Below are 71,202 nucleotides of genomic sequence, written 5' to 3'. Positions count from 1 at the left end.
AATGAAATGAAATTCAAATTGAGAAAATCATTTCCCTACTTAGCTTCAATTATAGAGTATTTATCCTTACACACATAATCGGAGTTCGAGTTTAACCTAAGCTTCCCAACGTTTCTTTGTGACAAAAAAAAAACTCAAGTAGGGAGAGCACTGCCACATGACAAGCGATTATGTATCTTGATTCATGAATCATTTATTAAAATGTGCCATGTGTTACATTACGTAAATTATCTAATTTTTATGTAAGTAAAAAGTTGTAACTCATGATTTGTTTGAAATGATAATGTTATTTCGTTTTTTTTTTCTCATGTTGTACCTCATCCTCATATTGAACTTTTAATCTTGACCCGTCACTTGGTCAAAACAAGAAAAAAATCTTGACCCATCACTAAATCAAAAGTTATTCCAACCGACATTTTGGCGTTAGGATCTAGTCTTCCAAAACCTAAAGCTTCCATTTAAGCAAATCTTTTCATATAATACAAAAAAGTAAACCAATTAATCTGGCATTAGCAACAATTAAGCAGCTCCTAATTAATAAATTAAACTAAAGTAGGGTTTCCACTTTCCAGTTTATTCCACCGACGTTTTATAGGGTCTAGCAAAGGGAGTTAAGTGCTGTTCCAATCGACCATGTTGCTCCATCACCATTTTTTGGATCCATGCATACACATTATTTGTTAGGAGAATATATGGTAGGTCAAGAGTCTCACGACATGCCCTACTAAACTTTGTTTTCCATAATAATGTCGACTATTTATACGTATATACAAACGAAATAAATCAATGACATAAATAGTAATCACGTACGCACATGCAATCAATATCTCTCTAAAGTAACCACTTAGTACTATTATCTAGTGGTATTATTCTTTGTTTATAAGTGAGAAATCTTAAATTTGATTCTCGCTAAATGTGAATTTGAACTACATTATTACTAGCTATTGTGAGACTTGATCCACTTCCCCATTCCTTTAATGAAGACACTATCGTTTGTTCAAAAAAATCTCTCCAAAGTATTTGGCATCATCATCATTTGATTTTGATTTTGAATTGTTTTTAATTAGCTTGAATGTCATCGAAAGTAATAGAAAGGCATGCACGCATATAACGATTAATGCATACGCTTACTCTATACAATATATTTTATAAAAAAATTATATTTTTTAATACAAATGACATTATTATTTGAATCTACACTAAAGAAAGGGAAGGAGTTTGAAAAGGCACCACTTAATAAATATTTTGCGTTGCTTGTAGCATTATTTTATTTATATATTATATAGTTTTTATTTGGTCAAGTATATACATGGACAGAGCCAATGAAGGCTCACTAGGGGCAGATGCTCTTGTTCTATCATTCAAACTAAAAAAACTCTCTCTCGCCTATCATGTACTTATATTTTTCTCATCACTTTGCCACTTTCCACTACTATATTGAAATTTTTGTAACATTGGAATTGTGATGCATCATCATTTGAAACCATCATTAATATCATATTGCATATAATCATACTATAATAAAGTTTTCTTTGTTGTTTTCAGCTAACCCCACTAGAAGAAATTTCTGACTCTGTTCCTGGGTATATATTCTATAGTTGTTATATAAAATACTGGAACATTAAACCTACTTGTGGCCCCTAAGTCTCTGACCCCTCTGAGATTCGATTGGTAAGTGAGAAGTAATGTGTAAAAGAAGGTCTCAATGACGACTTTGATTCCTAACTGAATGGAAGTTATGACAGAAAAAAGATATGAATTAATAAAATTAAGTACAATACTTATATTTATTTAGTACAATTTTTAGCTAAAGGTCATATATGATTCATGTAAATATAAATACTTAATACAATCATCATTTGACGATCAAGATAATGATTGTATTAACTGTATGTAAGTATTGTAGCCAAATTCATAAACTAATACACTAAGAAAATATTAGTGCATGCATGTATTTACGAATGGGAAGTAATTTTCAGACACATTTTTTAACTTCTTATACACCTTTTTTTATTTCTAACCATTATATTAAATAAATTAAACAAAATCAATAGTCAAAATTAAACATAATTGCATAAGAGGCTAAAAAGAGTGTTTATGAGTTTATTACTTCTCTATATAAATAAACAATTGACTGTGTCCATCATATTGTGGTGGCTATTTCTTCCAATGGGCCTTCCTTTGGATGAAATTAGGGCTTAAGCCCAAATCTTCCAATAGGCTTTTTCATTTGACACATCACTCAAAATATTGAGTTTAAGTTTTTTCAATAGGATTTCAAACTCCCCATATCCATATTCTCCAAGCATATTCAACATATGAGATTATATTTATCACAAAAGTTTGTTCATAACTAATTTGTTGGAGAGATTATATTTGTTAGTTAGACGAGACAAGATTTGAAAAAATAAGGACCATTTTATAAAAAATGAACTTGAAAATGTGTTTTTAAGTATGAAATTTATTTGTAAAAAAGAGAGATTAAGTTCGTTTAGTTAGACGAGACGAGATTTGAAAGAAAAAGAGACCATTTTAGAGAATATTGACTTGAAAACTTGCGTATAACCATTAAAATTACGAAGCAAAACAGGAAAAAAAAAGGAAGAAGAAGAAGATTAAAAGCTTCATTTAGTTAGATGAGAGAAGAGAAATGAGGAGGGGGAAGGCATATTGGATCTTTCAATGGCATACAATCTCTTTTTAGCGCCAACAGTTTCTTTAAGAAGAGAGAAAGAGCATGTTGTAACACCCCAAAAATTCGGAAGCTAAACACGGTGATAGGCCAAAGTAAAGTCATGGTTAATCTTTACTCTATTAACCACAATAAATTTATTTTGGTTACTTTATGGCTACATCTAACCTTCTTGTTAGAATGTCTACGTACCCTCAAACGGCATCAAGTCATTCGTAGTTCACTGTCATATATAAACTGTTTACTAATAATATTCAAGTGGTGGATATGTTCAATACTAGATTCAAACAATCGAATCACATCAAACGAATATCAAATATGAATTCATAATATCGAATATAACTTAAAAAGGCAAGGTGGTCCACTGGCCACGTGCCACCGCAAGCAACGATTTCTAGCGAACTGATACCCAATTTTCTGATTAACTCCAAAAATTACCAAATTTCACAAGATTGTAGAACACATCACGGGGAAGAAGTTTCATACCTAGGCTAAAGTCCAATTCAGCAAAAAAATACCTGAATTTGCCCTTGATCCGTCGGAAACCCTAAATTGAGTGTTCTTCAATTCATCGAATCTGCTGCTCCACCGCCCCCCAAACTTGTTTGGGATTTGTTTCTGGCCTCAAGAGGAGGCTAAAGGTGGTGGTGGATGAAGGCAACACCTTTAGAAATGACGAATCGCCGCCATGGAACCCTCGGAGCCACCGACTCCGTTCTTCACGAAATGGAAACCAAACCTCGTCGAGTTTGGGTGGAAATGGAAGAGCGAGGATCGCGGAGTTGGTTCCAGGTGGTGGTTCACGAAATCAGCAAGAAAAACTAACAAAATACGTTGGAAAAATATGAAGGGAGCCAGGTCAGGTCACTCAAGTCAAAGAGGATCCAATGCTTCTCTCATCTCTCCCTTATCTCTTTTCTTTCTCTCCTGATTGGGCAGCCCTAATCCCTCATCTCTCTCATTTCTCATCCTTTCCTCTCATCATAGCCACACACATGGCTTCATCACCCTCATCCTTGCTCCAGCAAAGCTAAAGCCTTCTAGAATTGAAAGGTCAAAATGACCAAAATGCCCTTGTCTTTGTTCGTTTATATCTCCTTCGTTATAACTCCATTTGGCGAACAGTTTTCGCCTACGCGCTCATGGGATCAAGGTCTATTTGAATATGTCAAGAAATACGGCAAAACATATAAGGATAAAATACATCCTCGTATAATTCTGTTTAGCCAACTAGGGCATTCTCGTCTTTTTAACTTATCGGAAAAAAAATTTAAACGCCGTAAATATAAATACGTCGTAACTCTAAATACAACACAGAATACTTAATTTAATAATAAAGACCAAGAACAAGATTTCACATTTCCCTTCACTTGGATTTCAAAATCATCAATTAATTTGAATTTCATAACTAAATCACATATTAAAAAAAAATCAGGGTATTACACATGTGATTACCTACAAGACCGGGTCATCAAAAACACAAATAGATTTCCTTTTAATGTGGAAAGAGATCATCTAACTTGTAAGGATTGCAAAGTTATACCAGGAGAAGTGATAAAAGAAAGAACAAGACCTTGAATTCCAAGGGCTAGATGGTGGAATCTAAAAGGAGAAAAACAAGTCTTTTTTCAAAAAGAAAGTAATGCGGATGGGATACATAGAAGGATGCTAGCCAAATGTGGATTTCATGGCTAGTTGTATCCAAAAAGTGGCAAAAGGGGTATTAGGAGAGTTCAACAGTTTCGCTCCATATCAAAAGGAATCTTGGTGGTGGAAGGATGACGTACAAGCAAAAGTTAAGGCGAAGAAGGAATGTTGTAAAGCCTTATACAAGGATAGAACCGACGAAAATGGTGAAATGTATAAAAGAATGTAGAAGGAGGTGAAGAAAGCTGTGAGAGAAACAAAGCTAGCGGCTTTTGATGATATGTATAAGCTATTAGATACCAAAGAATAAGAGTTGGATATCTATAAACTAGCTAGAGCTAGGGAAAGGAAGACAAGAGACTTGAACCAAGTAAGGTGCATCAAGGATGAGAATGAAAATGTCTTAGCTACAAAGAACGTGGTTAAAGATGGATGGAAAGAGTATTTTCATAATCTTTTCAATGAAGGACATGAAAGGAGTAGTTCTTTGGGGGAGTTGATTAACTCTGAAAAGTGTAGAAATTCCTCCTTCTACCGCCGTACCAAGAAGGAAGAAGTAATTGTAGCTTTGAAAAAGATGAAGCATAGAAAAACAGTGGTCCTAGATGATATACCGATCGAAGTGTGGAATGTCTTGGGAGAGACGGGTATATCACAACTCATAAACCTTTTAAATAAGACTTTGAAAATGAAGAAGAGGCCAAATGAGTGGCAAAAAAACACTTTGGTGCTTATCTACAAGAATAAGGGCGATGCAAAAAATTGCATGAACTTTAAGGGCATTAAGTTAATGAGTCATACAATGAAGCTCTAGGAGAGAGTAATTGAGCATAGATTGAGGCAATATACATGAATCTCAGACAATCAATTCGGGTTCATGCTAGGGTACTCAACCATGGAGGCAATCTATCTCTTACGAAGATCGATATAAAGATATAAAGATTTGAAAAATGATTTGCACATGGTCTTTATAGATTTGGAAAAAGCGTATGATAAGGTCCTAAGAGATATTCTTTGGAGGATTTCATAGAAGAAATGAGTACGAGTAACATATATCCAAGCTATAAAGTATATGTATGGAGTAAAGACTATTGTAAGAACTCATGAAGGACAAACTGAATGCTTTCCCATAACTGTGGGGTTACATCAAGGCTCATCTTTAAGTTCTTACCTTTTTGCATTGGTAATGAATAAGTTAACAGGACATTTCCAAGATGATATTCCTTGGTGTATTCTTTTTGCAAACGATATAATGTTGATAGATGAAACTCAAGAGGGAGTAAATGCGAAGCTTAACCTTTGGCGGGAAATATTGGAATCTAAAGGACTTCGCTTGCGTAAGTCAAAGACAGAGTATATGGAGTGCAACTTCAGTGAGAACAGAGGTGTAAATGAGTTAGGGGTGAAAATTGGAGATCAAGAAGTACCAAAAAGCCAACGCTTTCACTATCTTTGATCTATCTTGCAAAAGAACGGAAAATTGGATGGAGACCTCAATCATAGAATATAAGCTAGATGGATGAAGTGAAGGAGTACATCGGGTGTGTTTTGCGATTGTCATATGCCACTAAAACTCAAGGGAAAGTTTTATAGAATGGCAATAAGGCCATCAATGTTTTATAGCATGAAATGTTGGGCAATGATGTATTAACACGTACACAAAATGAGTGTAGCGACAATAAGAATGCATTGTTGGATGTCTAGCGAACAAGAAATGATAAGATTAGGAATGAGGATATCCGAGGTAAATTTGGAATAGCTGAAATTGAATATAAAATGAGAGAGAATCGGTTAAGGTGGTTTGGACATGTGAAACAAAGATCTACAGACATTTCAGTTAGAAAATGCGGCTATGAGACAAAGGCTCAGGGCCAAAGAGGTAGGGGAAGACCTATGAAGACTTGGAAATAGACTCTAAGAAAAGACTTGGACTATTTGGATTTAACAGAAGAAATAACACAAAACTAAGCGCAATGTGGTTCTAGGATTCATATAGCATACCTCACTTAGTGGGATAAGGTTTTGTTTGTTCTTTGTTTAGTTAGATGAGATAATATTTGAATAAAAGTTTCCATTTTAGAGAAGATTAACTAGAAAAAAATTATGTTTAAGCATGAAAATTAGAAGAGAAACAGAAAAATTAAAGTTGAGGCAAGATTCAAAAAGTCAAAAAAATAAAAATTGGACCATTTCTCTATTTATGCGTGTCATCCTTGCACAAGGGTTATGCTAATCTTCTCTGTATTGTTCTAATTTAATCAGATGTATATAAAGAGATTGGTCTCTTTGTCTATTGTCAATGTGGGACAATTAATCCGTTTTGTTTTTTTTGTTTTTTCAAAATGTTGCGTATTGTTCTTTCAGGTGCAATATTTACTGATTGATTTTCAACACAATTAGTTTTGAGCCCAAAATAGAAATACACAAAAACAAACCCTAACAACTTCCTCCACCCGCTGCCGTAAAAAACGTCGCAGCAGCACAATGAGCACGAGCCACCACTGCCAACATTTCCCAAAAGCCTAGCCAAATAACACCTCAAAGATGGAAAGAAAATAAACTTTGTCCTCCGTCAGATAACATCTCACAAATCGCAACCACCAAGTATGAAACCAAATAAACCCGTGGGATTTCCACAAGTAACGCTGCCAAAAAAGGCAGACATAGAAAATTTGGTGGTGTGCAGAGAGAGATCTATTAAGGAACCACCTGAATAAATGGTTGTGAGGACCTCTGAGGACCACCCAAGTCCGGGCAGTGGTGGAGAATAACAGCAGTCATGGCTGCTACACGCTGTGCAAAACAGTTGGAGGAAGAAGAAAGCCATTTTTTTTTTAAATGACTTGGCCAAAACGACGTCGTTTTAAGCCAAGTCATTAAAAAAAATTAAAATACTTATGTGAGAAACCTTCACGTGGTAGCACTTAAATTAGCAGCACAATCTTGAATTTGGTACCAGGCAGAATATCCTTTATATAAAAATAATCTGCTGGACTGACTAGTCAAGCCCGCTAGTCGACTAAGATAGATAGTTAGTCAATAAATCAAAGATTAAATGACCAATTTCAGTTACCAATAGTTATCCTAATCAGCAAGCTCTTAGTTTGTTCCAAGTTATTAGCATGTCAAACGAGCATGATTGTGAGCACATACTTATTAAATATTCAAGTGATATATGTAGCATATAGATGTATGTGAGATATGTGACACAATATAAGTAATTATAAACACAAGATGTTTTTGGCTGGAAAAACCCACATCTGGGTTAAAAAACTAGGGATTCTCCACTGAGTCCAATCTACTAGTATAATCAAGGTTCTTACAAAGTACCACATAAAGCTCAATTTCTAGAACCCTATCTATGGAGCAGTTTTACCTTTGTGCAACCTTGTCTCACACAAGATGGATTCCTTCGGTCTTCACGAAGTAGCAGCTCCTCCTGAGCTCTTCACCTTGTGGCACCGAGACCAGCTCACGAACTATGCATATAATGATGTGACAATGATATGCAGTTCTGGATTCAAATGTCTAGTAACTTTCTCCAGTCAAACAGTTGAAAAAAAGAAACTAAGAAGAATGCAAAACCAAAGACAATGCAACCCTATTCTTCAATGATTGGGTGTTTAATGCATAAAAGTAGGTTTTGCAACTAGGGTTTCATAAATGAAGAACAAAGAGGAAAGTAAGGTCTTAATGCCTTTCTCTCTCTAACTTCTTTTTAGAAAATATAATCTAAAAACCCCCCAAACAAGAAAACCCTAGCTGGGGGTTTTAACCCCAAAAGCTTTGGTTTATTTTCACCTACCAAGGACACATGTTGTCCTACAATCTGATTAGAAGAGATTAAGGGCTAAGATCTAACTATCGACATAAAGCTATCAGGAAGCCCATGTGGGTAGGTCTTAATTTGATGCCCTACTTATTGAAAATTCGCACGCAAGCCTAACTAGACAACTAAGCTAGACAGAATTAAGCAGGAATGTAGACGTGAAATGCACATGCATGAACAAACCTTTTGAAGTGAGTTGTGCCACATCTTTGAACATTTCTTCCCAGTAGACACAGCCCATAAATAGAGAAAAGCCTAAAGTTAGATTGAGCATGTGGTACACTTACAATGTTGACAAGGAAAGTCAAACCTAAAAGTCTAGACTTCACACATCTTTTACGGAAAAGTCAAACTATTTAAAATTTAATAAAAGCCAAATGACTTTTCATTAGTCATTCCACTTTCAATCCAATTCACTTTACCAATTATAATTTATAATACCTAATTACCTTTGTTGCCCATGCTTCCCACCCCACCTAAGCCAGCCACGAAGGCCACCAGCAACAACTTAAGAATTTATGCAAGTTTTCTAATTTAGTGTTAGTTCATACTTATTTTTAGTGAGTTCATACATTATTTATTGTCAATACATATTTATTGTTAATCTGTTAGGATTTTTAGTTTTACCTTTAAATAAATAAATAATGGAACAGTGAATACATATAAGGATCTTTGATAATGGTCTTTGAAAGTATCTTTGATATAAGGGTCTTTGATAAAAAGTCGAACAACCAAACACTAATTAAACCATTCAAAAACTCTGATTTAGAGGTTCGCATGATATACAAAATCAGACTACACATCCTTAATGAAACAAAAGTACAACCAAAAATGGGATTCTCTAACTAGAACAGTAACGGGTTTTAAACTAAGTTCAGCCTTATTTATTTTTAATTTGTTGTTAATTTCTTGGGATTTTTTCACATCTATTTTAGTGTTAGTTCATACATATTTATTGTTGATTCGTTAGGACTTTATGATATTACTTGGATTGTGTTATAGTGTTTTTTTTCTTCTTTTTGTTGAAGATTGTGTTACAGTGTTAATTCATACATATTTTTTAGTTTCATCAATTGAAATAGACCTTTTTTTATTAATTGATATGTGTAGAATTAGAAGTATGGAACGATGTTACAAGCAAAAATCATCATCGATTAGTTCGGACAATCCTATTCCAAATAGTTCATCTCCAAATTTTTCCAATCCTATTCCGGATAGTTCCCCTACAATTCCAAATAGTTTCAATCCAACTGTAGATAATTTCACTCCACAACAAAATAAGTTAAAAGTTGATTCCTGAGAGAGACCTTGGAAAGAGAATTCCAATGAAGGATTATCCTCCAAATATTCGAGATGAGGTTCGAAGAGCATATATACTAAAGATCATGATTTTCTATTCACTTTGCATTTGAATAAAAAGCGACGGTTCGTTGATAATTGGTTAAAGGAATTTCATTAGTTGGAATATAGTATATCTAAAGATGCCGCATTTTTCTTTTGTTGATACATGTTTAAAGTCAACTTTGAACAATCAAGCAATGACGTCTTTAATGAGGTAGGCTTTCAAAATTGGAAGCACGCAACAACATGTTTTGAAAAACATGTAGGACTAGTTGGTAGTTTTCACAATAAAGCTGTTGAACCACTGGTAATCTAATGAATCAAAAGGCATATTGAAACAGTTGTGATCAAACAGTCAGAAGAAGCTCGTGTGGCTTATCACACTTGCTTGAATGCATCAATCGTTGCACTAAGCTTCTGTTGTGACAAGGTCTTTCATTTTGTGGTCTTGATGAAAGTGATACTTCAAGCAACAAAGGTAATTATTTGAAGCTCTTGCAATTCGTTGCAGATAATGATGAGAAAATAAAGGTAGTTGTGTTGGATAACGCTCCAAGAAATCTCAAGCTAATAGCTCATTCATTTCAAAATGATCTCGTTCATTCATGTTCTATTGAAACCATTAAAAGCAAGCAAATTCAAAGATAGTTATGGAAATATTCAATGAAGAACATTGCCCATAAAATATTCTTGATGCGCCTAGGAGCTTTGAGATGGAGATAAAAATAAAGCTCTCAAAAAAATTTCCACTCTCAAACCCCAAAAAACCAAATTAACCCTAGCATGGTCCTTATAAAGAAGGCTAAGTTTTAGACAAGAAAACCATGTGTCATGTACAAAAGTAATTTGGAAAGATCTAGGGTTGAAAGTCCATTTTCAGGAAAAAGCTATCAGATGACCCAAGTGGGTTATCTTAATGTGTGTGTCCAGCAAATTGGAAAGCCGTGAGAAATTTTGACCAGACAGAACCACTAAACAGAATGAACTGGAAATAATGGTATGAAATGCATATGTATGAACAAATCTTTGATGAGAGAAGTTAAGCTCTTGAAATGATAATTTCAGCAGCATGATCCCAAAAGATGCATTTTAACCATAAAACTAACTAGAGCATGTGTGGTACAATTTACAACATTTGACAAGGGAAGCCAAACAATAAATCTAGACTTCACACTACAAGATGGAATTCACATTATGGTACTTTGATTAGTTTGATTTCTATGTTTTCATCCGCGGTTAATGTGTTTGAAATGATTGTTGATGATGACACCAATGATAGTGTGGCCGAAACAAATAGGTTATTGAGAGACATACAATCTTTTGAGCTTGTGTTTCTCCTATTTTTGATGAAATCTATATTGAGAATCACAAATTATTTATCACAACATTACAAAAGAATGATCAAGAGATTGTGAATGCAATGGCTTTAGTCAACACATGTAAAGAACAACTACTCTACATGAGGAATGATGAGGGTTTGATCTTTTGGTTGACAAAGTATTGGTATTTTGTGTCCAACATTATTGAGGTTATTAACATGGATGAGACATATATAGCTTAAGGGAGGTCGCGCCGTAATGCCCACAAAAAGACCAACCATCATCATTACAAAGTGGAGCTCTTTTTTGTTGTCATTGATTCCCAATTTACATAGTTAAATGATTGCTTCAATGAGACAAGTACTGAATTGCTCATATGTTTGGCTAGTTTGAGTCCAAATGATTATTTTGTAGCTTTTGACAAAGAAAAGCTACTTTGCCTTGCTCAATTGTATCCTCAAGATTTTACAAAGCAAGATTTATCAGCACTTGAAGATCAACTCGATATTTATATTCATTCTATACGTTTAAGAAGTGACTTTTCTCAATTGCAAAGCATTAGTGATCTTGCTAAGAAAATGGTGGGAAAAAGGTTGCATCGATCATTTCAATATGTGTATTTACTTATTGAATTGGCTTTGGTGTTACTAGTTGCAACGACTTCAGTAGAGAGAGCACTTTCCGCCATGAATATCATTAAGAGTCCACTCCGCAACAAAACGAGGGATCAATGGTTAAATAATAGCTTAGTTGTTTAAATTGATAAAGATGTTTTTTCTTGTAATGACAATGAAATTATCATGACACGTTTTCAAAATACGAAAGCCCGTCGTGGACAAATTAGTATCTCTAGCTTGTTTATTTGCACAAAGATTATGAATGAAAAGTTGTAGTTTGCCGTTTATTTGTTCAATGTTATTTTCGTCTAATTTTTTTTTGAGCTTTTATATTGAGACCACCCAATGTTAAAATCTTGGATCCACCACTGGTGGCGTGACCATCCAAGTCGGTGTGAACACCAGAACTCTACGAACCTTCTCGTTGAAGGGCCATAACAAATCCCGGCTAAAAATGATTGCCGATCGGTACGAAGATGGAATCCGTGGAAAACAAAAAGACATGCAAATGAAGGTATGGATGAGGGACATGTAGATGGTTGGGTGGATGGATGAGGGATATGTAGATGAGTTGAATGGAGAAAATAAGATCAGATCTGATGGCTGAAAAGCTCAATGGAAAATTGGGGTGGAAAGGCAAGAAAAGCAGGGAGGAAAACAAGAGAAAACCAACAAAAAATTAAGAAAGGAGAAAACAAGGAGAAGGGGCTGCCACCGACCCTATACGGAAATAAGGCCGGCGGCTAAAGTTGGAAACTGAGCTTTGGGAGAAAAACTCACTCGCGGAGAGGAAGGCTCTCACTTACGGAGAGAAACTTCTATGGATGCTCTTCTTCATCCCAACACAATTAGTTTTATGTAACTCACGACTAACACAAACAAGTAGATACATGTGTCATCAATAACTTTCAAACATGAGTTGCTAATAGAATTTATCTTGATTATTTCATTAATCAGATTTATTGAATGTGACGCAGAATACAAAAAGTTGGCAGCCATCTCACACAGTCATTGTTGCCTCCCACACATCCTTATTAATCTTGTTTATTGATTTTCTTCAATTTTTTCAATTTAACGCCGAAAATTAAGAAGAGTCCGTGAAAGGTAAAAGTGAGTATGTGGATAGCACACCTTATTCGTATCAAGCAAAGGAGCTCAAATTACAAGTAATGGGGCCTCAATATTTATAAGACAAGCAATAATTATTGACTGTAAAAAGAGGAGGCAAATCGCTTAAACAAGATTAGGGTCTCAATTAACCCATGGCGTACTTCTGGGTCCAGCTCCGAGCCGTTGACTCATATTTGCCCTTGTCACACTTACACATATGAGCAATCTCAGGTACAAGAGGGTCATCAGGGTTTGGATCTGTCAGCAATGAACATATGGACAGTAAAACCTGCATTAATCAAGTAATTATCAGTAATTAGATTCCAATCATAACAATAACGTGAGACGAGAGTTTTAAACTTGTTTCAAGTAAATAAGGTTCCGAGTAAGCTTAGATATGAGTCAACAGAATACTCAAATCGTATGTGTTCTTACCTTCGATATGGTGAGTGCTGGACTCCATTGCTCCTTGAGAATGTCCAAGCAAATATTGCCGTTACTGTTTATATTTGGATGGAACACTTTGGTTTTGAAGGCAACCTGCAGATGTTTCTCACTGAATCATATGCTGGAAAGACTAAGGTCTTGGTATTTTTTGTAGTCGGACTTATGTTGTCATATTGTAAATCCAAATAAGACATTTAAGCAGTAACAGTCAATATGATTAATCTTTCATATTCACAATCTAACAATATAAACATCTTACCATATAGTTTGGAACTTAAACGTCTTATGTTGCTAGACAGTCTTGCAAGAAAACATTTCACGGAAAGGTGACAAACATGTGCAAGAACAGAGTTTAGTGAAATTTTTCTTGTTGTATACCTTTGGGGGTTTGAAAGGATAATCAGGTGGAAAATTGATAGTCACAAGGAAGACACCCCCAGCATAGGGGCTATCATTTGGACCAATTATTGTTGCTTGCCAATGAAACATGTCCTCAGCCACAGGACCTGAAAAAATAAGAAGAAGAAAAAACACCATAAAATTTACAAATACTACTTATTTCTTCTCTTCTTCGTACTTGGATGTATGCAAGTTGGTTAGAGCAGTGTGTTCCTCCTTATCCACTCAAGTTCAAACTACTTACCCATAGTTCAGACTAGAATACCTCTAGAAAAATTAAAATAATTCCTTCTTTTCTTTTACCTGCACTACATGAAGTTGGTGGATCTCTTAGCAAGTCCTTGAGCTCCTTCAATATTCTCTTTGAGGCCATTGAATTCAACCACTTCCAAAAACTGAAGCTTTTTTAGAGTATTCAAGAAATGGAACAGAATGATGGTTTGCAGAAAAGGACTGCAATCAATTAATCAGAGCCTGCAAAGTGTTAGGAGGAGGTGGTGGTGTATTTAATGGAAGGGGTAGTGGTGGTGGTGGTGGTGGTGGTGGAGGTGGTGGTGGTGGTGGAGGTGGAGAGGTTCATGAATACTTATTGTGGGCTGCTGAAAGTGGGAAAAGAATCATTTTTTAGAAATAAAAGTTGCAACTTGCAAAGCAAAAGAATCAAGAGAGTCGTTTCCCAAAAAAAAAAAAAGAATCAAGAGAGTAACCACAAAAAATTCAAAGATAATATTTCCTGTATTTGCTGTCACAAATCTCTAGTCATTATTCTGTTTACACAACTCTTTACTTTTTGTGAAATGCATTTAGTTGCAAACTTGATTACTTGTTGTGCAGAAATTGGAACAACTTTTTAATGTGATTATCACACCGTTACATAATATCAATTCTTTCATATGTTATAGTATATCTTGTATCCGAGATATATCAACTATATCGTTTCCTCATATATCAATTCTTTCATATAAACGACATACTAAAAAGTTTCTCCGGATGTCGTAGAAAGAGCAAAACAAGTAGTGAAGGTGACAATTTTGGCAATAAGGCTAAAAGGTGATGGATTCTAAAGGATGGTGCTATTCACACACTCATTTTTACCTCCACATATTCTTGTTAACTTTTTGTCATTGATCTTCTTTAATTCATTCGATCCAACGGCAGAAAATTGAGAGAGGTATGTGATAAGTAAAAATGAGTGTGGATAGGTATCCGTTATTTTCACCGAAAGGCTTGATTATTTGTTTAATTTTGGATAAAATATTTTCCATGGAAATTAGATGCCATGTGAATCGGCAACCGAGGGACTCCAATTGCAAGAGAGCGGAGAGTGGGTGCTACTGCTTCCTACCACCCAAAAGAATTAAAAGATATTCGTGGCCTCAAACAGTTCACGTCTTGAGAATGTGGGACCAAGGAAGAAAATATCGGTAATATCGGAAATATCGGTAGTCCGAAAACACGGAAATATCGATGGAAATATCGGTAAAATATCGATATCGATAAAAATTACATGGAAACCACGGAAATTGTAAGAAAAACTTGGAAATTTTTAATGAAACTTTGTAGGATGTTTATTTAGTCAATTATCTATTAGTTTATCACAAAAAATTGGAAGGAAATGCATTGCATGATGGATTTAACTGATTTAAGTTGATTATATAGCGAGCTGGCAAACATTGTGAGCGTAGAAAATATGTAGTAATTAATGAAAGAAGTTTAAACACACCATAATCATTTATATATAATTAATTAGTACAATATTTGGAGGTTTTATTTAGGATATTAAAAAAAAAAAGGGAAGTGAATAAAATGATGAAGAATAATGTGCCGAATTTGACACTTTAAATTTCTTACACATAAGAATAAGACTAAACTTTAATTTGGATGCCGATTATGTTTTTTCAAGTTTATATAAAGTAAAAGAATTGAATTTTGGAAACCAGGAGTGTGTCAATTGAATTTTGGCCGGCGTGCAAGGTATCAATCTCTTCGTCTCGTCGAGTAGTACAACTTTCCTTTTTGTTTCACTCAATTTCGTTGAGTATTGAAAAAGTTATACTCATTTGAATCTTACCCAGTTTCCGGCGACCTCAGTGGCTTTCGAGGCAATTTCCGGCCAAAGCACAATGAGTCAGACGTCGTGTAAGGTACCATTCTCTTCGTCTCTTCGAGGGCTACAACTTTCCTTTTCGTTTCACTCAATTTCGTTGCGTATTGAAAAAGTTATACTCATTTGAATCTTACCCAATTTCCGGCGACCTCAGTGGCTTTCGAGGCAATTTCCGGCCAAACCACGGCGAGTTGGCCGGCGTGCAAGGTATCAATCTCTTCGTCTCGTCGAGTAGTACAACTTTTCTTTTTGTTTCACTCAATTTCGTTGAGTATTAAAAAAGTTATACTCATTTGAATCTTACCCAGTTTCCAGCGATCTCAGTGACTTTCGAGGCATTGTCCGGCCAAACCACGACGATTCAGACGTCGTGTGAGGTACCATTCTCTTCGTCTCTTCGAGGACTGCAACTTTCGTTTTTGTCTTGCTTGATTTCGTTGAGTTTTGACAAAGTTATGGCCGTTTAAAGTGGGTGTAAATTTTCGGCCGAAATTCTGATTTTCTTCCTTGAGTGACTGAGTCCCACATCGCCCAGCGAGGGCAGTGAGCAAGCCAAAATTGCCTATAAAAGGCACATTCACCTCCTCAGAAAGCTTGTCTTCATGTCTTGGTTGGCCCTTTGGGCTTTGATCAATAGTATGTTGAGATTTCTCAACATATTAAGTATTTTTGAATATTTTATTACGATATTTTCGATAATTTTAAAAATATCGCGATATTATCGATATTATCGATAATATCGCGATATTTTGACGAAAATTATTTGGGTAGTTAAAAAAATATCGGATCTTAAAAAAAACGATAATATCGGCGAAATATCGCCGATATTATCGATTTTTTATTCCTTGTGTGGGACAATGTTGAAGTTGATGGGTGTATGAATAAAAAGATTTGGAAAATCTTCCAAAACGAAATACAAGCACAATTTTAACATAAAGACCTGGATATGATATCCCCCTCCCCCTTTTCTTCCTGATTCTTTCTGCATTCTTTTTTTGCCTTTTTCTTTCTTGGTTATTCATCAATTATGTGCAACCATTCGTGTGTATGTGTCAATTTAGGCGCATACATTCGTAGTGGAAATTGTGAGAGGCCGAACAATTGGCAATATGGTTAGCCTCTGACACACTCCTGCTTAACTCTTGAGTCTGACCCTTGATTTTGTTTGATTTGTTCAATCCAATGGTTAGAAATAAAGAAGTGCGCGAGAAGCTAAAAATAGTGTGTCAAAGTCACTTCTCTTTTTGTATATGTTCATACATAGACACAGAGATACATTATACACACACATACATTTATATATATATATATATATATATATATATAAAGAGAGAGAGAGAGAGAGAGAGAGAGAGAGAGAGAGAGAGAGAGAGAGAGAAATCCTGACAATAGAGTCGCACTATCTTACATTCAAGACTGAAAGAAGAAAAAATATCATGATTCATATGATACATATAATCTTGAAATGTACTAAATCAGATTACAGGAGTAGTATATAGAGACAACACATTAGGGAAATCAAACCCATTGAGAAGAGGTTTCTGCATGTTACCAAACACGTAATGCAAATCATTAATGTACAAATCAGAACCCTGCTGAGACAGCATAAACAAATAACTTGGATGCGTACGTAAAGAGAGCTCCTACATCTGTCAGTCGAAACTACAATTCCCAGCCCTGGGGTTCCTCCAGACGGAAAAATGGATAAATGACTAATTAGTCGCACTTTCTTCCCCCGCACTTTCTTCCCAACACTATGCTTTCCACAATCACAATATGGAGCAGGCCTTCTGTGCCTTTCTCTTCTTTTTCTTCTTCTGCTTCGGTGGCTGGAGAACCACTTTAATGGCTGCATCGAAGACTGCTTTCACATTCTGCACTCACAAAGGCACATTTAACGCAAATAATGTCAGTGTGAGACTAAGTCATACTTTCCCTGCCGGTACATGTGATTTGAATTAAAGTTACAAACCTGCTGCGTTTTTGAACTGCATTCTATGTAAACTGGAGCCCCAATCAGCTTCTTTAGTTCCTCTCCCTTCAAAAAGAACCCAAAAGAGAAGAGGAGAATTGTAGAAAAATCAGGTCTTTATTCTATGGGAACTTTAACGAAAAGCTTCCGATACTGTTCACTTTAACGAAAAACCACATTTTTACACTAAAAAGTCAGTCCTGGTACTATTCACTTCACCCTTTATTTTGTCCTTATCGTTAAAACTCAAAGTTTTCAAACCCTTTTCATTAGTTTTCCTTTATTCTATTAGTTGGTATGAGTTAGTGAAAACAGATTGATAACAAGATAAATGGTTAGGCGACAAATATTGTGATTACAAACTCGTTCCACTAGAAAATACCTGTGCTGTGGTAATTGGCACTGCACCAGGGTGATCTACAAAGAACTGCCTATCATCCCGAAGATCTACAAGAAGAAAATGAAAAGCAAAGGATGAATGACGGGAAAAGATAAAAAGTTGATCCAGTAAGCTACTGCAATATAACATGATGTGAATTAGAGTACATGAGATCACTACTGCAACATGACTAAGACATGATCTGATGAGGTGATCCTGACTATGTCTAAGTATACCTATATCAGACAGATCTTTTCATTTCCAAATGCACATGTAAAATCCAACTTATGTACGTATATAGATGCTGATTTGAAAGGGTTACAAAGAACACATCCTGATAAACAATTTAGTGTCGTTACAAAGAAACAGAGCTGTCACAAGAGTTCTTCAAAATTAAACTTGTAACCTTTACTAAGGTTTTACCATTAAGAATTTATTGACATTTTTAAAAAAGCTAAAAGGTAAGTTTGGACTGCACAAGAAAGCAACCTGGACAGCAACAAAAAACAGAAACAGTCAACAACAAAGATGCACTTGACTATCCCTTTCGATCTTGAAATATGCAATGATACTCTACTGGATCCAACCAAGAACTATTAGGTAACCATAGGCAGGAAAAGCTATAAACCTAGAGGGAAAAAACTATAAGATAATAGAGCAATTAAAATTGAAAGTGCTAGTAATCACGACTAACGAATACATAGTAGGAAACAAAGGAGAGCAAGGGGGTAGAGGTCTAACCGAGCTTAGTTCCAACAAGAATAATTGGAACACTAGGTGCATAATGCCTCAATTCAGGAACCCACTAAACATTGAAACAGGAAAAGATAAAAGCTTCATCAGCAAACTTAGACATCAAACAATAGCAGAAGAAAGGAGGGAGGGGAAGGAAAGGATTAACTCGGAAAATAGTGCGAGTCTTACTTTCTTGGCAACATTTTCATAGCTGGCCTTGCTTATGAGAGAGAATGCAAGTAGGAAGACATCTGCCCCACGATAGCTCAGTGGTCTTAATCTATTGTAATCTTCCTGCCCTGTTTCATAAATTAAAAAATCAGATCCAAGCTTTAGAAGAAGACAAAACAATGAGGAAGGAATATTGTTATGTTTTGAACTTACCAGCAGTGTCCCACAACCCCAAATTGACGGTGCTCCCATCCACAACAACATTTGCACTGAAATTGTCAAACACAGTTGGCACATAATCCTGCTCCCCAGCACATTGTAATCAAAGACAGCAAATCATAATCCATCTCTCGAAATGTCAATCTCATACAGAATAAATGGATAAACTTATGAAAACAAAATTTTGAAATCTTTATCATGATGAGGAAATTCTCGAAGTTACATTTTTACACCAACCAATCAATCCTATATTCTATTAAACAGGCATACATTTATGATCAATAAGTGAATTCTGTAAGCCGAGCTGCATAAAGAACAAGAAACAAAACATAAAAAGTGAAATCTGTAGACATGAAAATTTTCGGAGCTCAATATTCAACTCAAATACTCGGCTTAGTTGCGAGATACAATTTAACACAGGTTCATCAGGAATGGCAAATCATAGAAAGGGTCAGACTTAACTGAACAAAACCACGAAAACCCTCTTACAAAATTCTGCACCGCAAATCTCAATTTAAGCACAAGGCTCAAACTTGATGGAAATTCTGATTTCCTCATTAAACATTGCATACCAAATAAAGGGTAAGTTGAAAAATGTTGAAAAGAATAGTCTACTAAATTAAAAGCCGTAAATTGTTCGTGTTAAAATCGAAAGTTGAATTTAGCATGAATTACTCACAATACACCGACTAACCCCAATCAAATCAAGAGAATCAAGTTTCTTCTCATTTCCTGATTGTCTGAAAACCCAAATGATGAAACACAATACACAAAACAAGTTTTTCTTTCTTTCTCCCACATTTTCTTGGAAACCAAACAAAAAGCAAGAAACTTGCAGCATACCCAAATTGAGCAACCAGAAAACCCTACAAGTCTCAGCTAAGCAAACCCATCTACAGACAAACATCAAAGACTCAAACTTTTCACATCTTTTCCTTCACTTTCTCAGCAACCAAACAGAAAAGGAAGAAAACAAGAGAACTTTACCGTAGGAAAGGTGTTGCTGGTGTAGGAGATGAGCATACAGGTTTTTCCCACAGCTCCATCCCCAACTGTGACACACTTTATGAACCTGGAGGCACTCATTTTCCACCCAACTCTGCCTCTTCCTTCTTCTACTTGTGCTTCCTCAAAAACCCTAATCCAAATTCCAGCAGAGGTTTCTGATTTCTTTACCCCCCCACAATCCAGGCAAGTACTGAGACCCAGAGAGGGAGAGAGAGAGAGAGAGAGGAGAAAAAGAGAGGTGGAAGGGAAAGGTGAAGGGGGTTGAGCCTAAAAAGAGCCAGCTCTTGCCAGCTATGATAGAGTATGATATTAATGTGTTACTGTGTGCCTCAATGACTCAACATCCCAACTCAGTAAATTTTGGTGTTTCCATCTCACTGTTACGTGAAGTTGTGCGTAACTGTCACACTGTCGTATAACACATATTTATGATATTATAGTACACTAATGCATTTATATTATATTTTTATATCATCATAAGTGATATCTGATGTAAATAGCCATATTATTTAAAAAATTTGTAAAATCTAAAAAAATGAAGGATAAAGACTCATCGTATACCACAATCATCATTTAATTAACTAGTTTTTCTTAATTATTAGTCTATTAAATAATGAACTAAATTAAAAAATCTGATTAATTCAAATGATATGGATGTCCACATCAAATGTCACCTAAGATGGTATGAAAATGTGGTACGAATAACATTACTCATTATGGATAGGTTTAAAACATATGAATTCAGTCTTCCATTTATATTTTAACACGTAAATTAATAGTATTACGCATCGATATACTGTTACACACCAAATCTTGTCCTCAAAGTTCCAATTCAAGTTTCCAACCTTTCTTTCTAACTCAGTAAAACTCCACCAACCAAACCACCTCTTTTGCCTTCTTGAGTACCTTCTAATTCAAGAGATGCAAAAGAAAATCACAGGGATTACATGAATTAACTTTTTAGTTCATATCTTTTTTCTACCGTCATTGACTAATTGGGGAAACAAAAGAATATTATTTTGAGGTTGATGCTGTCATGTAGTTATGGCTTGATTCATTTATTCTGTGTTTCTTAATGTGGGTTGTAAATTGGTACCAGAATTTGCATGTGGGGTTGTAAACCCTAAAAATCTCTGCCCTCTTCTATTTCTCTGTTTCTTTTTCATTTAAAAAAAAATATCTTTGGGAAATTTATTTCAATATCCAAATCCAAAATATTAATAAGCAATTTTATATCATTCTAAGTTTTGCTCTAATCCTTGGACTAAAACTCAAATTTGAAGTTCTAAACCTCCCCCAACTTGCTCCAACCCTTGGGACGAATATGAATTTTAACCCAAAACTCATTTCTGGGGCAAATTTAGGCCTTGATTCCCTCTTGGGTTCGTGGGTTGGTCCACTATATATGTGTATTTTTTTTATATTTTTATATTTATAAATTCATTGAATCCAACGAATAAGGTCTAATATAATCAAATCCAAGAGTTAAAAAATATATATATAACGGTCCAAATTTAAATATAATGGATAAAGTAAAAATTCTTTAAAGTAATTAAAAAAATTCTTTCCTAGTGTTCCACGAGTTTCATGGTGTCAGTTTAGTAATTTTTCAATATTTATCTGAATCTAAATATTTTTAGATTAAAATGTTCATAAAATTAAATTAGGATAGTCTACATAATTTTTTTTTTAAGTTACTTTAAGAAAAAAATTTATTTTAAATTCATTCTTTAATAATTTTTGGCTAAAATTTAACCCAGAATGATTGGAGTAGAAAACTGTTTTTGGGTTAAAATTTTTAGATTTTAACCCAAGGGTTGGAGATGGTCTAAGGGTGTATAGATAGACCAAAATGTTTTATTGGTCAATAATATATGTTGCCAAACTATAAATCTAAATTACTGAACTCTTAATTCATAGTATATCAATCGACGTCACACGTAAATTTATGGGATTGAATATCACTCTCTATGTACAAAGTAAGGAACCAAAATTTATGTAAAACTGTCCCCATTTAACTGAGTAAGTAAGGAACCAAAATTTATGTAAAAGTGTCCTCATTTAACTGAGTGAACCGAAACTCCTTTACATTCCATTTTTCAGTACAGTAATGTGAAGGGGAGCTAAAACTAGCTTTAGTTCCCGAAGTTTGGCTTCTCCCGTTGAGAATGCTCTTACATCTTAAAACAACACCGAAAAAATAATAAGACGTAGATATAGTGTTCATTGGAGATAGGTGGGTTGCATGAGTAAAGAAGATGAAAAAGATGGGTATGAATGTCTTGAGATCTGAATGCATGTGTTCAATTTGCATCAAGGATGGATGTTGACAAGTTTTATGATTTCATGTGATCCTACTGGAAGATGTTGAGAGTACCATCCATGCTTTCTTCTGAAGCAATGATATGGAAAATACCTAATTAGGTGGAGATAAGGTTGTAGGGATCCTTGGCTTTCAAGGTGACCAAATATTATGTGTACTAATTATGAGGAGAAAAAGCAAAGTAGCTAGAAAACTAAAAGGGAGGGTAGTGATCGCACTCGGGTTCTCCTTCTGCACTCTTTCTCTTGTTTTCGTTGATTGATCATTTTCTGATTAATTAAATCATAAGGCTCAAAATAAAAGAAGAATACGAAAATAAAAAAGAAGAGTGCAGAAATCACTTCTCGATAGAAAATGGATTTAATTGGTTGACATGGTGACAATGGTCCTTGGCATTCAGTTTAACCAAGCAACTCCTTTTAATAAATTCTTGGTGGTTGAACGGTTAATGGCCAGTCCACCCACTTCATCATACTTATTGAAAGATATATACACACATTTAAAAAAAAAAATTGATATATTAGCATATAGTTTTGTTGCAGGCCCGCCTTATCATGGCACTTCATAGATTAAGCCAAATTAACCAATGTTTGACAAAATAATTAATTATTAAAAAAAGGATCAAAGAGAAATTAGTGAGAACAACGTGGGGAGGGTAAAGAAAAAGAAGTAGATGAGCATTCTTTATCAATGATTTAGTTAATTAATTAATTACCAGCTCCACAATAGATGCTAATTTGCTTTGTTCTGTTTGTTGTTTTGTTGTGATTCCTTCCCGCCTTCAAGTCAAGAAAATAAAAAACAAACTGAGGTTCCATTTGAGTCCATATAAGGAGCAACGTCCATGATTCTCATTTCAACCAAGTTTTCTGGTTTTATAGCGGCATTTAAATAGCGGCCTTTTGTGGTATATTACGATTTACCGCTATGATAAAAAGTAATTATGTCTAAGAATTATGTACGTTGTAAATGTACTTCTCTTAAGACACATTCAAGTGTGCTTGTCAATATCAAATGTCTAATTTATATAATGGCGTAAGATTTTTATTTCGTTAAAGATCTTGAGTTCAAATCTCATTGACATATGTAACGTGTTCTTATTCAAACAACGAAATTTAGAAAACCCGTTGCCTAACAAGACAAATGTAGCGACAAGGTTACAAAACTAGCTACCAATTGTCTGGGTGACCAAACCCTAAGTTTGAGTCCCTATCAATTTAAGTGAAGGAAGATGTTGTCCTTATTTATACAAAAAAAAAAAGAAAAAAGAAAAAAGAAAAGAGGAAGATGCTTTACTAAACGTCCTTTAATAAATACAAAACTGTGTGGAAAATCCCAATTATCTAATTATTTAACTAAGCCTAATACAATTAAAATGCTAATCAATACAAAATTGCGTAGCACATGGGGGAGTCCATGAGTGCATGTGCATGAATGACTAACCATCCTCCTCAAGGATCCCACTCCTCTCCAATCAACATCCTTATCTTTACATCTGTCTCCTTCTAAAGGGGAAATTTTAAATTCTGTCCAGAACACGTATAGTACACCACGTATTATTATATAAGTAGAGAGAAGTTTTATTTTTTAAGTTGTTAATTTTTTAACACAAATACCTCACCACATTTATATTAAGACATGATATACCACTCCATGTTCCAGACATACCGAAAAATCTCATTCTCAAGAGACCTTGGTCCCCTCACCTATAATTAAGACTCTAATCAATTTAAATTGACATGATTTGTTCAAACTTTTATCCAAGAAAATTACACATGATTAATTTGTAATTTGCTTAGCATGTGATGACCTAGAAAAATGTCAACCAACGTGCTTGGAATTGTGACCCTCAATGACATTTACATTATATGATATTTCAACAAAAACGTCGATTTAAACCAATTGATCATGGCAGGCTATATGCTTTTTTACATTCAAGTTCGAATCTCATTACTACAACTTAAAATAGTTTTAAAATCTCATGAATTTTACCACTTGCTTGTCTTCTTGCAAAGAATTCTCAGTCAAATAAATAAACGTACTACAGAAGCATATACAATTTTCAATCTTTCTCCGAGTTTTCAAGGCAACACAAAGTGCAGCACATGATAGAAAATTTAGGAAATTTTGAAACAGCAAATTCTTTGACCACTTTACCTATAAATTAAGACAAATTGCTCCTGATTGGCAAAATAAATAAATAACTAGTACAATTCTCTCATTGTTGTTAACACTAATAAACAATTAAATGTCAGGTTGGAATATACTGTATAATTTTAAATTAACTTTAAAAGATTGAACAGCTACATGTATTGGCAAGAATCTTACAAAACTTTGTTGCAGATCTTCAGTGACCAAACCAGACAGCTCTAGGAATCTTGCTTGCTCCATTCCTTGGTGCTGGATCTTCTTGGTCTTTTCCAACTTTGAACTGAGAGCGGAATCACCCGTATGCTTGTTCATGCGCACTTACGTCCCAATAATTGAAACTCGACATTAATTTAGCCAAGATGTTTAGAATTACTGCAAATACGGCTCAGAATCCTTCGTCCGAGCTTATGTAATGTAACTCCATCATCTTTACTGTGGCCGGCTTTGTTTTGCCTGTCAAACTATTCTCCTTTTCAGTTTTCATTCTTTTCGCATCCAGTTGCTGGTTTCTGATGACTGCGGATGGATCCGTGCTTGTAGAAGATGGTTTCCTGAGGAACGATAACAAATCTTCAGTGACAAGGAAGAAGAGCAAGTTACAAGTACTAATTATAATACTCTAGAATAATTTAATGTATGAATCACCTCTTCTCTACGCTGGAGGTTTGTTTGCTTTGCAATTTTGACTCTTTGAGGACGTCTTTCGGATCTGTCTTCCCTGCATTGTAAACATATCTAATGAGAAAATTGTGCAAAACACTGCCAGCAAGAGCACAGAAGGATCATATCATCGTACACTTACCTGTGACCGCCGCCAGGAACCTTAATCCTTGGGAGTGTGTATTTGTAGTCACTTTACTTCCATTGCTGTTCATATAAGGCACTAATCAAACCATTTGACATAATTCTGAAAGTAATTATATAAACAAATTGCATGTCTTACATGTTCGTGTATATGTGAAAGTAATTCTATTCTCCTGTCCCTAAACGATGGTGGATTAACATAAAGTTTATAAGATGACAAAGCATTGTACCATTGGCAACTAAAGAGCATGGTGCATTGCTTCTACCCACACACACACACTTATATGTAAATCCTATGCTGTCTATGACAAACCTTAGTGCCTTCTTTAGCCCCTCCACGGATAATAGCTTCAGTGGCTGCTTAGTTTTGCCTGAGTTTGTTTTGTTAGATAGAGGATCAACCAAATAAATTCCTTCTGAGTTAGAGGGACTCCGAAATGCTGTTCTCAAGTTCCTGGTAGCATTAGAATATATATAAGCAAACAAATTGTAGCACCAACTTGAAGAAACCAAAACAGAAAGGGTTCCTAGCATAGCACAAATGTGAAGTCTAGGTTAAAGAGAATCAGATAATTCGAAAACCTACCCCCCATTGAGCTCAGTTCGCATTGAAGAATATTTCTGTGATTCTTTCTGAAGAGATGAGAGAAAATAGGAATATCAGTTAGTAAGTTTGCCTTCAAAACAGATAAGATCAGGCAAACAAGGATTAAGGCACTAAATTGCTTACTGATTTATGAAATTTACAATATATCCCACGACGTCTGAGATAAAAAGAGGAATCAATGTTAAAAACATCAAGAAATAAATGGTACAGACACTACTGAAGTATAGATGCAAATAATGATACAAAAAGGGAATTGCTATTGGCACTCCAAAATCTAATTGTGCACTCCAAACTTTCTATATATAGAAAGAAAAATACTCTTATGAGTGCACAATTAGATTTTTGGCGTGCCAATAATAGCTCCCAAAAAGAATCTCAAAAATCAATTGGGTGGAAAAACAATAGAGGCATGGAGAGTGTTTGAAGACACCGTTGAGAGTTACTCGTGGTTTAGAAAAATATTACTTTACTTGGTTACATATCTGATCTGGTAAGTGTGTGTATATATATAAACATCTATCTGATGCAACTTATTATGCAATTATCATCTCGACGAAGTTCTACATGTCAGCACTTACGTGCTCTTGCTCAAGATTCAAGATAATTTATATAGCTCAATTTTTTACTGAAGATAACAGTCAGATGGCAGTAATTACTCACTATAACCATCCGTGTTCAAAAAAAGATGATCAAAGAACAGCATGGAACATACTTGTTTAAGACTACAGTACAAGCCATTCCATCCTTCCTTTTCCCTTTGCAAACTCCATAATCAACTGAAGTACCCATCTTCAGCATTTGATTGGCTGAATACACGCTCAAAGAAAAACCACCACCCTGCATAAACACATCAAAACAGTCATCTTTGATGATATAAGAAGGAAAAGTTCATAAAATAAAAGAACAGGCTGACAATTTAATACCAGCGCATCCTTGCGTACGGCGCAATTAAACAGAGCGAAAACTACTCCAGCCTGCTCTTTGAAGTAAGTCTCATAAGCATCACCAAATAAGAAGACAGAAATGGTATCTTCATCCAGACACCCGAGTTTCCAAATACAATAACTCTTCCCGTTTGAACTAGTTCTTGGAATCCCCTTCTCGGTCAACACTCCCGCAGTTGCCCAACATCCTGTAAGTGTATCCCCACGCAACGAATTCCTAGAAAAATCCCATGTAAAATATCACAACCAATTCAACCATCATGGGAATACAACTTTAAAAGCAAACCCATTTGGCTTCTAAAAGAAAGAATGTATTTCCAACTATCCAATCAAACAATATGAAAACATACAAAAATAATGCAAAGCAAGAAGATTACTTTATGGCAGACAACCGAACAAAACGAATGTCTGAAAAGTGATCACTAAGCTCTAAGGGAGTTACCAACTGCTTCCTGCACCCAAAGAGTGAAAAATCCTAAATCAAACTCAACATCAATGGTTCTTCACATTAATTGTGGCACTGTGAATGGTACTTATAAGCTACCTGATACGCAAGCCCGAAAACTTCTCCACTTCTGGATCAGTTGAGGCATTGGGCCGGTTCAACTTGCCAGTCTTCTGAACCGGTTTGGGTTGGTAATCAAGGCAGTCCTCAACAGCCTCCCTGAACACGGACATGTCCGCCGGCCCTCTTTGGCTCCGCAACTCATCGTTCGATAGGTACCCTGCAAAATTAAAATTACAAAAAATGAAGCTATTGAGAAACACCCACCAAACATTTCAGAAAATTGAAGGGACCCATTAAAATTTTCCAGGAATTGAGAGATAACCGATTAAACATTTCAATGAATTGGGAGATACCCATTAAATTTTTCAATGAATGGAGAGATACCAATGCCGATAATTCAAGATTCATAGCGAAAATGAGCAACCCAAATAATTAGGGAGGTTAATATATACCTGGCGAATGGGAAGGTGAACCAGGAGGGGTTTCCAAAACCCTGTCTTGAAGAGATAGAAGGAGATCGAGGTCATCCTGACGTTTTGACATGGTTTTGATTTCTCTCTCTCCTTCCGTCTTCCGCGTCTGTGATTTTTGTTGCAGTCGGTCTTATTTGCAGATTGTCTCGAGGTTTGAGAGGGCTTTTTCTTGTTTTTTTTTGGAGAGAGGTTTGGGAGGGCTTTGGAGGGAGAGTTTCAATTTTTTGGAGGGAACGCGAATTTGGAAGCTATGCGACGTGCTCTGAAAGACTATTTGAAAACACGTTTACCATTTATTGATTGGAGTTTTCTTTTTAGGGGTGGGCACTTAGAACCGAAAATCGAAACCGAAACACGAATCAAATCGAACCGCACCGAATGGTTTGGTTCTGCGTATTTGAAACGGTTTCGGTTTTGAAACCAAACCGCAACATAGAAAACGGTTTAGTTTTGGCTTTTGAAAACCGCATCGAAACCGAACCGCACCGCAAATATTAATAAACATTTAATTAAAAGGAAAACTAATGAAAATGACTTGAAAACTTTGAGTTTTAATGATAAGGACAAAATAAAGGGTAAAGTGAATAGTACCAAGATTGACTTTTTAGTGTAAAAATGTGGTTTTTCGTTAAAGTGAACAGTACCAGGAGCTTTTCGTTAAAGTTCCCTTAATTAAATGTCCATATTATATTTCATGTTTTAATTGGTTGTTTGTTAGAATCCATACACTTAGTATAGGACTCAACCACACTAGAATATCATCATTCATCACTTTCTTTCGTTCATTAACTTGAAGGACCTTTGTTATTTTATACCATCACACACACATATATGTATAAGGGTGGATTGATCTTGTTATCAAGAGTCGAACAATGATCTAATGAAGTCCACTCATTTGAAGCATGATATCACATATTCTAGTATCAAAGTTTCGCTCACGTTTAATGAATTCAAATTTATTCAACTTGTTTTATGATAAACATTGTAAGAGACACCCTTTTGTTGCACAAACATGTTTTAACATCACAGCTACATGCAACATGCTAATTGTTTAAATAACAAATCTCTTTTTCCTATTGCTATTGGGAAATGTTTATTAATATGTTAAATTGCAAATTGTACATTTTTTCTTAAAAACCAAACCGAAACCGTTTGAAACCGCACCAAACCGAACCAAACGGTTTGGTTTCATTTCAGTTTTGGCTTCAAAACCGCACCGCACCGCACCGAACCGCAAAAAATTTCGATTTCGGTTTCGGTTTCACTCAAAACCGCACTGAACCAAACCGTGCCCAGCCCTATTTCTTTTTCTGTTTTTTTTCGAATGATTGGAATTTTTAATAGAATCCATATAACCTCTTTTTACACCGAATTTAAATTTTAAATGTAAAATATTTTTTATCTTATTGCCTAATTATCATAAAGTACAAGATTTAATTAACAATAAACTAAATTTATAAATAAACTCACACCCAACAATCAAACCCTATATGATCACACAACGTTTTCTCCTACGTCTATTATGGCTAAAATCCTTATTCCTTTCACCTCCTCCTGTAATAAGTTAATAACCAAACCCTAATACGCTTTTATACAGAAAAAAAAAACATACTCTTCTTCTGAGGAAATGATGATTTTGAAGTTTTAGAGCTCTCCTACATGGACCTAGCTTCTCTGCCCTCCCAGTTCCCGTACACTCTAGGGCTGGAAAAAAATCCCAAAAATCGCAAACCAAACTGAAAAAATCCCGATCCCAAACCAAAATTCCCGAAATTTTCGGTATGTTATCCCAAACCAAACCGATATTTTTGGTACGGGAATCGGTTTTGCATCTTCATTTTTTCGGTATTCCCATACCGAACCAAAAATAAATATTTTATATATAAATATTTTTTAATTATAAAAGAATTATATGAACTGTTGATTGTTTTGGATTTAATCTATGTCGTTGGTTTGTTTTTAGGTCAGCATGCTACATACGGCATACCATTTCACTTTCACAGTCCACTTCACTTCAGTTCACTTCCCTTCCATTTCTATCGAATAGCCGAGCGGCCAAGCCCTCCTCATCTCATCTCTGATCTCTCCATTACCGAGCCGGCGAGCCCTCAGCTCATCTCTCTCTCTCTCTCTCTCTCTCTCTCTATGATGAATTCCGGCTAGCCACCGGCCACAGCCACATCTGACTCTCCAGCCTTCCTTCACCACACAGCCACCTGTACGCCACCTTTCTCTGTCGCGACGATCTCTCTCTGGGGAACTCTCCATCCAGCACTGAGTTCGAATCTCTGTCATCCCAAATTAGGTAATTAATTTAATTTAGTGTTTTGAAATCTAATTTCTGTCTTCCTTTTGAAATTTAACTTAGGGTTTGGAATTCATTTTGTGTATTATTCCCCCTTTTTTTTTCTTCAGTTTTTATGTATTATTCAGCGGAAGATTCAATTTCCAACTGGGTTCTCGAATTCGTGAGCTTTTTATCAAAAGGTACGTTTTTGTTCGATAAAGTTCATTATTTGAGTATGTGAGTTCAAATTTACGGCATTTGGGAGTTCGAATCATTGTGTATTGCCATTTGGGTATCTGTATGTGGGTGTGAATCTGTATATGTGAGTTCGAATCTGTATGTGGTGTCGCCCTGTGGGTGTGAATCTGAACAAATTGATTTCAGTGCATAAATTTTCAATTTTGTTATCACATTTTTGAACTATCAAAGGTTAACTCAATGGTTGTAAGCACCAAAGGGAAAAATGGTTAAGTGAACATTGTTCGCTCAGTCTTTCCATCAAACACCTCGGGTTCAATTTCAAGCACCAAAGGGAAAAATGGTTAAGTGAACATTGTTCGCTCAGTCTTTCCATCAAACACCTCGGGTTCAATTTCATTTTCTGGTTTGAATTCAATTTTGTTGTTATGAGATTCTTTTTTGTTTGTTTGCACCATCAATTTTACTACTTTTTTTTGTTTATATCTATGAACCCAATTTGAGGTTTAATTTTTGTTGCATCTGAAATGCAGAATAACAGACTTGAAGTTTAGACTGAATTGCTCTGATTAGTTAAGCAAAACATAAATATGCCCAATCATCTGCATTTTTTTCTTTTTTTAATTGTTATTGCAACCTTTACTAGTTCACATCTAACTGGGTTCTTTTCATTCTTACACGCCTAATTTTTATTTTTAGTTTTTTAAACAATATCTGAGAACTTCTCTTACTTTTAAGTTTAACTGATTGCAGTGCTATGTGGGTATTAGAAAACGAAGACTAGGTTTCTCTGTGATCCTCTGTGTAGCGTGTTGTATGTTTATTTCTAGTCTACACTGGTTCTTGGGAAATTCTGCAGAGAACTATTTGTTTCGTGAGCAATCATCCCTGTAATAACTAGTTTTTAGCAAAATGCGTGCTTACATTTGCTAAATTTTGGACATGATGCACCGATGTTTTGTTTTTTAGCCTTATCAAACATTGTTTTGTTGCAAGCAGAGATAGCCAGACAAGAAGCAAGGGGCCAAAAAGGCCAACAATCTTCATAAACTTTAAGCTTTGCTTTTTTTGCTTTTGATTTGTAACTTAATTATTTTGAAACTTTGTCTCATAACTAATTTTTTTGCTTTTGGGTTTGTTACTTTATTTATTATAAAACCTTGGCTTGTAACTAATTTTTTTAGCTTTTGGATTTGTCACTTAATTTATTTTTATTGCATACATGTGTATTAGAAATTGAATAGGCAGATTAAGGATGCTATTGTGCACAGATTTCAGCCATTTGTGCACAGATTTCAGATTGGCAGATTTGTGTAGATTCAAATTTTAGTGAAACACCAAATTGGGCAGATTGGCAGCCTGCCCAAAAGCCCAAATTTTCAATATAAAAGGTTGGATTTTAGCCCAAAAGCATAATATGTTAAATTTAGTCCAAAACCTCAAAAGCCCAAAACTATTTCGAGATTCCCGATTTGTCCCAAAATCCCGAAAATATTTTGTGATTCTCGAAAAATTGGTTTGGGATCGGTATTGAAATTGGGATTCCCGAAAATTTTGGTTTGGGAATCGGGACAAATGTTTTGGTTTGGTATCCCATACCGAACCATCCCTAATACACTCTCATCTCCTCTTATTTGTGCAGTCACGATTAAATCACATCAATATTTTATATCACTATTGTTTTTTGTCTTATTATCTCTATAAAAAAAATTAATATAAAATGTTGACGTGATTTAACCGTAACTGTACAAAATATGAGTGTATGGAACTGGGAGGCAGAGAAGCCGGATCCCTGCTACATGGGCTCAAACTCCAATATGCCAACCTGTTTGACAATTTTTGGCCTAACTTTGACAACAAGACATCCACCACATTCCAATTCATGGCTTCTAATCACTCGCTCTGACAATTTTTTTATTATTATTTACCTAATCAGATAACCCTAATACCGTTCAAATTTACCTATTTCTACTTCAACTAATCCACATTCCCCTTCTAAAGGTTTCCTACTGCCTTCCACACAATTTGAGGCATAGCCGTAGTTAGAGGTGGTTTGATATGGGATCTTAAATCGAAAATGGAATTTCGAATCCTAAATAAAAAAATTTCGGGATAAGAATTTGAAGACCAATTCCAAACCGAAATTTCGGTATTTCTAATTTTAGGAATTCTCGAAATATTTTCGGTATTTCAGTATTCCCAATTCAATTTTAATTGAATCTAAAAACTGACTAAGAAGATGATGGCACCATATCAGCCAAGCCTGTTCAGTGATATACTCAAAGCATTTCTAACCTCATTATAGTCGTATCGATTAAACAGAACTAAGGTTAAGTTAACTCAAAGATTGCAACACTTGCAAAAGCAAAACAGTCCAAGACCACTTTCTTCCTCTGCTTCCTTTGTTTAAAACAAATTTGATAAATCCTTTACTCCCTTCGAACAACCCCAATATGTTCATAACATCATTACCAAAACTATCGAAGTATAAACTCACCCATCAAAACCTTAAGGTAAAATACATACACATAAAAAACAATTTTTTTTTAAAAGGACAATAATAATCATACGTAACCAAAATAAATGTATATATATATATTTTTGGTTTTGTTTGAGATTCCCGAACCATTGAATATATAATCCTGATTCCCGTACCAAAAGGTTTGGAATCGGTTCGATATGGATCCTGAAAATTTCGGTATTATTGGTTTGGGAATTTTTTTGGTTTGGTTTGGGATTTTTTAGAAAAAATTCCAGCCCCCGTAGTTGTTACATTTTGGAAACAATGAACAAATCCAAGGTCATGCTTAAAGCTATTCAACGTTTATATTTGCTTCAACAATTTTGGGTGTGAAGATAAATTAACATATTGGATTGGGTTTGTGGGATAATTTAGGTTAACTCCTACATTAATAGATAAGTTAAATACAATATGGTGTAGTGGGTAAGTAGGTTGTAGAGAGATATAAGATGGGTTTAAATAAAATTTTCCTTATTGATTTGAGCGGCGAGAATATTTTATTGATTTTTTTTTCAATTTCAGATTAAAAATTGAATCATTATTAGTTATGTGGCTCAACACTTTTATAACTGGCCGCTCTAGAGATCTTAAGAAAATTCAACATTTGCTTTTTTTACAAAAAAGCTAGTTCTCACGAGTTTTAATCAATTTTGCGAAATTCTACAACCAGACCTATCTTCGTAGAATTTTCATGCAGTGTAAGATTCTGATAAGGGAGCATAAACTCTTGTTTTAGTGTTCCACTCTTCGTTTTATGCTTGGTACAACATCCATCAAAGATCTCTCATAAAACGAATGGTGAATGGTGAATAGTGGTACGAACAAATGGGTTGGATATATGTGAATGGTTTTGGAAATGAATCGAAATCTGGATATCAAATTACCAATTTTGCATTTTAATTAACAATGTGAGATGACATGCACAATCTTATTCAATCTATTTGATCCCAATTTAATCCTTTTACTTTTTTCTTTTGATCCTCTTACTTGTAAGCCAAGATACACACAATGGTTCACCCTAAATCCCAAACCAAACCTTTAACATGGAAAATGGAAAGTGCCAAGTGGAAGAAAATTTGTGTGGGATATGAAATTGGTCCAAAATGTAGAACCAAAAAAAGAGACAAATTTGCCATATAAACATGCAAATGTCTCGGATCAACTTTCACATCCGCAAATATTTCCCTCCTTGCCGTAGTCCACATTCAACCCCAAAAAAATCGGACTTTCTCTCTTCTAATAATAGCATATAAGATTTTCCAACACACACAGAAAAAAAATTGCTAGAAACCCGAGTTTTCGATCGATAGTGTGTATATTATCAGCCATCTATCTCCTTATATTTTTATGTTTGATGGAATTTTTGAACCAGTTTTGCTTGTCGAATTTTGAGTGTTGAAGTGATAACAATGGTGGTAGCAAAGAGGGTTCTGTTGATTTCTTTTGTTCTTTTGGTGGTCTCGCCCAGTCTATGTTATGCCAAAGGTAACAAGGCAGCTCCTGCTGCGGATGGGGAAACAGTGGAAGATACGGTGGAAGGGGAAGAGCCGGTTGTTGGAAAGAGCGAGAAGAAACTTGAAGTCGGGCAGGTGACATATGATGGCAGGTCCATCATGATCAATGGAAAACGAGAGATTTTCTTGTCGGGTTCAATTCATTATCCGCGGAGCACGGTGGATGTAAGTTTTTTAAAATTTCTATCTTCTATATTTCTTTTTGCACAAAGGAGATTAATTAAAATGAAAGCAATATGTATGTTATCCTCGGTGAGGTGCAGGAGTGAATGCTCTGAAGAAATGGAGCTACTAGCTCCCGCGTCTATCTTCTAATTTTATTTTTCGTGTTTGGTGATGAAATTCGATTGTTAACGTTTATTCTCAATTGAGTTTTTTCAGATGTGGCCTGATCTTCTGAAGAAGGCTAAGCGGGGAGGTTTGAACGTGATTCAAACTTACGTCTTTTGGAACCTTCATGAGCCCGTGAAAGGCAAGGTACTATGAAAAGCATACAGATTGTTTCTTAAATTAAATGGATAATGTGAAATTAAACTGTGAAAATTATGGCTTGCACTAAATCTTGTTCTAGTGTTGCAGTGGAATTTCGAGGGAAACGCCGATGTGGTGAAGTTCATCAGGCTAGTTCAGGAGAACAATATGTATGTCACCCTCAGGGTAGGGCCTTTCATCCAAGCCGAATGGAACCACGGGTATATACATATATAATTTTGTAACATTGATGTTCATCTTAATTCCCTTTCAATGGTGAATTAATTCTAACAAATTTCCATTTAGAGGGCTTCCATATTGGCTGAGGGAGGAACCAAACATCATTTTCCGTTCGGATAATCCAGCATACAAGGTACATCACACCTCAATGTGCAAAACCAGTATGATTTGAGGAGCCAGTGACTAATATTATAAGACCTTAAATTCCATTTGCAGCAACACATGGAGGCTTACGTGACGAAGATAATGAAGATGATGAAAGATGAGAAGCTATTTGCTCCACAGGGTGGTCCAATCATCTTAGCCCAGGTTGGTACTTGGTTCCACTCCGAAAATTGTTACTTCCGGGGAAGCGTTATTCTTCTGATCGGGCTAACCTATTATGTTTCATGACACAGATTGAAAATGAGTATACTCATGTCCAGCTTGCATATAAAGAGTTGGGGACCAATTATGTGCAGTGGGCAGCAAATATGGCGCTTGCGCAGAACATCGGCGTGCCATGGATCATGTGCAAACAGACGAATGCTCCTGATCCAATCGTAAGTTTGCAAACTTAATTTCCGTTGATTCTAAGACAAATTAAGCAGTAAAATTTACCGGTAGAACGAAGTTTTTTTATCTGTTTTTTCTGTCCTTTGATCGTAAAGAAAAATAATCTTTCTTGTGCTCAGATTAATACTTGCAATGGAAGGCACTGTGGAGACACTTTTGCAGGCCCTAATAAGCCTCATAAGCCTTCTCTATGGACTGAGAACTGGACTGCTCAGTGAGTAGATATACAGAATATTTAGTGAGCGTATAAATAAAAAAAAAAAAAACACCGGTTTTCCGACCACATTTCTTCTTTTTCATGATTAACAGGTACAGAGTATTCGGTGATCCTCCTTCACAAAGATCGGCAGAAGACATTGCGTTTTCAGTTGCTCGATTTTTCTCCAAGGACGGAACCCTAACCAACTACTATATGGTAATTAATCGGTCACCTTTAATTATTTACAAAATCATCACTTGCGGAATGCTATATAAGGCAACCTTATTTTACCCTTGCAGTACCATGGTGGAACAAACTTTGGAAGAACAAGTGCTATTTTCACAACAACTCGATACTATGACGAAGCTCCTCTCGATGAATATGGTAAAAGATCTTAAAAAAAAATTCATCTACGATGATGATTCTAGATGGTTTCTCATCATATAACCAGGGCTTATTTTATTTTCGATGCAGGTTTGCAAAGGGAGCCGAAATGGAGTCACCTAAGGGACTTGCACAAGGCTTTGAATCTATGCAAGAAGCCTTTGTTGGCAGGAGCTTCTGGAGTAGTAAGGTTGGGCAAAGAAACTGAGGCAAGTATCGGCATGTCCCCATAAATCGAGAATTAAGCAGGAAGAGAAGGAGAAGAAAGTGTCACTAATACGTTAAATCCTTTCTGCTTTGTAGGCTCGTTTCTATGAGAGGCCCGGAACAGACATTTGTGTTGCTTTCTTGGCAAACAACCACTCAAAACTAGAAACAAGTGTCACTTGGCGTGGGCAGGAGTATTTCCTGCCACCACATTCCATTAGCATACTCCCGGATTGCAAGACCGTGGTCTTCAATTCTCAACAGATTGTGTCACAGCATAATTCGAGGAACTTTGTTCGATCAAAGGCTGCTAATAAACTCAACTGGGAAATGTCTCCAGAACCAATTCCGACCGTTGAGCAAGTGCCTGTGAATCAAAAGAAACCACAGGAACTTTACCACTTGCTCAAAGATGCCACAGACTATGGATGGTTCACCACTAGGTAAGTTCATGCGTGCGCATGTTAGGATTTACAAAAATTTGACTTTTACTGCTGGCATGACAATTTTTTTGTGATTGCAGCCTTAACCTGGGTCCATATGACTTGCCGATGAAGGATTCTATTCGCCCAGTTATCCGAATCCCAAGTCTTGGTCACGCAATGGGCGTATTCGTCAATGGTGAATATATTGGTAAGAGCACAGCAACAGTCCTGCATACATTACATCCGTCCATACTTTGTCAATGTCAATGTCAAGGTTAGTGACAGGGCATGCCCTGCACTTTCTTATGACTTTATGACTAAGCGATTCGAGGATGTTTTCAGGAAGTGAACATGGAAGCCACGAGGAGAAGGGATTTGTCTTCGAAAGACCTGTCACATTCAAACAAGGGATCAATCACATATCACTGCTTTGCATGACAGTGGGACTCCCAGTAAGTCAGCTCATAATTTGAATGGTACTGTTTGAGTAGGGTTTAGGGTTTAAAACAGGTGCTGACTAATTTATTCTCCATCGATGAAGGATAGTGGAGCATACATGGAGCACAGATACGCGGGACCCCGAACTATAAACGTCCTGGGACTGAATACCGGAACAATTGATCTCTCACAAAATGGTTGGGGGCATAGGGTATGTACCATTGAATTTCTTCTCGTTATAACAGGCAAATGATTTCTGCACTTCCGTTTTTCTTAAGAGGGAGGACAGAAGGCGAAATCATGAGTGCGATGATCATTTCCCTTGGAATATTGAAATGGAGATGATGTCCAATTTTGTTGGCTCCCATTTTTCAGGTTGGTTTGAATGGCGAAAATCTACAAGTGTTCACCGAAAAAGGAGCACAGAAAGTCCAATGGACTAAAGCTGTAGGCAAAGGAAGGGGTCTCACATGGTACAAGGTAAAATTTCCGACGCCAACATTTTCAACTCCGATTCGTTTTAACAATTTCTACATTGCAGTATTTCATATCCAATGCTTTTGTTGCAGACATATTTTGATGCTCCTGAAGGGAGAGACCCTGTTGCTATCCGGATGACTGGAATGGGAAAGGGAATGATTTGGGTGAATGGTTTAAGCATCGGGCGGCATTGGATGAGCTACCTCTCTCCTCTTGGACAGCCTACTCAAGCTGAGTAAGTGAAATTACACACTGGAAAAAGCGTACACTCTGATATAGTGATGCAATATATCAATATAAATCTCCACGAAAACTGCAAAGTTAAGTTGCGATTTGCAATCCCTGTGATCAGGTACCATATTCCAAGATCCCTTATCAAGCCGAGCAAAAATTTCCTTGTTGTATTGGAGGAGCAGGGTGCTGACCCCAAGGACATTGAGATCCTAACAGTCAACAGAGATACAATCTGTTCTATGAGTACACAGATGCATCCTCCACACGTTAAGGCATTCGAGAGAAAGGCAGGCAAGTTCAAAGTTGTTGCAGGCGTCCCTGGTGCAACTGCTCAGCTCAAGTGTCCAAACTACAAAAAGATTGTTGCTGTTGAGTTTGCAAGCTTTGGTAGTCCTGAAGGCGCATGTGGAACCTATGCCATTGGCAAATGTGATGCTCCAGGAACCAAGAAGATCGTTGAAGAGGTAAAAAGCTCCCTGGGCATAATGCAGGTTCTTCAACCAATGTGATAAATTATGAATTCTGAAGTTCTAACCGATGTTTTTGTTTTGGCTTTTTTCAGAAGTGCTTAGGACAGACTACATGTACAGTCCCTAGTGACCCCAAGCTATTCTTCAAAGTGGATCCTTGCCCAGATGTCAAGATCAAAACACTTGCGATCCAAGTAAAGTGTTCCCACTAAGGGGTCAGAGGGTTTGATAGAAATGTTTCGGGGAGAACTGAAGATCCTGCAGCTAGTTTGCGGTGGTTTGAGATGGCTAAGTAGAATTTGGGATCTTGGAAGCTCAAAATATATGTTCTTAGTAAAACATGTCCTGTAAAGCTTTGTTTTCATCACTTGAAGCTGATCGATCAAGTGGTTTATCTTGAGCAAACGAGGCAAAACTTGTTTTACAAGTAACATAATCAAGGGGCATGACATTATGATTTTGCCAAAAATATTAAAAAAATTATTGTAAGTTCATCTTCTTTGATACATCAGACTACAAGTGTCTGCCAGAAACACTCACTTTCTTTGGTCGTGAAAAATGCAAAGCTGCATACGAGGAAGATACTTATATATGCTTCTTTATGCACAGTGTCTTACCACCAACAGAAAGAAAACCATTCAAACTTTTCAACAAATAAACACAACGCTATTCACCGGAAAGATGCACGAGCTTAGGGCCCGTTTGATAATCATTCACTTTTTAGGTTGCACTTTTAATTTTTCTGGATAAAGATAGAAAGAAAGCGTGTGGAAGAAAATACGAATCAAGAGGGGTGAAAGGAAGATGGAGACATGAAGAACGTATGAAACAAAAACTTGAAAGTGAAACTAATTTAAAATTAAAAATACTTGGTTGCTTACATGTTAAGAGAATCTCCTTTCTTCATGTATAAGAAATTTTGATCTTCATTGTTTTGATCAACTACTTCAATATATGTCGGCTTGTGATTTATAAGTAAGAAGAAATTGACTTTCACCTCCAACATAAAAACAAAGTTTAAAAACAAAAAATTTAAACATGGGTCAATCATCTCTCCTTATTATCTCAGAGACGCCTTAGATAAGACTATTCACCATATTGAAGTTATTTTGAAGGAAGAATTGAATGACTTCCTCCTCATCTCGTCCGAGTTGAAGGTTAATCATGAAGATAGCTTGTTTCTTTCATCCTATCATATTTATGAGAATTAGTAGGGATATATATTTTCTTCATGTCAAACAACTTGGACAAAATAAAGAAGTTATCGTTCCCTTAAATATACTATACGGCCCTATCCAAGCCAATCCTTTCTAACAAACGAAGCCTTAAATGTACAATTAGCAACTTCTTTTCGAATCCAGAGAAATTGAACTTGAGACCACCCAAGAAAAACATAGCTAGACAGAAGGCTAGTTGGTGCAAAACTAGCAACTTGACATATGGTTTGTTTCTTCCTATTCCTAATGTCGTGGTTTGATGATTAGTTTCGGTTTCTTTATACCAGCCACCAGGCCACCAGCGACCAGGCACCGGCGGCCGGACGCTAGCCACTCGGTTTCGTTACGACATGCAAAGGTAGGATTGATGAAAAATGGAAATAAGCTGGAACAAATTTATTTGAAATCAGAATTGGAATGAAATTACAAGACATAAAAATGTTTCACATGTTTTTGTTTCCCTTTCATCCTTTTTACCGCCATACATGTATATTCTATCACCCTATATTTATTTACAGTCCTTGGCGGCTCAAACGGCTCTCTCCATTCACTCTCTACAGTTTAAAATTGCGTCGATCCAACCTGAAACGAATACGACCAACTTCAGAACCAAACCAAGTAAATTCAAAGAAAAGCACAAACACAGTGAATAGCAATGCGTGAAGAATCAAAATATTTGCAACTTTGGAACCGAAACAACGGAGAACCATCAGAAAACGTAAAGAAACTGACCTCAACAATGTTGATAAGTTTAAGACCGCGCCAACGACAAAAGCCATTATTTGAGTGGAGAAGTAGAAATGCCACTTCCAACATCAAAAGTCATCCAAGGCTAAGGCTAATTAATTGCAAGCGGAAGACAAAACACCCCTAATTGTTTTGAATGTAATTAATATACACGGATCAATATGGCTAATCCCAAAAAGCTCATGACAAATCAAAGGATCCTTGCCCTTCACTGATTGCATACAATAATTTCTTGAACATAATTTCCTGTTTGAAGCATCAGTCACAGCACGCAATATCAATAATAATTCCAGTATATGACGGAAATTATATGTTCGTGCATTAATAAACTGAAAACAATAATACCTTGGTTGAATAAGGAGGAAGCTTCAGGTAATTAGCGCATGTCATGACACTGGGCAGGTCATCATCTGCCAACTCTGAAACCCCGGTCCCGTTGGTTGCAGCATTATTTGCGGTTGAAGAATGCTGCACCAAAAATTGAATCATTTAACACCATCCCAAGTAAGCATGACCATTCTAAACATAACATTATCAATGAATTACTCAACAGATGCCCAAAAAAATAGATCCTCAATTTTATAGGATACATCACTCGAAACACTCATCTTATACTGCATTTGCGTAAGGAACGAATTGCAACAGCCCACCTGTATGTAAATTAGTTGTACCATACCTTTCTCACAATCGTCAGTTTTGGATTCAGCACCGCCAAACCACCAGGTGGAAGCCGAGGTGCACCAGTAACAAACTGGCAGAAGGCACGCTGCTGCTCTGGCGTGAACTCACCCATAATCTCGAGCAACTACAAAATTATAAACAAGACCCATATAAGAACAAAACAGAACAATTCATCCCCAGAGCACTCCCATGGATACAGAACAAGAAGTTACATTAAGTATTGCAGGGCTCTTGGCATTGTATCCATGATCAAACTTTATATGATCAGCAAGGGTCTCCGCCTGCAAAAGATCAGAAGGAAAAAAGATAAAATAAGTTAGCAATGTTCCAATTAAAATAGTGTAATTTAGCTAAGGGAAATAAGTAAACAATTACCTCCCACAACTCTCGACGACCACAAAGCAGATAGTCCAACTCATGTGGAGTAAATATTTGTAAAGACGATATGTCAAAGACCTGAAAGTCACGTAGTAAACACAAATGGAATTAATAATTGGACAGAAGAGAAAATTCTCACACGGCGCAGAGAGAAAAATACAACCATCACAATTCAAGACTAACTACCAGGTTTTAAGCTAGAGAGAGGCGCTTATAAAATAATTACAAAATAAAACTAGTGAGTACAGCGCACAGAGAAAAATACAACTATCACAATTGAAGACTAACTACCAGGTTTTAAGCTAGAGAGAGGCACTTATAAAATAATTACAAAATAAAACTAGTGAAGTACCAGACCAAAAAGTTAATAAACTACAGTGATAGGCCTGGTCCAGCAACCTACTCAACACCAGGTGCGGTTATTCACTGTTACAGAAGCATACACCCTTTTTATTCAATAAATTTTCAAATTCATTCTCCCCTCCACCACCATCACCTTCCCCCGAAACCTTCATAGGTTTGAGTTCACTTGCAGTTGGAAGATATAATAAATTAATGCATATTAATTACAATCGCAGCAGGACATTGAACTAAACAATGATATTTGAAAGAATCCTGGCACATAAAATGCACTAACTCAATAATAATCAGATAAAAAAAAAACTGAACCTGATTAAACCCTGCTCTAAATGCTTCAATTTGCCTCATTATCCCAGTCTTCACTGTCGCGTCAACAACTAAAGTTATGTACTCCTCCAAGTTATTGATGTCAACCTAGAAATTAAACAGTATGTTAAAAATGTCATTACAAGCACAATAGAAACCAAAAAAAGTAAAAAGGCACAAAAATAAAAATAAACCAGAAGACAATTTTGCTCACATTTTCATCTCCAGGTTTCAACACATAATCTGGATAGCCAGGGAGTGTAAAATCTAAACACAGGTCATCAATTGACACTCCACGTAAATGCAATTCAACAATGGCATCACGATTATCACCATTTGATTCTAAATATAGTTTCCGGCAGACAAGATTATGTAATTCTTGCAGAGTCTTTCCAAGCTCAGCATCAAAGGAAAGGATATCATGTAAATCAAGCTCCTGAAGGAATGGGAAGAAAGGAAGGAAAATGGGTTAATTTCTACATCAAAACTGTTTTGGTAAAAATATAAAACTAAACCACTTCAATAAAACTATATGTGAAATGAAAAAGGTTATATTCTTCCACTGGCTTACTTGACCAAGCAAAAGCTTATAAAATGCTGTTGATAGTGGCAAATCCAATAGCCGCCCATCTTGAAGAGCCTTCGCCATCACACGCCCAACCAACCTAAAGTATTCTATCACTTTTGAAAACTGGCTACCATCAGAAGCAACAGCGTTTGGAGGCCAGGGACGAGGGAACAACCCAAGCGGAGCTTGGACAATGTCGCCATTGCTTTTGCCATCTTTAGGTTCATCTCCATCAATATCCATTGATGTCTTCTCCATTGAAGAATTTGACCTCCACATGCCAAGTCTAACTCTTTGTAGGTCATGACTTAAAAGTGTGTAGAACTCAAGCGTAGGACCCAAGCCAGTGCCCACTTCACCAAAATATTCTACTTCAAGCACAGATTTTTGGCTGGAATACATCTCCATTACTTTTGCAGCAGAATCCAAAATCCGGTTTCGGGAAACGCGGACTTTCTGCCGTTGCAATCTCCCAACTCTCACCTCTCGTTCATTTGCATGACCATCAGCACCCTGCTGCTGCTGAAGACGGTACAGAGCGCGAGACAATCCAAAAGCTGTTGAATAGAAATACTGTCTCCGAGTCTCAAAAGGAAACAAAAATGGACATGCTTTTGTCAACTGGTAACACCAAGAAGGAAGACTCCCACTGCACAATGCAAGGGCATCTTGAATTTGCCGGGCTAATTTGGGAGTGAGTTTGCTGTTAATAAATTCCTCAGGAAAAACTCTAGCACCAGTTGTACTCAAGTCATCCAAATTCAAAACTTTACCCTCCGCAAAACTGTCGGAAACTATCTGAGCTCTCAGGCGAGGAGCAAGCTGATTCAAGCCCTCTAGTACACGCAGTAGTGCCAGTATATTATAAGTAGGATTAGATTTTTCTAAATCACAAGGAAGCTCTCCCTGCAAAATACTATCCAAAAGTGACATTCGATGCAATTGAGATTCGGAGTTGGAATTGGAAGCAGAGGCAGATTTCCCAGATTTTGTTGCAGTTGTAGGACTTGCACCTCCAACAGATGCCCTGTCAGTTTGATTGTCTGGCCTCTGGTATGTGATAGTGTAAATATCACTCCATAGCCTGCTACCTTCACTGGATACAAAATCACTCCCAGCATACCTTTCATCATCATCCTCATCCTGCACAAGCTGTCTCTGAATAGCCTGATAGATAGTCAGATGCCTATTAAGCTGCTTCCCTCCAGAAGTAAAAATCAACTTAGGAGGATCACTAGAACTGCCAAAAATAGGACGTCCTTGTCTATCTCTGCCTCCCCTAATGCCCCTGCTGGCAGATCCAAGCCCAGCCATGGCGGCAGCAGCAAATGACATTGCACCTTTTGAACCATAAGCAGAATTACTACTCCTATGCTCAGCAGAATCTGAGCCTCTACCTGTAGCAGCTCTGCTACTAGAGCCAGAAGCTGGGTTAGTATGATTGTCACTTGTGGCTGAAGCTACAGTAGCATCCTCAGTTGAGTCTCCCAATTTGACATCGTGTACTTTATCCGGCATGCAAACGGGAAGAGAGTCATCTCTTAGAACCTGCAAAAGTACCCATAATAGCAACAAGTAAAATACTCAAAAGTATCCAATATCTCCTGTTCAGGACAATAAAAATTAAAGACTCAAATAACATACATCATGGTCATCATCTTCGTCATCTGAGATATCATCATCTTCAATAACCAATTCATCCATCTCAACAGGCGATATATCCAATTCCTCATCCTACAGAAAGACAACATCAATGACTGTTCAAACAGAAATATGTAAAAGGCAGATATGGGTGAACTATGGCAGCGATTACCTCCAAACCAAACAAATCGAAAAGAAAAATACACTAGAAAGAGGTCGTAGTGTATTAAACAAACCTCATACAGATGAGATATCTAAGGAAGTGAATTGCCAACCAACTTTAACCAATAAAGAAATTTTAGCATTAAAAGATAAGTGCTTAAAGAGCAACGGGGAGGCTACATTATAGGGACACCAAAGTTAATGCACTGCCTTACCCCACATACCATTCTAAATTCCCTTACAAGGTTTGGTTTCACCAAATACCCAATAAACCCTTTGTCGAATAAAGTAGCCCATCAGAACAAGAACTCATAATTCTCTGTCCGTTAGAATTTACATCTTTAATTGGATAATCAACACAATAAGCTTGGATGTAAACTGAATCCATATCGGAACCCCAATGCCATATCAAAACCCATCAGATATGCAAAGAAAGAGATTGCATTAGTGAAAAAGTACTACTAGAAGTGTTTGTTAGCATGAACAAAAATAACCCAAACACTGCATAATTCAACAATTAATAATAATAATAATAATTACGAATGTCACTTTGGTATCAGTAACAAACCTCAGAAGTAGTGTCCCCATTTGTGGGCTTCATTTGAACATCTTTATCAAGAGCTGCCCGTCTACGAGCTGCATTTCTCGTTTGAGGTCCTCTTGCTTCCTCCTGAGAAGGCTTCAAAACAGCTTTACCCTTCCCTTTTGATGAGCTTGTGCTCTTCTCTTGTGATGGTTCCCTCCTAGCTGTATCTCCTATATTCACAGATGTTCTGGATCGCGTTGAATGGCGACGAGTGGTGGAAGCAGGATTTGAAGTAGACAGAGATGAAGCACCAGCACCTGTAGGTGTAGTTCCAGATTCCGAGTTTCCAGCAGAGGCAGCAGGCTTCTGACCAGATTCCCCTCGCTGTACTCGAGGCCAAAGAAACTCTTCTACAGCAGCTAAACTTGCTAATGGATCAATCAGAACAACGTTCGATGAATAGTCTCGGATGGTCTTTTCTCCTTGTGCTCGACAAAGACGCAACTTAAAGGGCTGAGATAATGCACTAAGTCCAGAGGAGAGGCGTGCGCTCCCAGTGGATGACCTAGATGAATGACTCAGCACAACCGGAAAACGCTCTAAGGAGGACAAAGCATTTTGGAGCTTCTGAACGAGGACAGTCATTGGTGCTACACTTCCTTCATTAATACTGAAAGGAAGAGCAACAGCAACAAATGACTTAAATCTTCTCAGTGCTTGCTCATGAAGCTTGGGCAAATTAGCTTCCGAAATCCTCTCCTTGGAGAAGTACCCATAAGAAAAATAGTTGAGCAATGCTGCAACAACACCACTACCAATGAACTCAAAAGTGGATACACCATCCCCCTTGCTTAGTTCGGCTAGCATCTCAGATACCACACCAATCATGTACTCCTCCTTACTTGCAGAACTATCAACCAAGCGAGACCCAAAAGCTTTCGACTTTCCCTTTGCTTTCGTTTTTTGGTCATCAACACCTGCATTCAACTTCATGCATAGATTCTTTAAATGTAATAGATCATCTGTAACTCCAACTTCAACAGCCCCAGGATCTGAAGGGAAGTACTTGTCTTTAAAAGCTTTAGCACATGCACTGACAGCCATTCGAAGGCTGGAGTTAACAGTAGGAATCTCCACTGAACTTGGAGGTGAACCAATATTTGCTGAAGGGGGAATCTTAGTTTCTTCCAATGAATTTCCATCTGGATTTGAGTTACTGTTGCGTCGTCTATAACGCCTAGAACGTGATGATGTTCCAGGAACAGGATCACTATCCTTTTCAGCAGAAGATACTGGGACAGGAACTGAATTTGGAGTACCAGGTAAGATAAGTTGGTCCACGGCATGAACAACACCTTCTCTCACAAACACCTTGGAGAAAGTATTGGGAAGCTTCTCCATGAGTATCTCAGCAATTTGGAGAGCAGGAACCAAGACATGCGGATCTTTCCATGCTAAGACACCGGCTAAGAAACTATCAAATCATATAATAACATACAAGTTAGTAACTGTAGTACCATGCTGTCATCATATCAAGAGATCTGATAAAGAAGTATAGGATACCTTGAAATATTTGTTGAACTTAATAAAGACTGTATCATCTCTGCATTGCTGAAGTACATTAATTTCCCAATTACTGAAAGACATTTGTGGCGAACAGGGCCATTAACGCTAGAACCATAAATCTGTTTGGCAGGTACACAAAAATCAATTATCAAATATAAACAATTAATAAAATCAGCTGAATGCCAAATACTGACCTGTATTAAAACAGGAAGGAGATCCATTCCAAATTGCTGGAGAAGCCCAGGCTGTTCATTCAATAATTTCTCACGAGCTGAAACCTCAGAACCAGTTCCATTGGTGTCTTCTTGTTTCCCAGAGCCGCTAGCAGACGACTTTTTCACAACAGGACCTTTCATAAATACATTGAAGCTGGATGGAATGGAAATGGTTCCTTGTGGCAATGGAGGAAGTAGCTCATTTGCCAGATTGACAATCTCAAAGATCTAGCCAGAGTAAAAAAAATCAAAAGAATTTAAATAACAATAATAAGAATAAATTGCAAGATTTAAAATTGGTAACCACCATATAAAAAACTTTACACTAACAATTCTAAACCCACTCAACAATTCTAAACCAACCAAGTTTGCTGCTTTTAGCCGTCCAGATAAACTACCCGACGCAAAGGGCAGTTAGACTAGTTTTCAATGTTATCTCAAAGTGATTATAGAAGGTCCAATGAAGTTCCACGTGGTAAAGATGTCCATATTACACACCATTCAGTTACAAACCCTGTACTGATGCTCTCTCATGGACGAACTCCCATGAAAAACATGCAATTTCCCAACTCAACCCTACTAAAAAAATATTTTGATAACACCACCATCAATGTGAATTTCAACCCCACTGAAAAAAGAGCTTGATAACAGCACCATCAATACCATTTTCAACCCAACTCAAAAGAAACTGATTCTATGTCATAAGTTATAAATGCGCAGAAAATATATTAACTTTCAGAATAATCGTTAGCTTACAAATGTAACGTAGGTACATACTCAGAACAAAAACTTTTCAGTTTACCTAAACAGAAGAAATAATTAAACGGAGAAGCTAAAATGTAACCAACAAAAAAAAATTACCTGCTCTGGTGGCTTACTTAAAGCAGGAGAAACTGATGTGCTAGAAGAAATTCCAGAACCTGAAAGTACATCTTTAAGAATTCCACTGATCCCAAGAAGAAGCAAAGTTTTAGACCCTAATGGGGAACCACTTGCACAGGTTGATAGTAGTCGAATTAAACCCTGGATGGTTTTCAAGTCAAAGTTTGAAACTTTTTCACGGGCATATGTGGTAAATGTTCAAGTATCAAAATAAATAAAAAATCAAACTAAAAACAAACTGGACTCACAGTATAAGTAGGTGTACTTAGAGTTGACTGACCACCTCCAGAATTGCTGGTGGAAATAAGGGACGCAGCTTGAGTAACTAGCCCATGGTTGCATAATTCGTCAAGTTTGTCAGGAGATGATGCAAATGCTTCAGCAATTCGTGTCAGACATACAGAAGCATGTTCCAAAACCTACATAATAACAAAAGGGGAACATTATGCAATGGAAACGAAAACTAGATAGACTTCTGCTGTTTTAACTTGGAAACTCTGGAAAGATGAACTTACCTTTGCATCATGATACTGCAGAAGGTTTGTCAACAATGGGACAGCTTCCATCACAAAGTCAGCTGCATCTAAAGGAAGTTTCTTGCACATATTCGCAGCAGTTGATAATGCCACACGCTGTAACATAGAAACAGTTGAAGAAAATCCAAAGTAAAAATAAGACCTTACTCAGCATATACCTAATTAAATTACAATGTGAAAAGTTAACTAGCAGGATTACCTGGACTCCTGTGGAGAAAAAATCCAGATAAGAAAGCACCGCCATAAGAGCACCAGCTCGAAGACAGGCAGTTGGGTGTTCTTGTGATATTTTCTTGAGAGCTTGCAGTGACTGTTTGCATCATAACAAACGTAGAAATTAGAACAGAGTAATCCAAACGTACCTCTAAAATGTGCACAAAAAAACATATAGAAAAAAATTCTCAGGAAATACCAATACTTATGCTTATTACACAGCCATCAACTTAACATATGAACAACAAAGACAAACCTGCTCTGCCAAGTCCATGTACTCAATCGTCAACAACCTTGCACAAAAGCAAGAAACAGCACCATAATGTACCACGGCGGCACAAGACGATGGAAGCACATCGCAAAGATGAGTGAGTGCTCTAGCTGCAAGAAGCATAATATCTGGATTGCTCTCATGATTTAGCAATCCCACAAGTACAGGCACAAATGAATCAACCGAAAATGTGCTCAACGACTCCTCAGTTCCAATTGAAAGCATTTCACACAGCTGAGTCAAAGCTTCCACCTGTTTCCCTTCTTCCCCATCAGCTCTTAACCCAGATAAAATCTTCTTCAGCCTCCCGCTCTGGTGCGAGGACGAAGCCGAACCCATAGCCGAAGAAGGAAGCAGGTCATCCAGTCCAGCACCGATCTTCCTAAGAAGCCCCTGAAGGGCACTACTCGCTGAAGTCAAGTTCTGGTGCAAAATTCCAACACCGCCTTCGCTATCATTGTCATCGTCGTCGCCAGTTCCACCTGCATCCATATTCAACCCTAGGTTCCTCTCAGCTTCCCTCTCTCTTTCCCTCTCCCTCTCTCTCTCCCTATCCCTAACCCTAACCTCATGCTCCTTCTCCTTCCCTTTATCCGAGCCATCCTTATCGGAACTCTTGTTGCGGCGGCCACGCGAGCCGGACGATTCGTTCGTGGGGTCCATTGGTGCGGCGGGTGCAGGTTCGTTTTGGGTGCGAGAGGCGCGGGACCGGGTCGTAATCGGAGTGGGGCTAACAGAAGACAATGAAGAAGCAGAGAGACGAGCGCGCTTGGAAGAACGAGTGGTGCGACCAGACGAAGAAGAAGAAGGGGCTGCTGAGGTGGCCTCCGCCCGCTTCCGGCTCCGAGTTTCCATACAAGAACCCCAACCCCCGGAAATTCGTTTCACTCGCTCGCCACCGAGCGGCGATCACACCATAGCGGATCTGATTGTCGCCTGCGTCAAATCCGAAAGCCCTAGGAAGATGAAAAGATCGAACCTTTGTCGAATTCAGCTCAGCAGGAGCAAAACCCCCAATCTGAAACCCTAGATTATTCGCACTATAAATTATTGGAACAAAAAAATCCTAAAAATCCGCAATTGAACGCGAGCCTGTATTATTCGGGAACAAAATTGATTGGATTATACAGCGATAGGGATTGACAAATGAAATTCCAGTTCGATTTTTCGATTAGAGAGACGTACTGAGGACGAGAGTGTGAAAGGGGAAACGGAGGAATGAAACCCTAAAAAGTGACTGGAGAACAAAGAAAAGAAAGAGAAGACCTTTATACATATATTCGTTTATTTTATTTTATTTTTGTTGGTTTTTTTATTTATTTGGGAAAGGCAAATTGGGAAATATCGGTCGCTGTCTTGGTGACTTGGTGTTGGACCGTGTTGGTGTTGAATATATAAGGTGGTTGTGTGTGTATCATGGCGGTGATTATCTGTTAGGCTTTGTTAGTTTATTGTCTAATGATCACATGGAACTGCTCGAGTACCCATGTTTAAAGCGTTTAATCCATAACGTAACGTTATTTTTAGACTAAAAATTTATCAACCGGATAGTTGGATTATAATTTGATGAAATTTATTAGGCCATACTTTCGGCCAAAATGGTATCAGGCTGGCCAACAACAACAACCTTCCTACCAGCCCCATTTTTGGGGCCTAGCACCAGAGCTTCATATAACCCAACAGTAGTGTTTGAAATAATCCAAGTAATTCTCGAAAGAAATTAGATATGCTGGACCCCTAGCTGCAAATCAAATGTTTCGAAAAAAAAAAAATTAGGTCTGTAAAAATCGATCGATAAATCCACCCAAGAGTGAGACATAGAGCAGAAAGAGAAGGAGAGAGATTTTGTGAAAAATTTACTTGTAGTGGAGGACTAGCGACTCGTGAAGAAGGAGAGGGTTATGCTGTTTTTCTTCCATTTCAATATTTTACCTTCAACGGTGCATTTTGATGGGAGATCCAAGAATATTGTATGGTCTTTTTCTGTCCAGCAAACTATGGTATCAATAGAAATTGGATAACTTTGTGCCCCTCTCTCTCCCAAAAACCCCCAAACTTCTTAAACTCACTCTCACCCTTTCTTCCACCCTCTTGTTTCCTCCCTTTCTCACCATCTCTCCCTATTTTTTTTATCACATCCATCTTCCCCTTTCTTCCACCATGTTCTTTTGGTTTCCACCCTTTCCTCTAATTTCCCCAACTTCTTCCATTCCCAACACCTTTCTTCCCCCTGTGCCCCTCCCCCACCACTCCCTTTGCTTCCCCCTTTCAAGCTTTCCTTTACTTTCCTTTTTCTAATCCTCTATTTCTGGTTTTTTTTCCTGCACTACTGTACTATTGCTTTACTTTGGCTTTCCTTGAGCTCTGTCTCAATTCTTTGGGCTTTGTCTCAATTCCCCTGAGTTTGTTTTAGATCGGGTTTCTCTCTGATGCTTTTTTCCGTTGCATGTCCTCAACTACCAACCATTACTACTCAGCTCGGGTGCTTCTCCTCAGCGGCGCACTTTGGTTTCTGGTCGCTGTTAAAGTGCAATTAGCCCTATTTGGTAGGATTATGGGAGCACTCACTACGCGGGTGGCTCACTCACCCCCATTTTCTGTTGATCCAGTTGTTCCGTTTCATTCGTTCTATTGGTGGTGGTGGTGGCCTCACGATGAAGTCGCGTCAACTGACTTGGTGGTGGATGCTAGTTTCCTCTTCATTTTTAGGGTTTTTTGTTGTTTCTCAGATGGGTCCTTTTAGGCTTTCTGTTGTATTTGCTTGTCCCTGTTGAGCTTATATTTAGGTTATGGGCTGCCTTTTGGGCTCTTTTTTCCTTGTACTAGTCTTTTTATTTAATGAAAGTAACTTAGTTTGACAAAAAAAAAAAAAAAAAAAAATTGGACCCAAGTTCATTAATAAACTTAAAACTAATAAATTATTAAGGGACTTAAGTTTAGTCTCTTCGTTGAAGATAGTGTATGAATATATCTTAACATTATTTATTAAAAAATAATTTCTTGCAGGGTTATAATTTTGGATGAGGCTATGTTTAGCCTTATGGTTGGAGATGGCCTAAGGCAATGACTCATAGGATATGACAACACTGCTAATGTGTACCCGTGACATCTAGTGTCATGTAAGTTGTTTTCTCAAGTATAAATCGACACAAGGCTTTTAGGCATGTTTAGATGACTTACATAAAATAAAGACACCAATTTAGTGGTGTCCTAAATCATCGTGAAATGTCTGACAAAATAAAAGTACTTGGAGATCTTTTATTAGTTTAAGATGTCATATTTACGTCTTGACATATGTAAGCAAGTCTTTCTCATTAGATACGTGCCTTCATACAAAGTATTTCTGCTCATGTTTCAAACCACTTGTAGTAGAAGTACGTGATATTATTAATACTCAAGTACTTTACATAAAAGAATTTTAGAAGTACTTCTTGAACACGCACTTATTCTTAAACAATTATCTTTTTTCAAGTAAACATTTTTGCAAGTGTTTTAACCATTATAAGTACTACCAAACCGATCTTAATTTGACTAATGAGTATTGAGTTCATGCCCAAATAAAACAGAATTTAATCAGACGAAACCAAAATTGAATCAAACTGATCATCTTGTTCGGATGCTTTTGGATTTGATGAAAACCAAACAAGACAATGTTTACTTCAACTTTTTCTTCTCACTATTCTGGTCCCTTTTTTGTTTGGTCGAATAGTCTCCTTGCATGTATATCTTTTAATACACAAAATTGATGTTTGTATTAGAGGATGTGTAAGAAGAAATTTTTCAGTATGCCGAAAATTCGATCTGTACATTAAGTGTCGTAATATAAGTAGTTAAATTTTTTCTTTAAAGTATCTAATAACTTGTATTATGATACTTGATATACCGTTGAAGTGTGTCGGGTGCAATCCCCATTTACACACGAATCATGTGCAAATTCAACAAAAACAAGTTGCATGGCAACAAACAATGATTGGCCTATTTGAGACTTAATGGGCCTTTCACTAATAAAGGCAAGTAGACCCTCCCATTTTAATATTATTAGTTGCTCCATGATTTGAGACAAAAGAAAAATACTTTAAAGCCCACTATCCTCTATGGGAAAATTTGATAAAACAAATATAAATTTCAAATGTCCCATTCTAAAAAAAACCTATAGGGATGACTTGACGTGCAATGGTAAATGACATAAAAAATAATATGAGTTCTTTTATCAAAAAGGGAAAATACAAATTTAAAGGAAAATCTTCTTAGTTGTGACACCATGTGCTATCCAACTAAAATATGCTTTGAAGCATGTATCATCACTATTTAATATTTATCAACTTCCCCTTTCCCCTCCCTCCATTTTTTAAATAGAGTACTCATATAAAACTAATGTTTGAAATATCTTGCATATGCTCGATATTTCTATGAAAATATCCAAAAAATTAGGAAACGATAGGGAACCATATCCGCAATATTTTTGGAAATCAGTTAATTAACTCGATATTTTATGTATCCTGAAAAAATTTTGACAACAAATTTGTAGACGGTTTTTTAGGGACATAAGATGAATGGTGTTTCAAGATGAATTAGTTTTGGGTTTTCATCTATACAGTCTGGGGTTTCAAGATCAAGCTTCAAATTCAACGTAGTTGTCTAGTGCACTCTTGCACGTAATCTATTTGACGAAATGTCTCAATGAATAATTTGGTTTCTGAGTAGCAACAGTACCAAATTATTCGAAGTGGAAATCGTGTCTTGACAAATGATGATACCGGTGGGAGAAAATATAACGGAGAGGATGATGGTGGTCGGGAGGAAGACAAAAGACTTAATTATAAAGGAGATGAACAAGAATGTGATGGAGTTACATGCTCGAGCCCGTTGACTGGTCAGGATGTATGACACACCCTGACCCGGAATGTCCACTAGGACTCCGAATCGAGCTGTGTTGGTCGACACCTGAAAGGTGACGAAGCTATAAAGTATAATGATGTGGAAAATATGAATAAATTTAAACCTAAAACGTCTAATTACTAGAGTGAGCGGTGAGCAGGTGTGAACCCATTTCACACGCGACGTCAGAGCATAAGTAAAGTACATTAGTGTGGGCAAGAATCATACCCTCAGAAGTAGCCACCTATACAAAGAATTGCATGAATCATCGTCGATAAGAACCTTCAGCAGCTGAAACTTGGAGGGGTGCAAAACCGAAAATGTGAGTGGGCAAAAACAAAGCTTTTAAAAATCATTTCTCTTTCCAAAATAATAATAATAACCCCTCATCATAAAATTCGTATAATTTTTCAGAAAATAGTACATAAAAAAAAACCATGCTCGAAAGTAGCAAAACCCGCATGTATGCCATGCCAATCATCTCCATAATGCATAAGTAAGCCAAGTGAAATGAATCAACATAAAATGACATATCAGCCGGAGTCACCTAACGTGACCTCTACGGTTGTGTCTATATCTTATTAGTCAAATCCTGCACACAAGTCGGAACCACCTGAGGTGGTCTGTACGACAGACTAAGTGTAAATAAATACGCTCAAGTGCTACAATCACGTGAAGGCTGTGCGAAGTATCGCAAGTCACCTACGAGTCGGAACCACCTAATGTGGTCTGTATGACAGGCTGGCACCTGCCTTAGATCCAAGGTAAATGTGTGGTGCGGAAGGTGAACGATCACGTGAAGGCTAGGCTCTGATCTCGGGCGGAGCACTAACACTGGGGTGCATGATATTAAGCTCTAATGCAACTCATCATAACCATACACACTACCATCATTACCATCAATATAAATATATACTCACCTGGTATTTACCTGAGCGTCCGCAGCGCCAAACAACAATATGCATAACTAATGTATATACTAACATGTAATGTAATTCATATGGCATTTAAATCGTAAATTCATTTAAAATAGTTTATGGGAATCGTAAAACGTTTATAAGTATATATAGAAAACAAAAGCTTACTCACCTGGAGTCCTCGCTACAACTCATAACTCTTTAGCACTAATATCGAGACATCACGAACAATCGGCACCTAGGACAATTATCAAACCACATCTTAGAATTCGTATCAATCAAACATATAACTTACATAAAACACATCCTTAGAGACGTTCTAGAATGATTTGAGACCTATTGACTAAAAGTCAACCGTCGGTTAAAGATCGACTGTAGGGTCCACAACCTTACGTAACTCGATCCGGAAGATCCACTCCTCGGATTTCTGATTAGTAACTACCAAAGATCCACATTATGCTTCTAAAACATCATCCTAAAATTTCATTACGATCCAACGGCTAGCTCTCCGCCAATTGCAATTTCAAGTGGCGGTTAACGTTTTATTTTGTGAACTTACAAATCCAATTCGGGAAGATCCATACGACGGATTCCTGATCCGTACATTCCTAATATCCATAAATATTACGCACTATCATACATTAAAGTTTGGTGACGATCCAACGGTCGGATCGTCGATTCATATTTCGATCAAGTAAGGTATCGTAATGAAACTAAGTTCAAACAATCAAATTACGTCATACGGATATCAAATATGAGCTCTGGGTATCTAATTTAGCCTAAAAATAGCATCGATGACCCCCTAGCCACGCGCCACCGTGGGTGGCGGTTTGCCGTCACGACTCGCCGGAAAATTCAACTATTTCTAAAAATTCTCAAACTTTACAGAAATGAAGATCTCAGTGAGTAGAGCAACTTTCATACCTGTGACTAAGGCCAATTTGGCCGGGAAAAGCCTCAATTTCACTCGAACCCGTCAGAACCCTAGGTTTTGGGTGTTCTTGATTCGTCATCTCCGGTGTTCCGATGCCTTCAAGGTTGTTTGGGCTTTGTTCCTGGGTCCAAATGGAGTATATTAGGGGTGGTGATGGGTGGTGAAACTCGCTAGAGTGGCGGAATCACAAATCCCATGATGGGTGACCCATTAGGAAGTTCTTGTGTGAGTTCCCAGAAACAAAACCGTGAGGGCGTGGTCGGGACCCAAAGCGGACAATATCGTGCTATGGTGGAGTCGAGACGAGATGTGGTGGGGGCCTGGGCCAAGATATGACAATTTGGTATCAGAGCCATGATAGACAAGATGGAGTGAATCAAGCTCATCAGCCCATGAAATCATGATCACATTCATTTACCTTATTAAGCTTTCTAATTGTATGCACATATTTAATTGTAAAATCTTTCCTTGTACAAGTTGTCAACGCCTGTAAAGTCTATGTGAAATTGTATAAATACCTTATACTGAGATCAATGAAGAGTATCCCAAACATTCAACCAAAACCTGTGTGTGCTTTATCTTCAGTAGCACTTAATCTTTTATGGTATCTCAGAGCCCTTGACTTATCGTCCATTATTATTATTATTATTTTTTACTCATGGCTGCCACTACCAATAATCCTCATTCTACAAATTCTTCCACCCTCCCCAATGTTTCCCACGCCATTACTCTCAAACTTGATACCACCAACTACCCTTTTTGGCTCGCTCAGATTGTACCCGTTCTCAAGAGTCGTCATTTGATGCATTTTATTGATGGATCATCCAAATGCCCTACCCACTTTCTTAAAATGATACTGGAAAACCTCACCGCCAATGTCAATCCTACTTATGAGGATTGGATTCAAAAAGATCAATTGGTCATTTCTTGGATCAATGGGTCTCTTGGCCTACAGGCTCTATCTGCAACAGCCCGTTACAAATCTGCTCGTGATGTTTGGGTTGCTTTGCAACACTGATATGCGTCTCACAATCAGAGTCGCATCATCCAACTTCGTACAACCTTCTTCCAAACCAAGCGTGGTGATTCCTCCATCGCTAACTATCTGGATTGCATCCACTATCTTGCTGACAATCTGGCACTTGTTGGGTCACCAATCACTGATGCCGATCTTGTTGCTGTGACCAAGTTCGAAAATACCGTTGCTGCTGCCTAAGCTCGGGAAAACCCAGTTTCTTATGTTGATTTGGAAGCCCTCATCCTCTCTGCTGAGTTGCGTCTTGCCAATTTGACTCTTCCTATTAATCACTCCGTTCAAGCTATGGTGGCCTCTCGGAATCGCAATTTCTCTCGTCGGGGTGGTTGGTCATTCTCCGTTCGTAATGATGGTCACTCTTCTTACAGGGGTGGCTTCTATAGAGGCAATTCTCATACCTCTAGAAATTTTCATCGTGGTGAACGCAATGGTGGATTCTATCAAGGTAATTCTAATCGTGGTCAGCTAGCTGCAGGTCTTTTAGGCTCCGCCGCAAATCAGCACAATGGTTCATCTTCTTCAACCTTTAGTGAGTCACGCATAAAGTGTCAAATTTGTGGTAGTCTTGGGCACCCTGCCATTGATTGTTATGACCATATGAACTTGGCGTATGAAGGGTGTATTCCTTCTAATCGCCTCACTGCCATGGTGGCTCAATCCGTGACTCAATCCGCTCAAATCGACAAACCTTGGCTTTTAGATTCCGGTGCTAACTCTCACATCACAAATGACTTGGGCAAACTCACTCTTACCCGAGATTATCGTGGCAATGATATCGTCGGTGGTGTGCTTGGTGGAACAGGTTTGCCTATTAGTCATATCGGTAACTCAACCTTATCATCCAATAACCTGACTTTTAAATTGAAAGATGTTATTCACCGTCTTAATGCCTCTACCTCCATTGTATCTGCCTATAAATTTATGAAAGATAATAGGTCCTTCATTACCTTATTTCCTGATTGTTTCTTTGTTCAGGATTCGGTGACGGCAAAGATCTTTTTTTGGGGCAAGAGTAGGGATGGTGTTTTTCCCATTCACTCATCAAAAGCTTTTCATGGTCGTGTAGCACTATTAGGTGTTCGTGTTGGTGGCGATGTCTGGCATTCACGCCTTGGTCATCCCTCATCTCAAGTTTTACAATTGTTATTTTCTAGGAATAAATTGCCTTTATTTGGCAAAACCTCTACGAATAATTTTGTTTGTCACTCATGCCCTTTAGGCAAGAGTATTAAACTTCCTTTTTCTCCATCCTTGTCTGTTACCTCTCGTCCTCTTGAACTCATTCATTCTGATGTGTGGAATTCTTCAAATTTATCTATTAGTGGTTATAAATACCATGTTTTATTTGTTGACAATTATTCTCGTTATTCTTGGATTTTTCCAATGCGTTTAAAGTCTGAGGTTTACTCCATTTTTGTTACATTTAAGACTATGGTTGAGAATCAATTTTCTACTAGAATTAAAATGTTTCAATCGGATGGGGGGGCGAATATACTAGTGCTCAATTTAAAGCTTTATTGACTCAACATGGGATTCATCACCGTCTTTCATGTTCTCACCATTGGGAGCAAAATGGTTTGGCGGAGTGTAAGCATCGTCACATTGTCGACACTGGGATTACCTTGATGGCTCAAGCGTCGATGCCTCCTGCTTATTGGGCCGAGGCCATGCACACTACGATATACTTAATTAACCGTCTTCTTTCTAAAGTTTTGAATTATGATACTCCTTTCCACAAATTGTTTGGCAAAAAACCATATTATACTTTTTTGAAAACTTTTGGTTGTGCATGTTTTCCATACTTGCGTCCATACAATAATAATAAACTACGTTATCGTTCTACCAAATGTGTGTTTTTAGGGTATTCTTTGAATTACCAAGGATATAGATGCTTAGACATTTTTACCAACAAAATTTTTTTGTCACGCCATGTTATTTTTTATGAGTTAAATTTTCCATTTTCTGAGCTATCATCTACTCTTACCTCCTGAAAGACAAGTTCATCCTTGGATTCTGCACTCGAAATTATTGGGCCATTGCCATGTGTCCACCCACAATCTAACAACCACATCCATACGCACCACATTCAGCCATCCACCTCTGAGTCGGTGCCTACAAATCCAACCAATCTAACATCACCAATTCCTGATTCTCCTAGCCAAATGCCATTAATATATGAATCGGTGCCTCTTAATCCAACTCATCCGACCCTACCATTTCCTAATCCCACTACTCAATTCTTCCTCAGCCGTCATCTCCACCAACCCAGTCGCACCTCCTGATAATTCTACAACCCAATCCTCCCCTATCCCGAACCCAAATGCACCTACTCCTCTACAAGTTTATCACCGTAAAACCCATCATCCTACATGCTTTGCACCCTTTCCTGTTACTGATTTAATTACACATACCTAATCTGTTTCTCAAAGTTCCTTAACATAACCACCTATCCCCGCTACGTCTTCGGTAAGAGCCACGAATGCTCACCCTATGGTGACTCGGAGTAAAGCTGGTAATCTTAAGTCTAATTCCAAATGTGCTCATCATGCGGATTATTCTGTCCCTACTAATACTTTTGTTTGTACCATACTTGACCAATCCTGAAACCACTGAGTACCGGTCAACGTTATACCATCAAGGACCCAGAAGAGTTTCCCTCCAACTAGGAGGCCAATTACAGCGTGATACGTGTCGACATCAAAAGCCAATCAAAGCGCGACACGTGTCAACATCAGAAGCCAATCACAACACGACACATGTCAATGTCAGAATGAAACTAGAAACTCTCTTCTATAAATAGAGATCATTCTCTCACAATATTTCCTAATGTCATTTGTACTAAATCATTCACTCGTACTCACTAAAGGAGAGCTTGAACCTATATACTTGTGTAAACCCTTCACAATTAATGAGAACTCCTCTACTCCGTGGACGTAGCCAATCTGGGTGTACCACGTACATCTTGTGTTTGCTTCCCTATCTCTTTTCATTTACATACTCATCCACACTAATGACAGGAGTAATCTAGCGAAGGTCACAAACTTAACACTTTCTGTTGTACCAAAGTCCTTACTGATTTTGTGCATCAACATTTGGCGCCGTCTGTGGGAACGACACTTATTCCCACTCTCTTCAGCTTTGCCAAGTTGGTTTCCACCATTCGTACACTCTCTTTTGACCAGACATCCATCCCCAATATGGGGAGCCAAGGAAGCCACAATACACAAAATGACACATCTCCTGCACCTAGTGCGAAGCAACGAAAGAAGGAAGGAAAGAGGGTTGCTCTTCAAGCTAAAGTCGATGAGCTAGAAGCTCAGAACAACAAGATAGCAATGAAGAATGAGGTCATCTAAGAGCAGTATGAGAAGCTCTTTGAGACGCTCTAAGAAACTAGGCGTACTCAAACACGCGAGCTCGTTGCCCATGTGGAAATCAACCATCATCTGGGTGCCCCCCAACTAGGAGGGTCACCTCCATTCGATATGGGTATCCCTGATGAGGAGCGAGTTAATCATCAAAACATTGATCAATATAAGACTTCTCTCAACCTAAATGCTTCGACCCGAAGCAGAAGAAGTGAAGGAAGACACTTTCTTGCAAAAGGGTTGGAAGGATCGAAAGCCGTTTAACATGACTGCCGAGACTTCCTAAAGCAACGTCAAGAGAATCCCCTCCACATATGCTTGAAAATCAATGACCCAAAGGTTTATGAAAGACTCGGTCCCCTCCCACGACCCAGGCCAGCTTCCAATCTAGGGAATGAACGACAGATCCCAGAGGAACATGAAGGTACATGGGACTCTGAGGTATTCTGACAGACTTGCCCTAGAAGTCAGTACAGCGAGTCAAAGAAAAAACCACACGCCCTTGCTTAAACTTTCCTACTTCCAAGAGGCGATGGAGACTTACGAAAGAAAATTCCAGTGGTACATGACTCCACTCAAGACCCTCTTGTCCTACAACTCCTTGAGGAAGTAAACAAGTTGAAGGTCGAACGTCAGGCCAAGATACCTGACTGAAACTAACCCAGGCCTGACCCTCTCACAAAAAGGATCCTCGACACCCCCTTCAAGCGAAGACAAAACAAAAGCTTGGTTTACAACTCTATACTGGAAGGGAGAACCTAATTGAACACTTTAACCTCTTTGAGTCTACCATGGCATATCGGATGCACATCGACGAAGAGCGATGTCTTCTCTTCCCTTCCACCCTCTCTGGCGGAGCTCTAAACTGGTATTGCTGTTTTTCACCTGAGACAGTAGACTCATTTGAGGAACTGAGGAAACTGTTTGTCTTTCAACACATCTTTCAGACCGATCACTTGCATTCTGTAGATGACTTGTACACTATTCACCAGAAGCCGAACGAGTCACTACGAGAGTATGCTGGTCGCTTCAGCCATGAGTATTCTCGCTGCGTTGAGGCAGATGACAAGACCGCCTTTAAGTACATGATCAATGTTAACACTTGGAAGACTTACTCTGAGGTAATGGCACAGACTTACAACCACGCCTCCGTCGAAACAAGGACATACCAAGGGAACCCCCATATGGTTAACCCCTATCAACAAGTGGGAAGTGGAAGTCAAGTTCTACCAAGTGAGGAGATATTGGCCATTCAGACACCCATTGCATCATCTCCTGCCTCATTTAGCTACTCACTAAGTCACCAAACGTATTTGTCTCTTGGTAAGAGGAATGATTTTTACTCTCAACAAGCCCATTACAACAAGAAGGATAAAAGTTCGTATCAAGACAACCATGGGTGAACGTACCATCGACTATTATGACTATGGGGCCAAGCCTCACTCTTTCAAAATGGAGGACTAGGTACTGAAGGAAATGCTATTATAAGAAGGCATACACATTACAAATGTTTTGACTCTCAACCGCTTGAGACATTTTATCACACAAGCCATTCGGCAAATATTTAAAGAAGAGGGAATTCAGACAACTTCTTCTGAGTCTTTTGCGTTCCTATTACTGGAACACTTGGTCTACGCTGACCTACCCTTATACTCCAACTTAGAGCTTCAACATGCGTACTTTGACACAAAGTATGTGATACTAAGTGTTACAACCAACATGGTTCACATATCAAAAACATGGATACCTTCATGTATAGCAAAACATTCATAAGCATCACTCATATCAATCAACAGAAACATCATACATTCCAACACATTCATACATAAACATCATACATTCCAACACATTTATACATAAACATCATACATTCCAACATATTCATACATAAACATCATACATTCCAACACATTTATACATAAACATCATACATTCCAACACATCCATACATAAGCCAACTGTGCTTCAAAAGGGTTCAACAACTTTGTGTCTTCGACACTTGATATAATGTGCCTCGACACATTGCCCTTATTCTCACCAACCAGGTGATGAAATGTGAAGAAAGAACTTATCTTCATGCCACCAACCAGGTGATAAAATGTACAACCTGTACTCTTCTTCATGCTACCAACCAGGTGATGAAATGTACAACCCGTACTCTAATATCATTTAGCAACTTGCCACTCATGCCACCAACCAGGTGAAGAAGGAACTCATCTTCATGCCACCAACCAGGTGATGAAATGTACAACCCGTACTCTCCTTCATGCCACCAACCAGGTGATGAAATATACAATTTGTACTCTAATATCATTTGGCAACTTGCCACTCATGCCACCAACCAGGTGAAGAAGGAACACATCTTTGTGCCACCAACCAGGTGATGAAATGTACAACCCGTACTCTCATTCATGCCACCAACCAGGTGATGAAATATGACGAAGGGTGATAAATGAACTCACATTAGTACCACCAACCAAGTGATGAAAGCAACTCACCATTCATTCTGCCAACCAGAAAATGAGTGGTATAACTTGTACATGTAAACTCCTAACATTCACAAATAATAAAAAACCCTCAAGTTTTACAACTTAACTAGGGGAGTACTTATGCCCAACAAGAGTTATAGTCACCAACAAAGTCTTATTGCAAGCCAATAACAACTTCAGTGCATGGCATACGAAGATCAAGCTATTCAGCCCTCTTGCATTTGCTTCAAACATTTCTCCTTTGTAACAATGCAAACACTACAACTCGTAGAAAGCTTCACACATTCTTGATCAAGATAGTGTGAAGCAAAACCAATTTATGGTGCCAACAAGAGCTTCATCAATGAAGGGCAACCACAATTCTCAAAACCTTCACACACTCTTGATCAAGACACTACGAAGCAAAACCAATTTATGGTGCCAACAAAAGCTTCATCAATGGAGGGCAACCATAATTCTCAAAAGCTTCACATACTCTTGATCAAGACAGTGTGAAGCAAAACCAATTTATGGTGCCAACAAAAGCTTCATCAATGAAGGACAACTACAACTCGTAGAAAGCTTCACACACTCTTGATCAATACTGTTCAAAGCAAATTCAATTTATATGGTTCATCCAAACTTTCGACTACTACAAGGTGTGGCTTGCATCACAATCTCTTGCTCAACAGTGTGGAAGCAAAATTTGTATATGTTGTCTCTCCCACATTTTCAAATTTCTAATTTTCCCCCAAAAAAAAAAAGGAAATTGGGAAATTCAACAAAAGCTTCATCAATGGAGGACAACTACAAATTCTCAAAAGCTTCACACTATCTTGATCAAGATAGTGTGAAGCAAAATCAATTCATGGTATCCAACAAAAGCTTTAACTCCAAAGCTTCAACTCCAAAGCTTGGCGTACAAAGCTTCACCTACAAAGCTTCAACTTCAAAGCTTCACCTACAAAGCTTCAACTCAAAAGCTTCACCAACAAAAGCTTCATCAATGGAGGACAACTACAAATTCTCAAAAGCTTCACACTATCTTGATCAAGATAGTGTGAAGTAAAATCAATTCATGGTACCTAACAAAAGCTTCAACTCCAAAGCTTTACCTACAAAGCTTCAACTCCAAAGCTTCACCTACAAAAGCTTCAACACAAAAGCTTCACCTACAAAAGCTTCACCCACAAAAGCTTGACCCATAAAAGCTTCACCCACAAAAGCTTCACCCACAAAAGCTTGACCCACAAAAGCTTCACTTACAAAGCTTCAACACAAAAGCTTCACCTACAAAAGCTTCACACACTCTTGATCAAGATAGTGTGAAGCAAAATCAATTCATATTACCCAACAAAGCTTTAACCCCAAAGCTTCACCTACAAAGCTTCAACACCAAGGCTTAAAATATATATATATATATTTTTTCTGAAATTCGAAAATTAGAAGAAAAAAAAACATTCGAAAATTCGAAAAAAAAAAATTGCCTAGGCTTCCTCTTCTTTGGACCTAACAACTTTCATAACAAATATAAATGAAGAAGGAGTTTTGGGTTACCACTTAGAAAGGAAAATGGTGAAGTTTTGTTACTTTGGAAGCTTGGCTACTAGCAAGACACCTCATTTGTCAACTCCATCGATTGGAGACTTGGGAGACTCCTACCATATGCTACTGCACCTTGATACTCGGAAGTCTCACGACCACTCAGTGACTTGGATTCTTCAAGTCTCCAACCAAGAAGTTTTCCTCACTCGGGAGATTAAGAGAACACTACCTCAACTTACATGCTTCACTCACAAAGCTTCAACATACAAGCTTCAACAAAAGAAAAAATTCAAAGAACTTAGTGAAGATGGCTTTGGTGTATTTAACACAATACGTTGAAATGAAGCAAAGCTTATTTATTGATATCTCCGATAAGTTACAAATATGTACATATACATGAGTCAAAATAAACAAACAAGATGGAGCATTCACAAAGGTCGCTTAGAAGAAGTCTCAGCAGTCGGGAGAGCCCCAGAAAGAGAAGGCACCGGAGGGTGATCATTCGGAGCTTCAGTACTGGACAGAACCCCAGAAGGATGAGGCATTGGAGGTTGATCATTTGGAGCTTCATTACGCGGTACAGCAATGCCTTTGGAACAAGCTCACAAACCTCTGATGATCAAGTAAAATCTGACCATCAGATTCTTGCATCTGGTCAAGCTTCCTCTTCATGTTTGTAGCATAGTCATGTGCGAGCATGTGCAACTGTTTATTCTCATGCTTGAGCCCTCTAATCTCCTGTTTGAGACTTATCACGTCAGTCGCCAATGATTCAACTTGGCGGGTTCGAGCAAATAAGCGTTGGACTATATTAGACACAGAACCTGCACATTAAACACTGAAAGCCAGAGAATCCTTAACAACTAACTCATCAGACCGTTTGGAAAGTAGTCTGTTATCTTTGGGAGTGAAAAGGTTCATGACCACCACCGCAGGGTCATATCATTCTTCATTATAGAGTCTCCAACGATCAGAGGACTAATAGGGGATAAGAAGGATGTGGGCCATATGTTGTCTTGAGGAGACCTAGTTGCCTCTTCACCAAAGTTCAAGTCAAACCGACGGTCAGATGGGCTAGACATTTTCAAAAATGATAAAAGAGAAATGAGGTCCAATAAATCTCTGAAGTACAAAAATAAAGGAAACATTCCTAAAAGCTCTGAATGTACTTCTTGCACATAATTGGTGCCCTTATAAAAGAAAGGGCAACATGGCCGTAGGTTCAAAAATCGAAGATGCACCATTCTCCAGATTTCAAAAAAGCACCATTTTCCACACGCAACATCAGCTTCTCGGGTACCACAGATAACTTTGCCAAAGATCTCTGACAAAGTTTAGACACATAAATTTTGAAGGTCCAGCTACCCTACTATTGCCCACAAGGGTAAAAGAACAACACCACTGCTTGATAACTGGAAAGTCCCTATGTGTGTCAACCTTCGTGCTCAGTGGCAAGGCAGACTGGCAAAAATGTCCAACCTTTACTCACATTCGAGAAAACACTCCCAATAAGATTGCTTGCTAAAAAATTGAAGAGGCACTGCTCTCCAATTCTCGAGAGCCAAACTCCCAACATGATTATTTACTCAAAAATCGAAGAGGCACCGCCTTCCGAATCTCGAGAGCCGGGCTCCCAACAAGATTACTTTCTCAAAAATTGAATAGACACCGCTCTCTGAATCTCAAGAGCCAGACTCCTAACATGATTGCTTTCTTAAAAAATGAAAAGGCACCGTTTTTCAAATCTTGAGAGCCAGATCCCTGACAAGATTGCTTGTTCGAAAACCAAATAGGCACCGTTCTCAGAACTTCGAGAGCCAGATTTCCTTAGATAAAGCTTGTTTGCAATATTCACACGCAATATCAGCTTTCCAGATACCATAAACCACTTTTTCAAAGTGCTCTGACAAAGTTAAAACACGTGAAGCTTACAGCTCCCACTACATTGCTATGACCAAGAAGGGTAAATGAATAGCATTACTACTTGTTGTTAGGGAGACTCCTATATATGTTGACCTCCATCCTCCACGGACAGGCAGACATGCAAAAATAATCAACCTTTCCTCATATCTGAGAGGGCACTCCCAACGAAGTCTATCGAAATATTCAGCTTTCTTCCCCCTCCAATAATACCTATGCAAACCAGCCACACCAGGGCAAGAGTATTTCATATCATCAGGGTCAAAAGCAAGAGTATCCTATATCATGCTTTTTCCCTGTCTTTTCTTTTGCCCTTGTTCTTACCTGCAAGACAAGGAGAAAGAGAGCAATTAGTCAATACTTGGAATCAAGCTTCCAGTCAGGAACTGACTGCCTGGAACCCCTTGCCTGATTACTTACTAGCATTTCTCTTGAGTACTCATCTTCAACATCTTATGCTTCTTGAGAAGATACCACATCTGCCTGAGGAACAGATAGGGCAAGTGAGAAGGATACAAGGAAGCATATGGAGACAAACGTAACAGAACACGTGCCGATACATCCACTACTTTGTCAACAGCAAAAATATCTCATATCATCAGGGTTGAACGTACTCTAGATTTGATGGACTTGTTTTGACCCTCAAATTCTTGAGTCGGCCTTATACTTTGGAGGAAACCAGAAAACCTTCCAGCCCAGTTCAAGAATAAGCCTATGGAAAGTTACTTCTTCAAAAGCAAAAGTATCTCATATCATCTTTTCTCCATTTGCTTCTCCTTATCTTGGTTGCTGTTTACGACACAAGGAGAATGAGAACAATCAACCGGAAGCCGAAGTCGAACCTATGATCCAGGTTGCTTGCTTAGAAGTTTGATTGCTTACCTTGTATGTTACCTCATTTGGCAAATCTCCTAGCTTGGCGACTTGGGGGACTTCTACTATAGGGTTTGTATCGCACTTGACCAAGCTTGAAACTACAAGTAAGCTTCAAGTGAAATTGATACATTACCTTGTGCATCTTCATTGGTTAAAGATACCACCCCTGGATGGAGGAAAAGTACTTCCAGAGAAGATGCCACATCTACATATGAAACAGATAAGGCAAGTGAAAATGATACCACACTTCGGTACTTAGAAGTTTCGTGATTATTCAATGGCTTGGATATTGCAAGTCCCCAACCGAGGAACTTCCCTCACTCGGGAACTTAGGGGAGCACTGTTTGTACCATACTTGACCAATCCCGAAACTACTGAGCACCGATCAACCTTATACCGTCAAGGACCCAGAAAAGTTTCCCTACATCAGAAGCCAATCATAGCACAACACGTGTCAACATCAGAAGCTAATCACAACAAGAAACGTGTTAATGTCAGAATGAAACTAGAAACTCTCTTCTATAAATAGAGATCATTCTTTCACAATATTTTCTAATGTCATTTTTACTAAATCATTCACTAGTACTCACTAAAGGAGAGCTTGAACCTATATACTTGTGTAAACCCTTCACAATTAATGAGAACTCATCTACTCCGTGGACGTAGCCAATCTGGGTGAACCACGTACACCTTGTGTTTGCTTCCCTATCTCTATTCAGTTACATACTTATCTACACTAATGACTGAAGCAATCTAGTGAAGGTCACAAACTTAACACTTTCTGTTATACCAAAGTCCTCACTGATTTTGTGCATCAACAATTTTCATTGAGCCTACTTGTTTCAGTCAAGCAAACAAATTTCCTAAGTGGCGTCAGGCTATGGCAGATGAATTCAATGCTCTTCAACGACCCCGTACCTGGGTCTTTGTTCCCCGTACTTATTCAATGAACATTTTGCCAAACAAATGGGTCTTCAGTATCAAGAGGAACTCTAATGGCTCTATTCAACGTTTCAAAGCCCGCCTTGTTGCAAATGGATTCCATCAATAACCTGGACTCGATTATGGTGAAACCTTCAACCCCATGGTCAACCATTCCACCATTCGTCTCATCCTTGCACTATCCATTCAGTTTCGGTGGCCAGTCTGTCAACTTGACGTTCAAAATGCATTTTTACATTGTTTTTTATCTGAAGAAGTCTATATGCGCTAGCCAATTGGTTTTGTGGATTTCCAATTCCCTGTTCATGTTTGTAAACTTCAGCGATCTCTTTATGGCCTCAAACAAGCCCCTCGGGCATGGTTTCAATGTTTCTCTTCGCACTTGGAAGACTTGGGTTTCTCGCCTTCTCAGGCTGACACATCTCTTTTCATTTATCTTAATGGCTCTATACGCATTTATCTGCTTATCTATGTCGATGATATTTTGGTCACAGGGAATGATATGTCTCATATTGCTCGGTTGATTGCTGACTTAGGACGTCGTTTCGCTATGAAAGATTTAGGCCTTGCTAATTATTTCCTCGGCATGGAGATTGTCCAGACATCGGATGGCTTATTTCTTTCTCAACAAAAATATGTACAGGATCTTCTATTGCGTACCAAAATGGCAACAGCTAAACCTGTTCATACCCCCGATGTTAGCGGTCGCAGGCTCAGCCTTCAAGATGGAGACCCTCTTCCTGATCCGACAGAATACCGAAGTGTTGTAAGTGTTCTCCAATACCTTACTCTCACTCGTCCTGACATTGCATTTGCGGTCAACCAAGTCTGTCAATTTATGCATCAACCCACTTCTATCCATTGGTTGGCTATCAAACGTATCCTACGATATTTGGTTGGTACTTCCTCTCATGGTATTACATATAAACCTGGCTCCATTATTCTCACTGCTTATTCTGATGCCGATTATGCCGGCGATCCTGATGACCGGCATTCCACTAGTGGATATTGCATTTATATTGGTTCAAACCTTGTCTCTTGGATCTCCAAGAAACAACGTAGGGTTTCCCGTTTAAGAACCGAAGCGGAGTACTGTCAGCTTGCCTACACTGCTGCTACAATTTCATGGTTCCGTAAGCTTTTTCGTGATCTTTGCCTTCCACTGTCTTATCTAACAGTCCTTTGTGATAATATTAGCGCATATCCTTAGCCTCAAATTCTGTTTTTCATACCCGTACTCGTCATGTTAAGGTGGATTATCACTTTGTTCGTGAAAAGGTAGTTCGTAACGAGCTACAAGTCCTTTATCTTTCTACTCATGATCAGATTGCTGACATATTTACCAAAGGCATGTCCATTACTCATTTTCGCTATCTCATATCCAAGCTTCCCATGCTTCTTTGCCCCGTCAGCTTGCGGGGGTGTGATAGACAAGATGGAGTGAATCAAGCTCATTAGCCCATGAATCATAATCACATTCATTTACCTTATTAAGCTTCCTAATTGTATGCACATATTCAATTGTAAAATCTTTCCTTGTACAGTTTGTCAAAGCCTGTAAAGTCTCTATGAAATTGTATAAATATCTTATTCTGAGATCAATGGAGAGTATCCCAAACATTCAACCAAAACCTGTGTGTGCTTTATCTTCGGTAGCACTTAATCTTTTAGGCCAATCCCTGGTCGGAAGTGTGCCGGCGAAGACGTCGGGCCCCTAAGGGGGGTGGATTGTAACATCCCACATCACTCAGGGGACTAAATCCTGTAAGCCTTATATGTATATTCCCATATCTTCCTAGCATGAGGCTTTTTGAGAGCTCACCGGCTTCGGGTTCCATCGGAACTTTGAAGTTAAGCGAGTTTGCGCGAGAACAATTTCATGATGGGTGACCCACTAAGAAGTTCTCGTGTGAGTTCTCAGAAACAAAACCGTGAGGGTGTGGTAGGGACCCAAAGCGAACAATATCGTGCTATGGCAGAGTCGAGCCCGGGATGTGACATTTATTTTATTACTTGTCATTAGAAATAAGTTTTCTTTTTCACATATCACATACTTATTTTTTACACAATATCTACTCATTAATTCTTGATTCATACGTGCATTGTGACTTCATATGACATTTCCTAGACAATAACTTTAAATTTTCATGTTTTTGAGCCAATTTCCACCATTTTCACCAAAGGCAATTGATATTGATATATCCATTGATATTTCCACAAATTTGCATATCAATATTTCCATCGATACATATATTTTAAACACTTTATAAAACAAGTTTCATTGTTACCGTAATGTCATGATCTTATGATATAATGTTGTGTATTTTTTTTAATATGATATTGCATATGAATTATAACATCATGTGGCTTTGAATTTGTTTCATGTAGTTAATCTCCTTTACACAAAGCTTGTCCAACATCCCTAGTTATTTCATTTAAAAAAATGGAACTTCAAATTTTGTTGTAGGTAACTGTTTTGCTATTATAGTTAGAGCATCTCTAACAGGAGTAACAATTGGGTAACAAAGTTAAATTTTTTATGCCATATAAGAAAAATGCATCTCCAATAAAAGTAGCAACCCAATTAGCAAATTAAAGAATTTGCAGCTGATACAAGATCAGTTATTACTTCTTCAAGTTAGTAATTGGGTCCCGCAATATATTTTGTTCAAAAGTATTATTTGGTAAAGAGTGAAAATAAAATTTGGGTCCTATAAAATAAGACAACGTTAATACATTAATATTTTAAAATAAATGTAAAATTTGAATAGCTAATTGGAGAGCGTGTTGAAGTGAGAAATTTTTAAAGTGATATAAAAGTGCCAAATAAATCAGCAAATGACACTCTTAATTTCTTTTTTACTAATTTCTTCAAATATGCTCTTATAAAGTCACGTAAAATTAGAGTTATAAGTTCTCGAAAAATGGGCAAGCAAACTATCACATCACTCTAAGTCCATCACCAACCCGGGGGATCAAGCTTAAAAATTTAAGCCATAAGCCAAAAACTGTTTTTTTTTTCTCCAACCCTTATGACTAAAAATTTTAGCCCGAGATTACCAAATATGTTATAAACTTCTTATTTAAGTGTGATTGTGTAAATCCTAGATTAGACTTTATTACATTTATTCTTCCCTATTAGGACCCGTATCTCGAGTGGTCTGTATATTACAATCATACGCCCTATAGAGAGCCACTATGTGGTCGGCCCTACCTGAGGGACCACGCACGAAATTACACTTTGGCATGATCATTTGGGACACCATGGACAAACAGCGATGCGCCGTATCCTCAAATCATCACACATACATCTGATGACTTGAAGTTTAGGCCTGATTCAAGGAATCACATGTCAAACCTGTTTTATGGGAAATCTTATTATTAAGTCTTCTTATGACAAAAATTCATTCGAATCATCCTATTTTTCTACAATGGATTTAGGGGGACATTTGTGGACCGATTCACCCTCCATACGGACTATTTAGATATTTTATGGTATTGGTTAACACTTCCACATGTTGGTCACATATATGCTTGTTGTCCACAAGGAACGTTGCCTTTTCTACACTGGTGGCTCAAATTAACAAGCTCATGGCTCACCACCCTAATTATTCGATCAAATCT

The 71,202-nt window shown here is 37.6% G+C and overlaps 6 protein-coding genes and 1 non-coding gene across 7 annotated transcripts; 2 read left to right on the top strand and 5 right to left on the bottom strand.

Annotated features, from left to right (window-relative positions):
- Positions 1-6,514: 6,514 nt before the first annotated feature.
- Positions 6,515-6,617, bottom strand: LOC139189084 (U6 spliceosomal RNA). Its single transcript, XR_011572587.1, has one exon. It is a non-coding gene; the product is annotated as a U6 spliceosomal RNA (small nuclear RNA).
- A 5,747-nt stretch (positions 6,618-12,364) lies between these two features.
- LOC139188457 (ubiquitin-conjugating enzyme E2 10-like) lies at positions 12,365-14,174 on the bottom strand. The gene is made up of 4 exons (XM_070805907.1): positions 13,705-14,174; positions 13,381-13,508; positions 12,991-13,095; positions 12,365-12,844 (listed from the first exon to the last, which is right to left on the bottom strand). Exons 1-4 carry the CDS (start codon positions 13,772-13,774, stop codon positions 12,701-12,703), a joined length of 447 nt encoding a protein of 148 aa, XP_070662008.1. The 5' UTR covers positions 13,775-14,174; the 3' UTR covers positions 12,365-12,700.
- Positions 14,175-16,888: 2,714 nt separating this feature from the next.
- Positions 16,889-20,323, bottom strand: LOC114827581 (rac-like GTP-binding protein ARAC3). The gene is made up of 7 exons (XM_029109640.2): positions 19,972-20,323; positions 18,979-19,066; positions 18,784-18,893; positions 18,601-18,664; positions 17,863-17,927; positions 17,481-17,546; positions 16,889-17,382 (listed from the first exon to the last, which is right to left on the bottom strand). The coding sequence occupies exons 1-7, from the start codon at positions 20,068-20,070 to the stop codon at positions 17,278-17,280; spliced, it is 597 nt and encodes a 198-aa protein (XP_028965473.1). The 5' UTR covers positions 20,071-20,323; the 3' UTR covers positions 16,889-17,277.
- Positions 20,324-24,455: 4,132 nt separating this feature from the next.
- On the bottom strand, positions 24,456-28,015 carry LOC114827580 (uncharacterized). The gene is made up of 11 exons (XM_029109639.2): positions 27,782-28,015; positions 27,366-27,546; positions 27,199-27,273; positions 26,801-27,038; positions 26,590-26,714; positions 26,001-26,034; positions 25,857-25,903; positions 25,584-25,724; positions 25,269-25,333; positions 25,112-25,184; positions 24,456-25,017 (listed from the first exon to the last, which is right to left on the bottom strand). The coding sequence occupies exons 1-11, from the start codon at positions 27,870-27,872 to the stop codon at positions 24,852-24,854; spliced, it is 1,236 nt and encodes a 411-aa protein (XP_028965472.1). The 5' UTR covers positions 27,873-28,015; the 3' UTR covers positions 24,456-24,851.
- A 6,081-nt stretch (positions 28,016-34,096) lies between these two features.
- LOC103440809 (beta-galactosidase 13) lies at positions 34,097-38,919 on the top strand. The gene is made up of 18 exons (XM_008379521.3): positions 34,097-34,487; positions 34,704-34,799; positions 34,902-35,014; positions 35,100-35,166; positions 35,250-35,342; positions 35,432-35,575; positions 35,708-35,802; positions 35,898-36,003; positions 36,087-36,171; positions 36,262-36,380; positions 36,475-36,821; positions 36,902-37,011; positions 37,146-37,255; positions 37,345-37,452; positions 37,617-37,721; positions 37,811-37,956; positions 38,074-38,419; positions 38,518-38,919. The coding sequence occupies exons 1-18, from the start codon at positions 34,218-34,220 to the stop codon at positions 38,635-38,637; spliced, it is 2,580 nt and encodes an 859-aa protein (XP_008377743.2). The 5' UTR covers positions 34,097-34,217; the 3' UTR covers positions 38,638-38,919.
- Positions 38,920-40,023: 1,104 nt separating this feature from the next.
- On the bottom strand, positions 40,024-50,105 carry LOC103413255 (E3 ubiquitin-protein ligase UPL3-like). The gene is made up of 18 exons (XM_070807335.1): positions 48,680-50,105; positions 48,410-48,520; positions 48,190-48,306; positions 47,923-48,093; positions 47,654-47,815; positions 46,772-47,020; positions 46,575-46,696; positions 45,054-46,485; positions 44,327-44,416; positions 42,686-44,230; positions 42,329-42,550; positions 42,118-42,222; positions 41,446-41,526; positions 41,283-41,351; positions 41,066-41,194; positions 40,735-40,857; positions 40,375-40,635; positions 40,024-40,224 (listed from the first exon to the last, which is right to left on the bottom strand). Exons 1-17 carry the CDS (start codon positions 49,547-49,549, stop codon positions 40,570-40,572), a joined length of 5,664 nt encoding a protein of 1,887 aa, XP_070663436.1. The 5' UTR covers positions 49,550-50,105; the 3' UTR covers positions 40,024-40,224; positions 40,375-40,569.
- A 17,526-nt stretch (positions 50,106-67,631) lies between these two features.
- LOC108174997 (uncharacterized mitochondrial protein AtMg00810-like) lies at positions 67,632-68,788 on the top strand. The gene is made up of 2 exons (XM_017336663.2): positions 67,632-67,703; positions 67,901-68,788. The coding sequence occupies exons 1-2, from the start codon at positions 67,632-67,634 to the stop codon at positions 68,786-68,788; spliced, it is 960 nt and encodes a 319-aa protein (XP_017192152.2).
- The last annotated feature ends 2,414 nt before the right edge of the window (positions 68,789-71,202 follow it).

The sequence above is a fragment of the Malus domestica genome, chromosome 10 (genome assembly GCF_042453785.1).
Source record: "Malus domestica chromosome 10, GDT2T_hap1".
In the NCBI taxonomy this organism is placed as follows: Eukaryota; Viridiplantae; Streptophyta; class Magnoliopsida; order Rosales; family Rosaceae; genus Malus; species Malus domestica.
Note: the sequence above shows the minus strand (reverse complement) of the source record. Positions and strands in the feature narration are given on the sequence as shown.

Bases quoted from the DNA above. Each gene is read 5' to 3' on its own strand.
- LOC139188457 (XM_070805907.1), bottom strand. From the start codon at position 13,774: ATGGCCTCAAAGAGAATATTGAAGGAGCTCAAGGACTTGCTAAGAGAT. The intron at 13,509-13,704 runs GTAAAAGAAAAG...TTATTTTTTCAG, and splicing joins ACCAACTTCATGTAGTGCAG to GTCCTGTGGCTGAGGACATG. The intron at 12,845-12,990 runs GTAAGAACACAT...TGATTAATGCAG, and splicing joins CAGCACTCACCATATCGAAG to GTTTTACTGTCCATATGTTC.
- LOC114827580 (XM_029109639.2), bottom strand. From the start codon at position 27,872: ATGTCAAAACGTCAGGATGACCTCGATCTCCTTCTATCTCTTCAAGAC. The intron at 27,039-27,198 runs GTAATCTTCTTG...GGATTTTTCTAG, and splicing joins GTTCGGTTGTCTGCCATAAA to GAATTCGTTGCGTGGGGATA. The intron at 25,018-25,111 runs GTGATTCATACA...ATCGTTCCTCAG, and splicing joins ACCTCCAGCGTAGAGAAGAG to GAAACCATCTTCTACAAGCA.
- LOC114827581 (XM_029109640.2), bottom strand. From the start codon at position 20,070: ATGAGTGCCTCCAGGTTCATAAAGTGTGTCACAGTTGGGGATGGAGCT. The intron at 17,928-18,600 runs GTTAGACCTCTA...TTCTTCTTGTAG, and splicing joins TCTTGTTGGAACTAAGCTCG to ATCTTCGGGATGATAGGCAG. The intron at 17,383-17,480 runs GTTTGTAACTTT...TTGTGAGTGCAG, and splicing joins GCAGTTCAAAAACGCAGCAG to AATGTGAAAGCAGTCTTCGA.
- LOC103413255 (XM_070807335.1), bottom strand. From the start codon at position 49,549: ATGGAAACTCGGAGCCGGAAGCGGGCGGAGGCCACCTCAGCAGCCCCT. The intron at 47,816-47,922 runs GTGAGTCCAGTT...AAAACCATCCAG, and splicing joins TAAGTACACCTACTTATACT to GGTTTAATTCGACTACTATC. The intron at 41,195-41,282 runs GTAACTTCTTGT...ATAATTTTGTAG, and splicing joins AGAGCCCTGCAATACTTAAT to TTGCTCGAGATTATGGGTGA.
- LOC108174997 (XM_017336663.2), top strand. From the start codon at position 67,632: ATGGCTCTATTCAACGTTTCAAAGCCCGCCTTGTTGCAAATGGATTCC. The intron at 67,704-67,900 runs GTGAAACCTTCA...TGTAAACTTCAG, and splicing joins ATAACCTGGACTCGATTATG to CGATCTCTTTATGGCCTCAA.
- LOC103440809 (XM_008379521.3), top strand. From the start codon at position 34,218: ATGGTGGTAGCAAAGAGGGTTCTGTTGATTTCTTTTGTTCTTTTGGTG. The intron at 34,800-34,901 runs GTACTATGAAAA...CTAGTGTTGCAG, and splicing joins ATGAGCCCGTGAAAGGCAAG to TGGAATTTCGAGGGAAACGC. The intron at 35,803-35,897 runs GTGAGTAGATAT...CATGATTAACAG, and splicing joins ACTGAGAACTGGACTGCTCA to GTACAGAGTATTCGGTGATC.